The 71757-nt window shown below is 33.7% G+C and overlaps 5 protein-coding genes and 1 long non-coding RNA gene across 9 annotated transcripts in view; 4 read left to right on the plus strand and 2 right to left on the minus strand.

Annotated features, from left to right (window-relative positions):
• The first annotated feature begins 15708 nt into the window (after positions 1 to 15708).
• LOC103493179 ((R)-mandelonitrile lyase 1-like) lies at positions 15709 to 20738 on the plus strand. The gene is made up of 4 exons (XM_008453843.2): positions 15709 to 15829; positions 15952 to 16602; positions 19472 to 20318; positions 20497 to 20738. The coding sequence occupies exons 1-4, from the start codon at positions 15736 to 15738 to the stop codon at positions 20531 to 20533; spliced, it is 1629 nt and encodes a 542-aa protein (XP_008452065.1). The 5' UTR covers positions 15709 to 15735; the 3' UTR covers positions 20534 to 20738.
• Positions 20739 to 23167: 2429 nt separating this feature from the next.
• LOC127149348 (uncharacterized) lies at positions 23168 to 27329 on the plus strand. Its single transcript, XR_007820845.1, has 4 exons — positions 23168 to 23252; positions 23942 to 23997; positions 24082 to 24173; positions 27198 to 27329. It is a non-coding gene; the product is annotated as an uncharacterized LOC127149348 (long non-coding RNA).
• A 5048-nt stretch (positions 27330 to 32377) lies between these two features.
• On the plus strand, positions 32378 to 33067 carry LOC103499248 (uncharacterized). Its single transcript, XM_008462218.1, has 2 exons — positions 32378 to 32464; positions 32540 to 33067. The coding sequence occupies exons 1-2, from the start codon at positions 32378 to 32380 to the stop codon at positions 33065 to 33067; spliced, it is 615 nt and encodes a 204-aa protein (XP_008460440.1).
• A 13434-nt stretch (positions 33068 to 46501) lies between these two features.
• LOC103493189 ((R)-mandelonitrile lyase-like) lies at positions 46502 to 54211 on the plus strand. Its single transcript, XM_008453854.2, has 5 exons — positions 46502 to 46573; positions 50701 to 50836; positions 51017 to 51667; positions 52706 to 53552; positions 54166 to 54211. The coding sequence occupies exons 1-5, from the start codon at positions 46502 to 46504 to the stop codon at positions 54209 to 54211; spliced, it is 1752 nt and encodes a 583-aa protein (XP_008452076.2).
• Positions 54212 to 58885: 4674 nt separating this feature from the next.
• Positions 58886 to 65264, minus strand: LOC103493197 (ADP-ribosylation factor 1). 2 transcript variants are annotated; one of them, XM_008453866.3, is made up of 9 exons: positions 65037 to 65261; positions 64769 to 64952; positions 64604 to 64642; positions 63726 to 63788; positions 63194 to 63212; positions 61192 to 61303; positions 60654 to 60701; positions 59920 to 60050; positions 58886 to 59336 (listed from the first exon to the last, which is right to left on the minus strand). In XM_008453866.3, exons 2-9 carry the CDS (start codon positions 64869 to 64871, stop codon positions 59303 to 59305), a joined length of 549 nt encoding a protein of 182 aa, XP_008452088.1. In that variant the 5' UTR covers positions 64872 to 64952; positions 65037 to 65261; the 3' UTR covers positions 58886 to 59302. The 2 variants fall into 2 exon arrangements, with proteins under 2 accessions (XP_008452088.1, XP_050940508.1); XM_051084551.1 differs by lacking the exon at positions 63194 to 63212 and having other exon boundaries at positions 63706 to 63788; positions 65037 to 65264.
• Positions 65265 to 66560: 1296 nt separating this feature from the next.
• LOC103493208 (xylose isomerase) overlaps positions 66561 to 71757 on the minus strand; it is a 5317-nt gene continuing 120 nt past the window's right edge. Inside the window, exons 1-21 of one of the 3 annotated variants that reach the window (XM_008453878.3) lie at positions 71673 to 71757; positions 71353 to 71428; positions 71109 to 71213; positions 70529 to 70603; positions 70318 to 70447; positions 70145 to 70236; positions 70000 to 70050; positions 69707 to 69783; positions 69577 to 69631; positions 69379 to 69480; positions 69184 to 69235; positions 69023 to 69068; positions 68831 to 68886; positions 68622 to 68673; positions 68420 to 68499; positions 68272 to 68342; positions 68120 to 68160; positions 67918 to 68017; positions 67738 to 67809; positions 67584 to 67661; positions 66561 to 66873 (exon numbers count right to left, since the gene is read on the minus strand). The exon at positions 71673 to 71757 is cut by the window's right edge and continues 120 nt beyond it. In XM_008453878.3, coding sequence (XP_008452100.1) covers positions 66838 to 66873; positions 67584 to 67661; positions 67738 to 67809; positions 67918 to 68017; positions 68120 to 68160; positions 68272 to 68342; positions 68420 to 68499; positions 68622 to 68673; positions 68831 to 68886; positions 69023 to 69068; positions 69184 to 69235; positions 69379 to 69480; positions 69577 to 69631; positions 69707 to 69783; positions 70000 to 70050; positions 70145 to 70236; positions 70318 to 70447; positions 70529 to 70603; positions 71109 to 71213; positions 71353 to 71412 — 1431 coding nt within the window. In that variant the 5' untranslated portion in view covers positions 71413 to 71428; positions 71673 to 71757 and the 3' untranslated portion in view covers positions 66561 to 66837. Of the gene's footprint in view, positions 66874 to 67583; positions 67662 to 67737; positions 67810 to 67917; positions 68018 to 68119; positions 68161 to 68271; positions 68343 to 68419; positions 68500 to 68621; positions 68674 to 68830; positions 68887 to 69022; positions 69069 to 69183; positions 69236 to 69378; positions 69481 to 69576; positions 69632 to 69706; positions 69784 to 69999; positions 70051 to 70144; positions 70237 to 70317; positions 70448 to 70528; positions 70604 to 71108; positions 71214 to 71352; positions 71429 to 71517; positions 71646 to 71672 lie in introns of those variants that run through there. The other 2 variants (XM_051084550.1, XM_008453886.3) reach the window with 2 other exon arrangements.

Here is a 71757-nt window from a genome sequence, read left to right on the forward strand (position 1 = left end):
TCTGGCTATTCTGATGCAGATTGGGCTGGGGATCCCACTGATCAATGTTCTACAACAGGTTACTGTTCTACTTAAGCGATTCTCTCATTTCTTGACGTAGTAAGAAACAAAATGTTGTCTCTCGTTCTAGTACAGAATTAGAATATCGTGCTCTTGCTGATGCTACTGCCGAACTTTTATGGCTTCGTTGGCTTCTTGCTGATATGGGTGTTCCCCAACAGGGTCCCACTCTCCTTCATTCTGATAATCGTAGTGCCATCCAAATTGCCCAGAATGATGTTTTCCATGAGCGTACAAGGCACATCGAAAATGATTTTCACTTCATCCGTCATCATCTCTTGAGCAACACACTTCTTTTGGAATCGGTCTCCACCACTGAGCAACCAACTGATATCTTTACCAAAGCCTTACCATCTACTCACTTCAATCAGTTACGTACCAAACTCAAGCTGACAGCTACTCTACCACCTTGAGTTTGAGCGAGGGTATTAATGTATATATATTCTTTTATAATTAAGAAGATATTATCTTATATTATCTTGTATTATTTCTTGCCTTTTTCATCTCATAGGACCTTGTATTTATCACCCTTTTTCCTTGATGTAACGACACAAGAATAATATTCAATAAAATAAGTTTACATACTATAATCTACACTTGTATATTCTTCTCTTCTCTTCATCCTCCATTGCACATTTGAAAGATCTTCCATTGAAACCCTATTTCCCTTCTCTCTCGATGAGCACGCAAAGTAAAAGTAGATTTATAAAGAGAAGTTGAAAGGACAGCGTGCGAGAAAAGATGAAAATGTGAGAGAAAGTAAGAAGAAGATAAAAAGTAGTTTCTACATTTAATGATTACTTTTTGCACGTCCCAGGATCACTTTTTTCAAAATACAAAAGCGGCTACTTTTTGTTGAGAGAAAAAGAGGGCTCAATCCTGTAACAAGAATACTAATGCAATGAAATCAAATTCTGCAAAACTTTCAGGAAAACAAGAACATAAAAATCAACAGAAGCTTCAACAACCATCAATCCCACAAGTTGGCTGGAACGAAAAGCAATGAGAAAAATAATACTTGAAGATCATTCATAGTCGAATGATTCGACTAGACACAGTAACTCACTCAACGAATCGAAAAAGATCACATGCTAAAAGATCAAGATACATATCTATATCTTTTTACCTTCTTAGGCTTTGACTATCTCTAAAACAAATAGTTTCTTAACTAACTAAAAGAAACAAGCCCTTCGTCTTGCCCATTTAAGAGACAAACGATAAGCTGATTTTATAATGTGATAATAAATAAATAAATAAAGCCCTTCTTCTTGCCCATTTGAGAGAAAAAAATTACTGCTACTTCGATCCAAATTTTAATAATTAAGTTTTTACCACAAAAACATAGTAGTATCACAATAATTAGTAGTTTCCAGCAAAGCCAGAAACACAATATCTTATCCCTATATATTAGATAGATCGGATTAGAGGAATAGTGTCATTATTCTCATAACTTAAACACTCAATAAAAGAGACAAATCTCAACACTATGACGTTGAAAAGATATAAATTGACTTGATGCCTAAGACAGAATATTAATTTGAGCTCAAAATCCTATTGATCAACAAACTTTACAAGAAAAATCATGGGCTATAATGCTTAGGTCCTTGTTGAATAATCTAATTGAAGCATTCCAATGATAAAGTTTTAGAAAACACATCACCTACATCGAAGTCAAAACTTTCTAAATATAGGCATAAAACTCTCCAAAACATGCTGAGGTCCTCGTTGAATAGTTCTCAAATCGTTCCGAAACTATTCTGAATCTACAAATATGGGATTCCATGCTAGATGAGTGCCACAATTTTATAAAAAAAAATAAAAGAAAAAGAGACAACAATCTTAAACTAGTTCTAAACGGACTTTTATGATGAACGATGGTTAATATTTGAACCTGCATTAAAATTTGAAATATTATTAAGTAGTAAATTAAAGAGCAAAACAGAGAACATATATACTACCTATGCTTTGAATTCATTGGAGCCTTGTTGTGAAGATGAAGAGAGAAGCTTGATAACAACCTGGATTTTATAACTGGATAATGAATCGTTAGTACACTTTTCCAAATCCTCCTTCACCAACACTTGTCTTTAATTTATCTGTTATTATAAGTATCTCTGAGTACTTAGCTTCACGCTTCTTCCATTTAATTAACCTTTCTTTCATCTCTTTTCACATTCTCTGCAAATGCACCAACAAATATTAAATATTTATACACAATTTAATTATAGTAAGCATATATAACATGATTAATTAACTAGCTCTAATTTCTCTTTGTCTCCTTTTGTATATTTTGAAAGCAAACACAAAGAAAGGTGGTAGAAGCAGAGCTAATTACATGGGAGGTGATTATAAGGGCCTAGTACTTCTTGTTGGAGAAAATTGCAGAAGTGAGAAAACCTCCGGCTTAACAAAATTTGCAATGTGGCAGTGACTCAAATTCATTACTGATGCTTGAAATTTTGGTCTGCGAAGAATTTGTAGTCTCCAATCATATTTCGCCATCTGTCTTTTCTTTGTCATTTCATTATTCTTTTTATCCTAATAAATGGGGTTTACCCTCTGTATATATTTGGCCTTTTGCTGCCATAAATTACAGAGAAGAAAATCTGGGAAAAACAACTTTATCCCAAAATATTAGCAAATTCAGAAACCCTATTTGGTATCAGAGCAGTATGACCAATGCCGCCCCTATATCTGTCACTGCCACACCTACTACTAGCTTTACCAATCCTCTATTAAATCAAATTTTAAACCAACTAACAACCATCAAACTTGATAGAGGTAATTACTTGCTATGGAAGACTTTAGCTCTTCCCATTCTTAAAAGCTACAAGCTCAACAGCCACCTATTCGGCGAATCTCCTTGCCTACCCAAAATTATTATGTTGACAACCCAACCTAACGAATCTATTGTCGAAAACGCCGGTGAACCATCTCAAGAAACTTCGTCGAGCTCCACTGCTGTCGTGACTGTGAATCCCAAGTATGAACGGTGGATTACCACCGATTTGTTGCTCCTTGGATGGCTCTACAACTCCATGACACCTGAGGTGACTATTCAACTCATGGGGTTTACAAATGCTAAGGACCTATGGGAAGCCACTCAAGATCTATTTGGAATACAATCAAGAGCTAAGGAAGATTTTCTTCACCAAACGTTTCAAACAACGAAGAAAGGTAATCTTAACATGGAAGAGTATTTACGAACTATGAAAAATAATGTCAATAACCTTGGGCAAGCTGACAGCCTAGTACCTTCGGGTGCTATTGTTTCATAGGTGTTGTTGGGGTTGGATGAGGTTTACAACTCAGTCATTGTTGTAATCCAAGATAAACCGGATATATCATGGTTGGATATGCAATCCAAACTTCTCATTTTTTAGAACATATTAGAACATCAAAATAGCCAACGTAACACTAGAAACACAATCCAGAATGTTGCTGTCAATGTAGCTCGGAGGACAAGTTCAAATGAACATAGATCCCACAATAGCCATCAATTTTATGCTAACAACAAAAACCATTTTCATGGACAACAAGGAAACTCAAACAACAGCAGAGGACGCGGCTGAGGCAGAGGAAACAAACCCAATTGCCAAGTGTGTGGTAAGTATGGTCACTCTGCACTTGTTTGCTATAATCAATTTAATAGAGAATTTTTTAGTCCTATAGGACAAAGCTCGGGTGCGTCTGCGAATCCAAAATCCTACTGCCTTTGTGACTACTTAGAGTTCTAAACTATTTGCTACGTCTAAAACTATAATTGGTCCAAATTGGTATATTGACAGCAACATTATAAATCATGTCACAGTAGAATCATCTGGTTTAACCAACTCTGTTGAATACTCGGTTACTGAAAAAGTAACAATAGGAAATGTCGAATAACTTGAATATCTCTTATGTTGGGCATTCTTACTTGACTAATGGAAAACAATTTATAGATCTTAAAAATATTCTCTATGTACTTGATATTACAAAGAACATGGTAAGTGTTTCAAAACTTGCCCAAGATAATCACATATTTCTAGAGTTTCATGATTATTATTGTCTTGTCAAAGACAAAACTTCAAGGGAAATACTGCTGAAAGGAACACTTAATGAGGGTCTTTATCACTTGGAAAATGCTGGTTTGATGGTTGATGTTGAGTTAAATCATAGTAGGAGTGTCAAGAATCAGCTTATGTACAAAAATAGGGAGACACTGGCATTTATTTTGTCATGAGGAAAAAATCTTGTCAGTATTAATATTATTGTTTCTAAAGCTGTTTGGCATAAACGTTTAGGCCATCATTCTTCCAAGATTTTGAACTCTTTAGTAAAGAACTGTAATTTGCCTGTTAATGATTGTTATGAAATAGATTTTTGTGATGCATGTCAACTGAGAAAAGCACACAATCTCCATTTACTATTTCTCACTCTAGAGTTGTTGAATCGTTTGATATTATTTACTCTAACCTGTGGGGTTCTGCACCAATTTGCTCATCGGATGGTTTTCGTTATTATATACTTTTTATGGATGATTATAGCAGATATACTTGAATTTATCCTTTGAAATAGAAAAGTGCTGCTATTGATGCTTTTAAACACTTTATTACATATGTAAAAAATTAATTCATAAATCTATCAAAGTTTTTTAGTCAGATAATGGAGAAGAGTATAAGAAGGTACATCAACTATGCTCTAGCTTAGGGATCAGTGGACGATTTTCCTGTCCCTATACTTCAGTTCAGAATGGAAGAGTTGAAAGAAAACATAGACACGTGGTAGAAACCAGGCTTACCCTTCTTGCCCAATCAAACATAACATTGGGTAGGATGCGTTTTTTACGGCAGTAATCTTAATTAATGGGATGCCCACACCTATTTTACAAGGTATGTCACCTATTAAATTATTGTTTGCTCACAAGTTAAACTTTTCTCAATTGAAGGTTTTTTAGTGCTCTTGCTTTCTATGTTTAAGGCCCTATCAATCCAACAAGTTTCAACACCATTCTGAAAAGTGTGTTTTTCTTGGCCTAAGTCCAATACACAAAGGCTGCAAGTGTTTGTCCAATTCAGGCAAAGTATACATATCACGACGTGTTATATTTAATGAGAATGAATTTCCCTTTTCTCAAATGTTCCCTCAAGCTTAGTTACCATTGGCCCAATCAAACCCACCGTCTTCTTCCCTTGCCATCCCAATTAATTTCAACCATTCTTTTGTAACGTCAAATTTAATGCCCAAAATCCTTCAAACCCATCAGCCCAAAAATATTCAACATCGTCGGCCAACCTTCTTCATTCCCAATTCACCTAATCACCATTACCTAACCATCTCTCCTCTCCATTAATTGAGATAGACCCTACACCCACATATAGCCCATACACAAATTTTGGCCCATCTCCTATACCAACTTTGGGCCAAGCTCAATCCCAAATAAACCAACAAATCAATCCAATTAACTTACCCACCAAACTAAATGTTGCTAGTGATCTACAACTTTCATCCTCTCCTTCATCTTCCTCCACTGAAAATAATTCCCACACTTCCAAATCTGGAAACTCCTCTCCATCTCCTATGGATCTCTTCTTTCTGTCTTTTACCAACATTTTTCCCACTCACCCAATAATTACTCGAGAAAAATTTGATATTTTTAAACTCAAAACCTTAATTTCTACCACAGTCATCGATTGGTCACTCACAGAACCTATTGGAATCAAACAAGCTTTAGCAACCCATCAATGGAAACAAGCCATGGATGAAGAATATTCTGCTTTACTTAAGGCACAGACATGGCATCTTGTGCCACTATCACCATCTCAAAATGTTATCGATAACAAGTGGGTGTTTTGTTTAAAGTGCAATACCGATGGCTTCATTCAACGGTACAAGGCTCCCTTAGTAGCTAAAGGCTTTCATCAACACCCAGGAGTTAATTTCTTTGAGACTTTTAGTCTGGTTGTCAAGGCCTCAACAATTCATGTTATTCTCAGCCTTGTTGTGACCAACGAATGAACTTCGTCAACTTGACTTTAATAATGCTTTCCTAAATGGCAACCTAATAGAGACTGTGTACATGCAATAGCCACCTAGGTATGTCCATCCTTCTTTTTCCAATTATGTTTGCAAGCTTGACAAAGCCATCTATGGTTTAAAGCAATCTCCTCGTACTTGGAATGAAACTTTGTCTAAGAAATTATTCTCTTGGGGTTTTGAGAACTCCAAATCTGACTCATCCTTATTTATTCTTTGACACCAATGTTCCATAATTTTATTATTGGTATACGTTGATGATGTTGTTGTTACCGACAATGATACTAAGCTAATTCACGAGCTAGTTCGATCCCTTGACAGATAGTTTGCCTTGAAGGACTTAGGGATCATAACTTATTTTTTGGGGCTCCAAGTTCATTATTTTGATTCCAGTTTTGTTCTTAATCAGGAAAAATATGTTGATGATTTACTCCAGAAATTGCAGTTTCAGGACTTAAAACCTACTCCTTCACCGAGTGTTGCCAGTAAAACACTTATCTCTGTCTGAAGGTACTCCCCTTGCTGATCCATTTCTATACAAAAGTATAATAGGGGCTCTTCAGTATTTAACTCACACTTGATCGGATATCTCTTACATTGTAAATCATTTGAGTCAATTTCTCCAAAGGCCCACTGATGCACATTGGTAAGCTGTAAAACGGGTCCTCCGATACTTGAAAGGAACAAAATCATTCGGTTTGTTATTTCAAAGAGGTGCTGATCTATCTATTACTGCATATTCGGATGATGATTGGGCATCCAACATTGATGATAGAAAATCGGTTGGAGCATATTGTGTTTTCATCGGCAATAGTCTGGTATCTTGGTCATCTAAGAAAAAAATCGCAGTTGCTCGTTTGAGTACTGAATCTGAGTATCGTGCCTTGGCTTTGACTGCCTCTAAAGTTATCTAGTTGAAACAACTCTTATCTGAGTTGAATGGAAATCTTCCTCTTAAACCTGTAATTTGGTGTGACAATGTCAGCGCTGGCGCCCTTGCTACAAATCCGGTTTTTCATGCTTGCAGTAAACATATAGAAATTGATGTACATTTTGTTCGGGATGATGTTCTTCGGGGTACTTTTGATGTTAGATACGTTCCTTCCACCGACCAGATCGTCGATTGCTTAACCAAGTCCCTCTCTTACTCTCAGTTCCATAATTCGATCTAAACTTGAGGGCGCAAGCCCTCCCTCTCGTTTGAGGGGGGGATGTTAGTCAACAAAATTTCCAAATGTGGCAGTGACTCAAATTCATTACTGATGATTGAAATTTTGGTCTATGAAGAATTTGTAGTTTCCAGTCGTATTTCGCCATCTGTCTTTTCTCTGTCATTTCATTATTCTTTTTTATCCCAATAAATGAGGTTTACCCTCTATATATATTTGGCCTTTTGCTGCCATAAATTATAGAGAAAAAAAATCTGGGAAAAACAACTTTATCTCAAAATATTAGCAAATTCAGAAACGCTATTCTTCTTCCATTTGAATGACATTTTTGTTGTAGTCTAATTTTCAACATTGAAGGTAATTAATTACCTTAGCACTAAACTTTTATCTTTAGACTTTTGAAGATGATTGTTGGGTGCTACATCCCTGAGTTTATTCTCACTTAAATTACTGCATATTTTGAAATTATTATAAATCATATTTTGACAAGAACTAAAAAACGCTAAAAGATGAAAATCATTTCATAACCAAAAAAATTAAGAAAAAGCTTTCTTCTTCTTCTTCTTCTTTTTTTTTAATTCAATTTTCATCTCTATCACTCACAACCCAATTGTCAATGGAGGATAAACAACATCTAAATCCCCTACCCTACGCATCATCATAACCCAAAAAAGTCAGGAACAGCGACTTGAGCTATGCATCATCACAAAGGTATAATTTTGAAACTTTTACATTATTTCTTTTTCAACCAATTTACAATGGAAACTGAAAGTAGTGGAAACTTCATAATGGGAGAACAAAAATCAGAAATATATTACCTGGTAGTAAGCATATCTAGATCCAAAGTCATTGTTCAGATCCAATCCACCCAGTTCATGTTGCCCGTACCGCTACACAAATTTGTTCTTGACAACTTTGCCTAGATCCAACCAGATTCTGTCGTTCGTGTCGTTAAACATCTACCCATATCCGTGCATGAAAACTCAAATCTAATCATCTTCTTAGATCCCAATGACATCTGCTTCCGAAGGCTTTTCACGTTCAGTTCTATAGTAGAGAGTGGTCGATAGACAAAGTTATGATAGGAGAAGGGTCAAACAAGACGATAAGAAGCACCATGATAGAGTGAGGAAAAGAGAATTGAAGAAGATGATTGAGGAGGAGGTATATTATGTCACAATCGCAACCTTTCGAATACGGGATGGGAACAAGCGTTTGTGCAACACTTGCCTTTAACTGAGTGAACAAGTCACTCGTACTAAATTTGAAACTTATGGGCAAACTTGCAGTATGGTATAGCCTTTCTTCACGTTTAGAGATAAATAGTTTTATAAAATGTGGGAGAAAAATAAAAGTGTTGAAAACATCATTAAAGAAAGCATTGAAGACTGACAATTGCAAGAAAAATTGATGTGCAAAGAGTACAATAATGCTTAGTCAGAGAATTGACTAGTGGATTTCCCCTATAGTATATTTAACATTTTCACATATAACAGACTTGCATGTGAAAAGTGAGAAATGTTACCTACAAGCACGCAACGTAGAAATTAAAGAAAATCAACTAAGCTAAGTACAAAATAAAAAACATATAGGGTGGTGTGGAAATGTTTATGGGCATTCGACCATAGGCAAACAATGCCTTAGATAAGCATGCTCATGACACATTGCAATCGCTTAATTTCATGCACAAATTAGAGTTTTTATGTATTAAGTTTTTATCCTTGATATTTTATTTTCTTTTATTTTTAAAAAGAAGTTAGGCAATAAAGTTAACTGACATTGATGTCCTTTTTCACTTTTTTTCATTGGTTTTTTAACAACCGACATTGTTCATTCATATTTCTTTTTTACGATCACATTGAAGGTCATATTTTTATATTGTTAGCTTCTATTCTATAGTGTCATGGGGCCTAGTGAAGTTGGCCTAATGCTATAGCGCTCCGAAGTTTGACGGAATTTCTTTCATACCCAAAACGTAGAGTGTTGAAGCACTTTTATAAAAGTGTTCTTCTGTCGCCAGCCAAACCCTATTTCTTTTTTTTTTTCTTTAAGAAATAATTTCTTAATTTTTATTTTTTTCTATTTTTTTTAATAATATGTCCTATTTAATTCTAGGATTTTTTTATTTTTATTTTTAATCGAGCTTAAAGTTTTAAGAGACTTTTTAAATTGAAAAACATGTGAATCCTACGTAAACCACAATGTCACACGAAATATACACAATTATTAACCTAGTTCAATCAGTGCAAAGTCACCACGATTGAAAAACTATATGTCTAGGTGAAAGCTGATTACTAATATAAAAAGAGTTGTACTTGTACAAAGAAATGTTGAAATTTATGTCTTAAAACTCGTAGTTTGTAGTTAAAACTATATTATATCTAATAAAATGTTTATTGAGGATATTAGTGAAAATAGAATACTATAATCTTGAATCCAATAAACTAAGGTCTAGAGGCTATCTAGTGTAGACTTGAACTTTATGTTAAGACATAAACTTGGATTAAGTTCAAGTATATAGCCCAAACGGTCTATAGTGAATGAATAAAGTTAGACGTCTCATTCTGGAAACACTATGGATGCGACCCTTTGTAGTTAGTACAAACGATGTGATCCTGAATCGTTCATGTAGAGACATGGGAGTGGGGGCATCCTATGTAAAAAGTTTGCATAAGACTGGAACCATGAAATAGTCACTTTTAAGTTATAATACCGTTGACTATATAAACTGACTATTTCAATTATGATGACCTAGGTAACTTAATCTTGATCTTGAGCTTATTATAAACTTCTATTCAAACGGTATTATCCTTAGATCTGCATAGGTGAGGACAGCTCAACGGCGTTGGCCCAATAAGCCTCCCATTTCAGGGGTAAGACGGGTGGATGGCTAGGAACATAAGGTGAAAGACGAAATTCACGCCTACCCGTTTTAGAGTTAGTAGATAGGTTGTTTCCTTAATAACTGAATACAAGTCTTGAACAAGGGATCCCGCCCTCTCATTGGTTGAGAGGGATTCGGTTTATAGGTTTGACCTTAAACCAAATGTTCAATAATGGATCAGTGGGACTTAAGGAACAAGATGTAGTATGGGGGTAAAATGACATTTTGACCCAGTTGAGGTTACGAACAACCCGTGAAGGATTAACTTACTGATCATTGTTACATCAAATGGACATAAATATCTATAGTGAGGGGAGTGCAACTACGAGATTTTAGTGGAATGACTTGTTAGTTAACAAATGTTGATTAACTTGATCTAAAATAGTTTAGCCAGTTAATCTCGAATCGTTGGAGCCCATGATCTATAGGTCCATTAGGTTCCCCTGCTAGCTCATTAGAACAACATGTTAGGATAATTCGAATTGTTTAAATTAGGTAGAGAGAGAGAAACCGACAAATATATATGACACATAAACCGACAAATTGTTCGAATTAGGTAGTTTTTAGAACCTTAAACAGAAGCTCATCACTTATGCTTCTCGTCAGTTGAAGAGTCATGAGCAAAATTATCCTACCCATGATTTAAAGTTAACAACAGTAGTTTTTGCACTGAAGATCTAGAGACACTATTTGTATGGTGAGAAGATTCAGATTTTCACTGACCATAAGAGCTTGAAATACTTCTTCACTCCGAAGGAGTTGAATATGAGACAACGGAGATGACTTGAATTAGTGAAAGACTATGATTGTGAGATATTGTACCATCCAGGTAAGGCGAATGTGGTAGTTGATGTTCTTAGTAGGAAGGTATCACATTCGGCAGCACTCATCACCAAACAGGCTCCTTTGTATCAAGATCTTGACAGAGCTAAGATAGCAATGTCATGGGGTGCAGTCACCTCGCAGTTGGCTCAATTGTCAGTATAGTCGACTTGGAGACAAAAGATCATTGTTGCTCACAGTAATGATCCTTATCTTGTTGAGAAGCGTCACACAGTTAAGACAGAGCAGGTTGATGGATTCTCTTTATCCTCGGATGATGGACTTTTTTTTTAGAGGCGTTTGTGTGTTCCAGCAGACAGTACAGTTAAGAAGGAATTATTGACTGAGGCTCATAGTTCCGCATTCTCTATGCACCCAGGTAGTACAAAAATGTATCAGGATCTGAAACGTGTTTATTGGTGGTGTAATATGAAGAGAGAGGTAGCAAAATTTGTCAGTAAATGCTTGGTGTGCCAGCAGGTTAAAGGACCAAGACAGAAACCAACAGGTTTATTACAACCTTTAAGCGTGCCAGAATTGAAGTGGGAGAATGTGCCTATGGATTTCATTACTAGATTGCCTATAACTCTGAAGGACTTTACAGTAATTTGGGTTGTTGTTGACAGACTTACGAAATCAGCACACTTCGTCCCATGAAAATCCACTTATACTACTAGTAAGTGGGCACAGTTGTACTTGTCTTAGATTGTGAGATTGCATGGGGTGCCAGTATCGGTTGTTTCTGATAGAGATGCCTATTTTACTTCCAAGTTCTTGAAGAGACTTTAGACTGCCATGGGCACGAGATTAGATTTTAGTACAGCCTTTCACCCTCAGACTGATGGTCAAACTGAGCGCTTGAACCAAGTTTTAAAGGACATGTTGCGAGTTTGTGCATTAGAGTTTCCAAGTAACTAGGATTCTCACTTGCATTTGATGGACTTTTCTTATAACAACAGTTTTCAGGCTACCATTGGCATGGGACCATTCGAGGCTTTGTATGGCAAATCTTGTAGATCCCCTATTTATTGGAATGAGGTTGGTGAGCAGAGATTAATGGGTCATGAATTAGTTTAGTCTACTAATGAAGCAGTAAAGAAAATTAGAGCACGTATGCAAGCAGCACAGACTAGGCAGAAAAGTTATGCTGATGTGAGACGGAAAGATCTTGAGTTTGATGTGGGAGATAAAGTATTCTTGAAACTGGCACCCGTGAAAGGTGTCTTACGATTTGAAAAGAAAGGAAAGTTGAGTCCTCGTTTTGTTGGACCGTTTGAGATTTTGGAGAGAATTGGCCTTGTGGCGTATCGTTTGGCGTTGCTGCCATCACTATCTGCAGTCCATGACGTGTTCCATGTTTCGATGTTGAGAAAGTACGTGACAGATCCATCTCATGTAGTTTATTACGGGCCATTAGCGATTGATGAAAAATTGAGCTATATAGAACAACTAGTCGAGATTCTGGCAAGAGAAGTAAAGATGCTGAGAAACAGAGGGATTCCATTAGTCAAAGTACGTGACAGATCCATCTCATGTAGTTGATTACGTGGAGGAGGCTACGTGGAAGAGAGAAGACAACATCAGAGCTCATCACCCAGAGTTATTCGAGGAATAGAACTTTCGAGGACGAAAGTTCCTTAAGAAAGGGAGAATGTAACGCCCCAAAAATTTGAGGTGCTTTCTTGACACTTTTACCCTAAATTTCTTTTTTATTTTAATTTGTTGGGTGTTAAGTTACTTAGGTTTGGAAAGGGAAAAAAAATAAAGAAAAATGAGGATATAAGTTTTATAATAAGATCATATAATATAAAATAATATAATATAAATTATATTATTATTAGTACTATATTATTATTATTATTTCCTTTTCTTTTTAAAAAATACCCTAAAATCAATCACCTTCTTCTCCGTGCAGCCCCCCTTTCCACTCTCATTTTCCTTCTTCTTCACTGTGTGCACCTGCCGGCCACCTCCAATCTTTTTCTTCTTTATCTGACCGTTAGCCGCCAGCACCGCCCATCCCTTAAACCCAGTCGCCGCTGTTTTGTTCTCATCCGCGTGAAGCTTGTTTCGTCGCTTGTGAGATTTGGATCGTGTCGCCTTCTGTAGCTTCATCTTCATCTCCACCGTGCTTGTCTCTATCGTTGAATCTCATCAGTTGCGTCATCGAAGCCCATCAGTTGCATCATCGACCTTTCCCACGTGTTGTCCGACGAAACCCAGCCACACCGTCGATCTTCTTCGAGCCACGCACCTAACTCGAGCCGACCCGAGTCATTTTTCTATCTTTTTCAGCCGTGAGCACCAAGCCGCCCCCCACGCCAAGTTGCAGCGAGCCACTCTTCCTTGCACCCACCTGAGCCAATGTTTGGTAAGTGAGAAATTGTGAATTTTGTAGTTGTTTTCCTTGGCCGATTTCATTATTATTGTCGAAATAAGTTGTTGGATTAAGTGGGTTTATTACCTTGGATTTTCTTCAAGGTTTGGAAGTCGATTTCTTGGAATCTACAGCGACATTGTGTAGAGCTTAATTCCCCAATTTGCTTGGGTAAGTTGTGGAGTTTATAAATTGGAAAGTTTTTGTTTGGGTAACTTGCTCGTTTTAGTATTTAAATTTCTTATGTTATGTTTAGGGTTGTTCCCTGGATCCTTGTTGATTAAGGAACGTAGCTAAATCTCGAGGTAAGAGTTTATACTATTGGACTCAAATTTGAGATTTGAATATAGTGCATGTTGCGAAAGTATATGTTAGAGGTTGCGTTAAATTGATTTTCACGTGCTCACATAAAAGTAGTAATAATTTATTCTTAACTAGTTTTGGACGACACAATTGATAACTGTAGTTTTGATTTACATAGATGGGTCGTGCTGTTTGCGTATTATAAATGATGAGGAATTTATTGTTATTCGTAACTTAGGTTATTGTTGGCTTGTGTTGTCATTGGATTAGTGTTACCTGGATGTTCTGTGTAACTTATGCATATTGTCGAGTTTTATGGATTTGGGACCGTCATGTGTAGGTTGTATATTTATTGATAAACAGTGCTGCAGACTGAATATAGACTTTACGTATGGTTTAGATCACTTGTAGTTCATGCTGTTGTTTGGGCGGAGAAGATGAGATTGTTAGGTGTAGATTGCATAGTGACGTTTTGTTTTGTCGATTGGATTGGGGTAGCATGACTGTTTGGTGTGATTTGAATGTATGTAGGCTGACAGAGAATACTGTTGATTGACCTATGTTGTTTGATTGATTATGCTTAGAGCTAGGACTATTAATTGAGCTATATTGTGATGTGACTGTTGTACACTGTTGAGACCGAATTTAGGGATTAACTATTAGCCAAACCTATAGGGTAGCGTACTCTGCAGGTATGGTGTCCTATGGGATCACCCCACGTTGTGTATCCTTCAGGAGCACTAGACTGATATGTGTATCCTTCGGGAGCACTAGAGTGATATGTGGATCCGACGGGATCACTAGACTTATATGTGGATCCGACGGAACCACTAGACTGATATGTGTATCCCACGGGATCACGAGACTATTATGTTGTAGGGTACCTCTTAATAGGAAGCTAATCGTTGTTTTCCTTAGTGGGACCAGTAATGGGCCCCTTACTTGGTATATTTTTATACTTACCCTTTTTGCTTAACTTTTTCAGGTAAGGGTATCATACGAGGCAGACCGATGAGGGCAAGAAGGATACGTGAAGGCCATAAGGGAATGTCGAGTTTTATTGCTTCCAATAAATGTCTTTGTTATTTTCGTTTTGAGGAGTGTAAATTTAAGTTTTGGTTAGAACATTTATTCATTTGTTTTGTTTGAAATTTCGTAGAGTATGTTTGAAACCTTTAGAAATTGATTTGAAATAGGGTCCGAAGACGATTTTATTATATCTTGAGTTTTAATGAATTTTGAACAAGGTCTTTATTTAGTTTTTATGATTGGATGTCATATCTTAGTAGTAAGTAATGACCTCAGCTTAGACTGAAAAGTTGGGTCATTACAGTCATCCTCTTCTCTGTATATCTTTCTTAGAAAAAGAGTGCTTGGAAAATATATATGAGACATTTTCAAAATTAGCAAAATAAACTAAAATATTTGTAAAATATAAAAATTTTTGGATTCTATCAATGATAGAAACCGACAAAGTTTCATTATTATCTATCAGTATTACTAATAGAAGCATATCAGTGTTAATCAATGTCTATTATTGATAGAATTTGAAATTTTGTTATATTGTGTAAATAGTTGGTTAAATTTTCTATTTTTGATAATTTTCCAATTTATATATATATTCTCAAATATAAAGACTATTTTGTAGTATTATCAAGAGATTAGGAGTGTGAATATTGCAGTAAAAAAGAAAATAAAACATAATCATCACCTTTATTTTATATATTATATACATGTCACGTTGTCATTTGTCTTTTTCGGAATATTAAATAATCTATCATATAAAGTCAGGATTTGGTATAAAATAATTTGTTTATTTTTTGTAATTAACATATAACTTGTCGTTTGTGTAATTTAGCCTGTTATTAAATTCCAAATTTATGTAATTTAGCATGTTATTAAATCCTAAACTTTAATAAAATTAAAGATAATGTATGAAAGCAAGAAAAATACTAGATTAATTTAATAGTTTTTTTTGTTTTTAATTATGGTTGAATTTGACCAACCATAGATGCATTCAAACTAAGAGTCAAACTTTGTATCTATATAAAATATTTACCAACAAGACAAAACCTTTGTATCCCTACGTTTAGCTTTTGCAAACCATGGAGCGTTGTAAGGTTACCATTCTCATACTCAGCCTTACCATCTCCATCTTTCCATTACAACTTCTCTCCTCAGAAGCTATCCCCAATCAAGGTACTACAATTAGAAATTATCAAAGAAAGTCCTCACAACGAGACTGACATTACATGTCGCCTTTCTTTATTTAAAATTTGCCTTGATTGATAGTTATTTTGGTATGAACTTTCATTTTTCAGATGTTAGCTACATGAAGTTTGTACATAATGCCACTGATTTACCAACAAAAGAAGAATATGACTACATAATTATAGGAGGTGGAACAGCGGGGTGCCCATTAGCTACAACATTATCATCAAAATTCTCAATCCTCGTTTTAGAAAGAGGCAGTGACCCCAACAAATATCCTTCTGTGTTGAATGCACAAGGTATAAACAATGCTTTTGCTGCTGGAGATGATGGAAAAAATCCCTTTCAATATTTCGTCTCGGAAGATGGCGTAGAGAACATAAGAGGACGAGTTCTTGGCGGGGGAAGCATGGTCAATGCCGGGTTCTACTCCAGGGGACATCGAGAGTTTTTTGAAAACGCAGGTGTTGATTGGGACATGGAATTGGTTGAGAAGGCTTATGAATGGGTTGAAGAGACTGTGGTATCTCAACCAATTTTAAATAATGCTTGGCAAGCTGCTTTTAGAAGTGCTTTGTTGGAAGGTGGTGTTGTCCCTGATAATGGGTTTGATTTGAGGCATCTTGTGGGTACTAAAATTGGAGGTTCAATCTTTGATAACAAAGGAAATAGACATGGAGCTGTGGAGCTTCTTAATAAGGCTAATCCCACAAATATTAAAGTTGCAATTCAAGCCACGGTTCAAAAGATCCTATTTTCTGGTTAGTCCTCTAAATATTTGATTCAGATTATTATATTTTGCTTCTTGGAATTTTTTTTTTTTAAATAAATCGTTTTGATTTACCAATTCTACAAACGCTCGTTTTGGTCTTGATCTTTTAAATAATTTTTTATACATTGTCTATAGATAATTTTATAACCATGGCATGTTATGCTGTGACTTAATACATATCTACTCACCATGCACATGGAACCAACCAATATGATTATTTATTTTAATTTAAAGACTAAATAGGCTTCGTTTTTCCCATTTTTTTTGTTTATAAACTCAATTGAATACATGATAATTAATTGAAAGAAGCAACGTAAGAAATAATAGTTTATAGAGGCAAGAACGAAGAGATGATTTAAGTTTATTTAAGTTTTTCTTAGAGGAGAAATGATTAGGGTGCAGTTCGTTGACTTTATAAAATAGATCATTTAGAAACAAAATTATCAACTGACATTTTTTATTACACACAAAGATGACTGCAGTCACAGTAGTACCTAAGTATCTTCAAATTAAAAAACAAACAACAAATTAAAATATATGATTATTTTCAAATTTTAGTAAAATAAACAAAAATGTTTACAAAATATAATAAAATTTTACAATATATCTACGATGAATCACAATAAACCAAGATAGACAACTATATTAGTTCATACATTCTATATCATGATAGATACATGTGATAATCTAACTTGATCTATCAAAGATAAATTGTGCTATTTTTTATAGATTGTGATATTTTATTATATATTTATAAGTCTCTTAACAAAATTTGTTTTTAAAATAATTTCTCTAAAATATACAATAATCAACAAAAATTTCTCTTATTAAATATACTATATAATTTAAGTAGTTGTAATACATCATTCATCTGTGTCGTCTTTTAGAACTGACATTTAGTGTCATTGACCCACATCTATGTATGATTATCTAAAACTGTTTGTAACAAATATATATTCCTTTTCATATACTTGCTAGTTGCTAGCAATATAATCTGCATCAATTTCTTTAGTTACTTTTTTAATAATAAATAAATGAAATCAGATGTTTTCGTTGGAAAACTTTTAATAAAGTAGAACATTGCTTTAAATGTAAAAAAAAAACATATATTTAAGTATTTACAGTAAACATCTCTCAATTTCTATCATTGATAGATGTTTATTTGAATCTAAAACTCTTTACACGTACTGTCAGCATCCTCCCTTCAATGCCCAAATCTGTTCAAACCAGCTCTCACCAACTCCCACATCCCAGTAGAACGACTCGCTATGGGTTTCTCTCCATCGATCATCTCCCAGTTTTCCCACATTTGTCATGACTTCTCTACTCCTTAGATTCGTCGCAGACTCAGATCTGAGTCTCTGCTCCCATTATCTCCCTTCGTTGGATCCTCATGCAGTTTTTGAAAGACATGATTTGTTCTCAGTTTATTTTGCACAACCTGGTTCAGTTAGTCCAAATCAGTTTAGTTTTGGTTCGATTAGTTTGCTCCAATTCCGTCAAAAAACCAACTTGGTTCAGTCAAAGCCAAGCTAGTTTTGGTTTAGTTCTATTAATCGATATTAGCATTTTTCTATTTTGATCTAGATCCATTCATTGGTCTCTAATTCGTTTTTCAGATTCATTTCGTGGTTCTCTGTTCTATTTTCAAGTCGGTCATTCATGGGTTGCAGGTTTCTATTTTCAACTAAAAGATTGTGGGTTTTGTTTTTAATTAAATTTTTAAGTAGGTCTTTGTTTTCAACTCATGTTTCTTGATTTGATTAACAAGTTTGTTTCGGTTACCTCTGCAATAATATATATTGTTCACTTTGAGCATGCACTCTCATGATTTTACCTTTGGCTTCATCCAAAAGGCCTCACAGCATTGGCAATATAGTTAAAAGGTCTCATCCCTTATGAACTTATGATAATCTTCTTATTAATTGAAGTGAGACTTAATTGATCACATTTCCACCTAAAAAAGGTTTTTTATCAACAAATTAACTCTAGTTGTTTCTACTATCTTGATTTTGAGGGGTGGGTGTGTTAGGGTAAACTAGGGTTTTTGACCTAATTAGTATTATTCCTTTTAAAATTTTCCTTTTTAGTATTCTTTTAGTTGTCACCGAAAAATCATAGGTGTTGACTAAAGACACAATATTGCTGGATCTAATGTAATTAACAAAGTAAACAAAGAGCTAGTAAAGAAATAATAGCACAAGACATTTGGTAACCCAATTCATACACTTACTGTGGGACTTCATCCAATTGAGAAGATATGTTCACTAGAGTATGAATGGGGATTAAAAATATACAACAAATCTTTTGAAAGACTATATTGAGATAAAACAAGATAACTTTAGTAGTTGCTACTTGATTAGTTGTCCTTGCAAAAACAGCTCTCTTGAATTGATTACCTCCACCAATACAGTCCGATTAGGCTCCCCTAATTACTATATTCCATGTTCTCAATCAATGTTGAACAACATGTAGTCAGTCAATAACTAACAATCATCGTGAACATGCAAGAACAACCATCTTTATTCACAGCTCAGAAGTTTCTTCCACGAACAAAAAGAATAACATACAGCCGCATAACACACACGCTTTCAATCCTAGTATTTTTCTTTTTCTTCGTCGCACAATACAAATGCACAAGGCAAATAAAAAGACCACACAAATAAGGAAAGACCATCAACTGGCCATAAGGACCACCCACAACAATATGACCAAAGCAATAAGGAAAGTTAAAGCATGGGAACAAAATAACAACGACTTTTTACTGCCAACCAAAAAGTAATTTATAAGCACCTTTGAATAAGTTAACTATTCAATAATTTATACAAAATTAATTAACATCTATGATGAACTCGTAGGTTTATCAGCAACTGGAGTTTCATATTCAGATTCGAAAGGAAAGTTACACACAGCATCCATTCACAAAAATGGTGAGATAATTGTAAGTGCAGGAGCCATTGGAAGTCCTCAACTTCTCCTTCTAAGTGGAATTGGCCCGAAATCTCATCTTTCATCCTTAAAACTACCTGTCGTTCTTCACCAACCTCACGTCGGACAGTTTATGACGGACAATCCCCGTTTCGGTACCACCATTGTCCTTCCATTCCAATTACTTCCTTCAGCTGGAAAAGTTGTCGGAATTTTACAAGAAAATATCTATATACAATCTTTCGCTGGCCCTTCAACATTTTTAGTTCCACCAGCTTTCAGCCTCCTTCCTCCTCAATCCACTTCCATCAACCCCACCTTAGCAAGTTTTGTTGGTAAATTCTCTGATGTCAATTCTAAAGGGTGGCTTCATTTGAATTCCTCACTTGATGTGAAGAAGAGCCCCATTGTTCGATTCAATTATTATTCACATCATGATGACCTTGATCGATGTGTTAGAGGAGTAAGAAAAGTGGGGGATTTGCTTAAAACTCAAACTATAGAAAAGATTAAGACCCAAGATTTGGAGGGTGAAAAAGCATTTATGTTTTTGGGACTTCCGTTAACGGAAAATTTGTGGAATGATAGCTCTGTTAAAGAATATTGTAAAAAAACGGTGACTACATATTGGCATTATCATGGAGGATGTTTGGTTGGCAAAGTTGTCGACGGTAATTATAAAGTGATCGGAATTGAAAATTTACGTGTAGTTGATGGCTCCACTTTCTCTGTCTCACCGGGAACTAATCCTATGGCCACCCTCATGATGCTTGGCCGGTGAGTTCTCTTCCGAAGATAATTAATAATAAGAATAACAACATGGTATTTTGTTAAAAAAATATAGTCTAATTTATAAAGTAACTTAGCTTAGCTTAGCTTTGATTTCCAGCTTAGCTTTGATTTCCTTTTATTGTTTTTTGTTTTCATGAACTACAATTTCAAAATTGTTTTGCAGATATGTTGGCCTTAAGGTGCTGAAACAAAGATGGTGAGTAGAGTTGTCTAACGAAGAGTCGTTCTTTGTTTCCCATGTTTTCATTTAAGAGGGCTAGAAATAAGAGGTTGAAAACATATGCATATTTGATAAAGTTATCAAATTTGGGACTAGTTAAAGACTCACATGTATCTCCAAATTGAAAGTTGGCAAAATGTGATGATGTCGCATGATTTTAATCAAGATTGCTTTATCAAGTAAAATAATTTGGTTGAATTTGATATTATTATTTCAACTAACACCTTCAACCCAAAAATAGATTTAATTCGATCTAAATGTCAAAGTTCATCTTAGAACTCTATTATGTAAATAAAAGAGTTCTATTTCATATGATGGAGTAAGAAATTTCGCACTCTATAGAGCATAGAAATAAATTTACTAAACCATTGTTTGAACTTTTAATTTTTGCAAGTCGAAAACATTTTTCCAAAACTTTAACTTCAAGAACTTCACACATTGTACTAGAGATTGAACCAAGTTCATATCAAATCTATATAAAAACACAAGTTCAACTCAACGAAACATGTTTCTTCATGAACTTTGTGTCAATAATGCACTCCTTGAATTTTACTTTTGTACAATTGTTTTTTTATTGTTCTCTTATATATACTAATCCATAACATGTGTGATGCTTGTGGATTTTATAATTTGTTTTAAGTAGTGATCGATGGATTTCATCACCCAAATTCCATATCAAATATTTAACGACTGAATCACACACCAAAAGCTAGTCTTAGTGGTAAGTCATGGTTACGTTGAACTTAAGAAGCATGTTAGCTTCTCGAATAAAATTGTTTCCAACCGAGGTAACTGATGGAGGAGGGGGGTTATTGATGGTTGTTTCCAATTGCAACGAAAATAAATTGCAACACAAAGTAAATTGTAAAATTCAATATTAAAATAGTCTAGCTTGAGTTAAAACGAAATTTCCTATTCAATCTATTTGATTATGCTTTTATCAATACTAAATTTCTAAGTTGCTTTTCCCTTACCAATTTCAATTGGAAAAGCCAATTAAATTATCCAAAGCAACGACTAATCGATATTAATTAAACTGGTGAAAAGTATACAAGCTTGAAATTAATATTGATTTCATAATTAAGATCAATGGAGAAATGCTTAGTTTAATTATTTTTAAGTGTCTAACTAAATATTCATACAAATTCAATTCTAGGTTAGATTGATCAATAACTATAGCAAGCGATTCAACAAAGCAATAATCCAACGATCTCCAAGCATCTGAAAATAAGGTATTAAAATGTCAAAAGCATGATTGAATTAATAAACAGAGAAGATATAGTGCAAAAATCACAAATACAATTAAGGGAAAACCCTAAACAATCCAAGGGAAAGCAAATACCTTAGGTACAAACATCATCCAAAATGTCAACAATAATATGTGAAAGTCCTCAACCAAATAGTTTAAGAGAGTGCCAAAGAGTTTTATGTGAAGAATCTCTAAAAGTGCGTAAGAGTGTCCTTTCTGAATGTTGGCGGCTGCAGCGCTAGAATATGCGGCACTGTAATGCCATGCGTTTTGAGCGCACGTCTTCGGTTTGGAGTTTGTAGCGTCGTGGCACATATGCACAATGCTCACTAATGGAACCTTCTATCTTATGGCGTCGTGGCATACCTTCAATGTGCCAACATGAATTCCTCTTGCTCCATTAATGACACTAGACCTCCCACCGTGCTAGTTTAGTCTTGAAATAAACATTATGGAATAGAATGACCTAAATATATGAAGCACAATTCCTTCAAAATCATGGAATATATGGGCAAAATACAAGAATGATCCCCGTTTAAACAAAATAAGATAGTGTATTTTCAACGCTATCAAGAAGATAAAAAAAATAGTTTCAGAAGACTATAATTAACATATGATTAGTGTGTTTAACACTGTTTTATCATTAATTAGTCTTTGATTAACCACTTGAAAAGAACAGACAAAATATGAATTCATGAATCTTTTAAAGGTAAAATATCTGGTTCGATTCAAATATATCTCTAAAATTAGATATTGATGTTTTCATATATATGGTCAGAATCACATTGATACATAAGATTAAGACTTCAACCTAAATAGTTGGAACATAGAGAATGATGTGGTTATATGTTCAAACTAAGTTTATATGTTCATGAAGGAATTGAACAAAATCCAGCTTGTAGTTTATTCGAAAAGCTTAAGCTAAGAAAACAAATAACTACCTGAAAGGGCATTTGTTTGTGCAGATTAAACCTCTAAAGGAAGTTAGAAAGTTGGAGATAACTCTTATGCTTGTGATCAAATAATCTAAGCATGCACAATTAAGACATGGATACGTGACTACTCACCAAAAGCTAAAGACCTAGAAGGTTATGATTATGGACATGGAAACTTACACCCAAGCTAAAAAGCATTTATGATTGCTCATCCCTAATCAATTTTACTATAGAGGCCGTTTGGCCCCTGGTTTTGGAATCAAGTGTGCCAAGCCCACGTTTGGCCCACAGTGTAAAAGGATGGGATTAAGAAATGGGGTAAATCGGCCATTCAATCTTTTTACAAAATCAAAAAAAAAATCTCTCTTCTTAATTTCTTCTCGATCTTTCATGGTCTCTCTTCCCATCTCTTCCTCTTCTTCGCGTTCGCATCAAACCCTAGCCTCCTCTACGCCTCTTCATCTCCTCATTTAATTTCTCTTCTGTCTCTTTTTTTTTCCCATACAAGAAGCAAGGTAAGTGGAAATCGGATTCCGACGGAGATTTATTGACGGGTCTGTGTGTGTGTTTTTTTTTTAATGCTTTATTTGTTCTAATCTTTTTTTGTTCCTTTGTTCTTTTTTTTTTTTGTTCAATGTTTGTTGTTCTAAGGTTTTTTTTTTGTGTGTTTTTTCCTGCATGCATCTTTATCTTTGTTTTAAGGTTGCGGGTTTGTGCTATTCTTTTTTTTTTTTTTTGTAATTTTTTAATGCTTTATTTGTTCTAATTTTTTTTGTTGCTTTGTTCCATTTTTTTTTGTTCAATCCTATCTGTTCTGCTAAGGTTCTTTTTTTGTGTTTTTTTTCTTGTTCTGCATGCATCTTTATCTTTGTCGTAAGCTTTTTTTTTCCTATGTTTTCGTGCATATTCTTTGTTGGAAGTTTTTTCCTTATCTGTAATGCCTTTTTTTCCTTTTTTTGTTCTGTAATGCATTTTTTTCCTTTTTGTTTTTGTTCCGTAGATACACTTTTTTTTAAAAAAATTATTACTTTTCTAAATGAATACATCAGAAATAAGAAGGTGATATACTATATCTGTCTTGTATGTGCTAGATAATCTAATTCTCTTTTACTTTCTTATTATTACTGAATAGAGAAAAAAAAAATTGAATTGGAGATACTATTGTTTTTAATTCATTTTTTTTCTATTACCTGATCTGAAAAAGTTTTAGATGGAAATGATATTGAACTTGTGTCGCCATCTTGTGCCCTTATTAACAAGGTTTGTCTTCTTCACACTCATATGCAAAGTTTGTTGCACACTCAAATCATTCAGTGGCTTATTCTTCTTTGCCTTATTTTGCAGAAATGTCATGTCAAGAACAAGGATATATGCAAGTTCCTTGATGGTATCTATCTCAAGAAGAGAAGTTGGAGCTTAGAGGTGATCAATAAAGTGTAAGTTATATCTGCACTTAGTTTCTCTTTTGGAATTGTTTTTTCATGACTAATAGTTTAATTTTGTGATGTTTTTTTTTTGTCTATTCTTTGAAAATACATCACAGTTTTGTTTTATGACAGTTTTTAGGCAAAAAAACAATGCTCAGTAACCCATTTTGCACTTGATTTCTGCTTACGAATCTAATAATAATGATCTTAGGTTCTTCATGTGTGCATTGCATTAACATTATATTGATCTTGAATTTTTAGTTATGTGAAGCTTTTTTTTATTTGAAAGGATACCAGTGAAGGGAGCTAGAGAAGAGCATCCTTATCACAAATTTTATTATCATAAGGAGTTGCAAAGGTTCATTTACATAGGAAGATTACAGAAGGCATTTATGTTTAATGCTAAAGTAGCTTGACTGTAATTTTTGAGTATTTTGCTTTTTGAGGACCAACTTCCCGTGAGAGTGCAGATATCTTCCCAAGCATTTTGATAGGATGAATCTTTTTCTGCGAAGAGAAGATTGTTTCTTCTTATCCAAATTGTCCATAAGGTAGCTCTGGCTGCATTGAAGCTGATGATGTTTTTTGCATTACCACCTGTTAGCCTACATAGGCTTAAGCAGAGGTCTTTTACATTTGTGTTGGCCATAGGAATGCCTGTTTCGGAGCTCCAAAGATTCCAAAATCTATGGGCAGTAGGACATAGGATGAATAAATGGTTCATGTCTTCGTTTGAGGATCGGCAGGATATACACCAGTTTGGGTTGAGGCACATGCTTGGGTTCCTCTTTTGGATGTTATCCATAGTATTAAGCTTCTGATGAACCATGGTCCAAATGAAGAATTTACATTTTTGTGGAATGTGAGACCTCCAGAGGTGTTTGAGCTCCTTTTCCCAGTTTGTCTCCCTTGGAATTGAGGTTTCCTTGAATGCAAGATCTTTTGCTGATGCCACCGAGTAGACGTTGCTGTCACTTGGTTTCCAGAGAGGCTTACTTATCCCTCTGTTGCTGTGAATCTGAGGCAAGCTCATTTTGATGGACTCCCAAATATGGTTTTCCCTCTCATTTAAAGGTCGCCTTGGATTAATGTTCCATCCATCGGTACTTTGGTCCCAAACTTCCTTTACAGTAGCTGATTGTAGATTCGAGAGAGCATAGAGTCTAGGAATTTGGTGGGAGAGAGGAATATTGTTTTGCCATTTGCATTACCAAAAGGAAAGGGAGGAGCCATCGTTGGGAATCCAGCTGATTTTTGATTCAAACCAGTCTTTCCATTTTTTGATTGCATTCCAGGGAGATTTTGCACTACTATTTCTACCTACTACTGGTATGTCGCCTTGATGGTTTTTTGTGTATTTAGCATCTATACACTTTTTCCAAAGAGAGTTTGACTCATTGTGGTATCTCCATAGCCATTTGCATAGGAGGACTTGGTTTGTGTCCTTTAGCTTGCTAATTCCCAGGCCTTCCAACTTCTTAGGGGAGGTACAAATTCTCCAATTGATCAGGTGAGCATTTTGTTTGTCCTCACTTCCTCCCCACAAGAAATCTCTCCAATGTTTTTCAATTTCTTTGTAAACAGAGACAGGAGCTTTGAAAGTAGAAAGCTGATAGGTGGGAAGGCTCGAGAGAGAAGCTTTTAAAAGGGTAAGTCTTCCTCCTTTGGAAATTTGTGAGTATTTCCATCCGTTTAGTTTTTTGTGGATACATTCGATTGTTTGTCCCCAAAAAGATCTGGATCTTGGGTTTCCTCCTAACGGAACTCCTAGGTAGTTGACTGGTAGGAATTTAGTTTGAAACCCGAAAAGTCTAGCTATCTGATCTGTTCTATCGGCAGATATGTTAATGGGGCTTATTGTTGACTTCAAAAGGTTGAAAGTCAGCCCAGAAGCTTTCTCAAAGAGGGAGAGCGCCATCTGTAAATTGTTTAAGTACTTTTCATTGTCTTCGACAAAGATGAGTACATCGTCCGCAAATAGGAGGTGGGATATATTGCAGCAGTTGTTGAAAGAGACCCCTTTGATAGCTCCTTTTGTTTCCAGGTGGGACAACAATCTGCTTAAGTAATCCATGGCTAAGACAAAGATGAAAGGAGAGAGAGGGTCTCCCTGCCTTATACCTCTTTCCGCCTTGATTCTGCCTTATACCTTTAGTTATGTGAAGCTTAGATGCTCATTAACCATTTATTTTAAAACATCAAACTTCAAATTTTTATTACTCTTCTAAATTAAAAGTTTGTAGATCATTTGCAATTGTGGAACATTTTGGTTATTTGTTTGTTTTAAAAGATCAAGTTTTGATATTTTAATTACTTTTCTAAATCAAAGTTTGTAAATCAAGTTTGTGTAGTCTTAGTGTTTGAGTTTTAAAATATTTTGGTACCTTGATTTCTTTATTTGGTAGTTGAGAAATTTAAATTTGACAAAACTGATTTTACGGTGGATAATAGGTGAGAGATTTAAATTTAGAAATCTTATTTTTATTTACATATAAAGTAGTTGTATTTGTATTAAAAAAAAATAATGTTTACTTTTGGTAGTTGAGACATTGAAATTTTGGAAATCTTAATTTTATTTTATTTGTATTTAATACATAGTAATTATTATCTTTTCATTTATCAATGGTGGTTGAGTGATTTAAAAGGAAAGTTTTATTACTTCACACACCCATTTGTTTTAAATAGAGCACTTCTCCTTCATTTCTCAACACACAACCTCCTTGGTTTATTTCTAAAATTTACTTTCTTTGAGGTTGAGGTCATAACATTCTCCCATATCTTTGAGTGGTAACTATTTTACATTTATTTTATATAGATTTGGTTTTATATATATATTATTATCTTTTTTCTATACTATTATTTTCCTTCTTTTTCCATTGTTCTTTGATATTTTGTTTGGGTATGTATATTTTACTTTGTTAATGTGGACTTTTCTTTGTTTTCCAACTATCAAGAAGTAAGGTCAATTCTATTAGTTCCACTTATCTCATTTCATTGACTGTTCTATTTTGCTTTTTTTTTTTTTTTTTGTAGGTTTGTCTTAGTCTTTCCTTGCATAGTCACACCATTATGTAATGTGCTCTTTTCTTTCCTACATTTGTATATGGACTTTTGTGTTTTTAATTTCTTTGTTAGTATATTCATGTTTTGTATATTATGATTGTGTTATATTTGTCAAATTATTTGGTTTAACTTTTGAGAATACTGTGAAATTTAATTTGTAATATTATTTTTTCCTTTTTAAGTTAATTTATATTGTTCACTTGTTGTAATAAAACATGAGGGTTACACATGTTTTTTATAAACAAAAAACTCACTTGAAACCTCTGTTTGTGAATAACAATAATTCTGATTTTTTATAGAAACAAATGGGATGAGTATTACTAACTTTTTTCTTAAAAACATTTGCATAAAAATAATTATGGTTGATGTGATATTGACTTGTTATATAAAGATTTGTACAAAAGTTAATTTTAAAAATGATTGGCTTTAACCTATTTTAAAAAAGCAAAATTAAATTATAAAATTTAAATTTCATATAAAATTAAATATTTAATATCAGAAAACGGATATGTCGTAAAAATATGATAAAAAAGATTAAAGAAGAAAGCAAATTTCTTACTATGATTTTTGTTATTTTGGATTTTAAAACGAAAGATAAATTAACAACTTATTACTAACTTCTAAAACGTCGGTAAATTTGTAACAAAGCAAAATGTTAAAACTTTTGTTTGTAAATTATTAAAAAAGATAATCTACTTTTCTAAATTAAATTAAAATCAAGTAAGTTTGACAATTTTTTTTTCCTGTTTTTAAAGATATCATTGTCTTTTCTAAAATCAAAACTAAATAAAAAAACTTGTTTTACTTCATAACTGAGTTACATAAATTGAAAAAACGAAAACAATTTCTTAAAACTTTTGTTTTTAAGAAAATAATCGTAAAAGAAGATAATTTATTGTTTTTTTAAAGCAATTCTAAATTAAAATTAAGTAAGTCTCACAATATTTTTTTAAAAGGCATAATTGTCTTTTTTAAAAAAATCAAAACTAAATCAAGAAAATTTTCAAACTTCATAGCTAAATTATATAAATAATGAGTTACATAATTAAAAAAACAAAAATAAACTTTTTAAACATTTCTTTTTAAGAAAAAAAATTGTAAAGGTAATGTTGTACTTTTTTAAAAGCAATGCTAAATTAAAATCAATTAAGACACCACATTGTCTTTTCTAAAATTAAAACTAAATCAAGAAATTTTCAAACTTCATAACTAAATTGCATAGCGCAAAGAGTTACATAATTTAAAAAAAAATTAAAACTTTTGTTTTGAAGAAAAAAATTGTAAAAGAAGATAATCTTGTATTTTTTAAAAAAGCAATGCTAAATTAAAATCAAGTAAGTCTCACAAGTTTTTTTCCTTAAAAAACACTATTGTTTTTTCTAAAATCAAAACTAAATCATGAAAATTTTAAAACTTCATAACTAAATTATATAGAGGAAAGAGTTACATAATTAAAACAAAAAACAAAAACAAAAGAACTTCGTGTACTACGAACTCAATTGTGTTTGTTTTATCAGGAACTTATCGTTAATTAAAGTACTAAAATAGCATGGACATAGAACCAAACGAGTTGATTGCAATACTTACTGTCATTTGCACAACACAACAACAATGGATGCTAATTGTCACACCCCCTCCCGGACTACCTGCTACCTTAGACCGAAAGATGGCGTGAAGCCGACGAACAACGTTTTTCTGTACCTGTATCTGTCGACTCTGCTTAAAACTTTCATGTGATGAACTTGCCAATCTAGTATATAAACTATTGTGGTTTAAATACTTTCCAAACATTTAATATCTACGTGCTAGCATAAATTTCTTTAAGAAATCTAGTCTCCAAATGTATACTTGAAAATAGTCATGAAATTCAAATACCTTTCATGGCTTCGTAAATAAACATTTATCGCATTCAATCATAATAACAGTTATGGAAAATATTTCAAAGTTGGTTTTGTCACTCACAGTCTTGGGCTAGATCCTTGGTCTATAAGCTCGGTTTAATTCTTCTCGGCCTGCCAACAACCCAACCGAGTTTAAAACCCTAAACATTCTGGTTTCCTAAAGATATACATAACATGTCGCACCAAAGATGACGCTCACGAAAACAAAGCTTAAGAAATAAAATCCTATTTCAACAATTCTCTAAAATTTCCAGATTTCTAACATAAACTTCAAAGGACTATAACTTTCTCAATACTTAACCAAAATGAGTGTTCTTTATATCAAACTCTTCATTTTGAGATCCTCTAAAACTTACCTGAAGACATATAAATCTGATTCCCCGTGCATAAACACTTATATATTAAATAGTTTTATTAAATTAATTAAAGAAAAGAAAGAAAAGAAAGGACAAAAAGAAGAAAAGGAGAAGAAAATTTCATTTTCTCTTTTCTTCTTCTTCTTCTCTTCCCTTCACCGCCAAGATTTTGAAGACATCCAAGTTCCCTTTATTTTTTTTTTCTTTTTCCTTCTTCAATTCGCAGAGAACTTCTAAGAGAGAGTTTGGAAGAAGAAGAGAAATTTTACTAGAACTTTTAGGTTGAAGAAGAGGAGGAGAACTCAAGCAAAGTGTATCAATGGCTGAATTTTAGTTCATTCTGCACATCACTGGTTTCTAATTCGGTTTGAACTCTTCAAAAGGAATTAAGAGGTGAGATTTACATTTACTGAAAGTTAACTCATTTTTAAACAAACTTTATGAAGAACGTTGGAGCAAATTCGGATATTCATTTGGTGCTTTTTGATGAAGAAAACAGGGCAGTTGGTTTTCACTCGAAATCAGGAGGTCTCTGGTTTTTCTTGTATTTCAGAGTGTATCGGTGGAGTTAGAATCTCTATTTGGTATGGTTGGAAAGCTTATTCAATTTACTACAACTTTCATGAAGAAATTGTAAACCAAAAACGACTAAAAATTGGTTAAATTGTAGGAACAAGTTAAAGAGGTCGTGTGCGCGCGATTCTGGAAGTGGTTCTGTTTTGAGGGTTATATGTGTTTATGCACGGGGAATCAGATTTATATGTCTTCAGGTAAGTTTTAGAGGATCTCAAAATGAAGAGTTTGATATAAAGAACACTCATTTTGGTTAAGTATTGAGAAAGTTATAGTCCTTTGAAGTTTATGTTAGAAATCTGGAAATTTTAGAGAATTGTTGAAATAGGATTTTATTTCTTAAGCTTTGTTTTCGTGAGCGTCATCTTTGGTGCGACATGTTATGTATATCTTTAGGAAACCAGAATGTTTAGGGTTTTAATACTCGGTTGGGTTTTTGGCAGGCCGAGAAGAATTAAACCGAGCTTATAGACCAAAGATCTAGCCCAAGACTGTGAGTGACAAAACCAACTTTGAAATATTTTCCATAACTGTTATTATGATTGAATGCGATAAATGTTTATTTACGAAGCCATGAAAGGTATTTGAATTTCATGACTATTTTCAAGTATACATTTGGAGACTAGATTTCTTAAAGAAATTTATGCTAGCACGTAGATATTAAATGTTTGGAAAGTATTTAAACCACAATAGTTTATATACTAGATTGGCAAGTTCATCACATGAAAGTTTTAAGCAGAGTCGACAGATACAGGTACAGAAAAACGTTGTTCGTCGGCTTCACGCCATCTTTCGGTCTAAGGTAGCAGGTAGTCCGGGAGGGGGTGTGACACTAATGTTCAATATGATAATGAGACTTGGAGACAGAAGAATAGAAAACCAATCACCACACCTAAGACACCAAATTAGGCAACTTAACTTTTTTCGTCTAATTCATGAAAGTGATATAGCTTGTCGAGAGAGTATACGGATGGATCGAAGATGTTTTACTATCTTGTGTACTATGTTAAGAACAAGAGGGGGGTTGGAAGCCACTCAATATGAGGATGTTGAAGAGATGGTTGCGATTTTTTTGCATATTGTAGCACACGATGTTAAGAATAGGGTAGCTCAATGACATTTTGCAAGGTCTGGTGAAACAGTGTCAAGACACTTCAATGCTGTTCTTAACGCAGTTCTTAGACTCCATGAAATCCTTCTTAATCAACCTGATCCAGTAACCCATTCATGTTCTCGCACGAGAAATGGTGATGGTTTCAGGTATATAATCGGCCCGCCACTACTTTACAGTGGATATGTACCTACTAGTCTATAAGTCCCAAAGAGTAAGATGATGCATTCTCTTCTCCCCACACAGTGGTGTTAGACGATATACTCATTTAATATGGTGTAACCTAATAATTCATTATGGGTGCAACATGGGCAGGTTACTACTACTTGTGTGATGCTGGTTATCCAAATGTTGAAGGATTCCTCGCTCCATACCGAGGTCAACGTTCCATCTAACTGAATGGCATGGAGGAAACCCACCAAAATTCCCAAAAGAGCTATTTAACATAATGCATTCCCCACTGCTAGGAACGTTATTGAATGAGCATTTTGATCATTGAAGGGTCGGTGGGCCATTCTACGAGGGAGATCATATTACTCTGTTGACATATAATGTAAAATAATAACAACATGTTGCCTCTTACATAACTTGATACATAGAGAAATGGGTTCAGAGACAACATTTGAGGAGCCACATCTTAGTGAAGGTGATTCAAACAAGATGAACATTGAGAATATAAACTTCGTGAAAACAACTAATGTCTGGACTGAATGGAGGGATAATCTTGCAAACCAAATGTTTGAGGATTGGAATAATATACGACTAATGTATGTAGTTTAGTTTTCTATATAATTTTGTTGTTTTATCACATGATTTGTACTTGAACTATTTTTTGTGTGTAATTGGAGTCAGAAATACATGGGGTTTCCTCTAAATTATGAGAACTAAGTTGTCTATATGTCAATCTATAGATTTTGTATCCATTGACTTTTATAATATTCATGTGCTAATTTAGATGGTGTCAACAAATTTAAAAGTCACTAAGCATCGGTGGACAACCATTGAGGATGAGGTGTTAGTTGAGTGTTTACTACAACTAGTGGAGGAAGGTGGTTGAAGGGCTGATAATGGAACATCCAAACCAAGATATTTAGTACAAGTACAAAACTAATGAAACAAAAAATTTCTGGAAGCAACATACAAGTGACTCCAAATCTAGAGTCGAGAGTAAAAATTTTAAAAAAGCAATACACTGCCATAGCAAAGATGATGGGGCCAGCTTGTAGTAGGTTTGGCTGGAATGAGGAACAAAAGTGCATTGAAGCACAGAAATCTGTGTTCGATGATTGGGTTAAGGTAAGAAGATGAATATAATTCATATTTTCTATAAAAGTAAAATATAATATACTTACATATGTTAACTCCATGTAGGGACACCCCAATGCTCGAGGCCTACTAAATAAATCATTTCCTTACTTCTATGACTTGAAAATTATGTTTGGTAGAGATAGGGCTACTGGTGGTAGATGTAAGACACCCATTGAAATGGGCTTACAGATTGCAAGAGATACTGAGGAAGATGACATGGACATTAATCTTGAAGACTTTGATATTCCAAATCCACATGGACTCGAGCCACCTTCAGGGGAGGACATGTCATCCACTCCAACAAGTATGGCACATGATGTGGGATCATCTAAGCCAAGTAAGAAAAGACGGTCATATTCAGAGGACCTCATGGACACATTTCGCGCAAGTATGCGAGAAACTTCCAAGGAAATTAGAAAGATTGCTGCATGGCAGAGAGAAAAAATGGAAATAGAATCATCCATACACAAAAGATTATATGCTGAATTACAGACTATTCCTGGAATGGACGTGGATGATTGTTTAATTGTAGTCGAGTCTCTATTACCTGATCCCATAATGTTGCACACATTCCTTGACTACCCAGCATAATGGAAGTATAGAAAATGCATGCGTATATTAGGAAGGCAACCATAACCATAACTAAAGTAACTTTACTTGACTTTCACTTTTGTTTGACCTTTTGGTTATGCTTACTTTTGAAACAAACTAGACCCCTTGCTTAACTATAACTTTTGTAAACCCCATCAAATTAAATGATTTGTTATATTTTGTGGATGGATTGTAATATTCCTAATTAGAGCAACCATGTTAATGCAATTTAGATCAAAATTATTGTTATTGAATGTTACAATTTTTCTTTTTATATTATTGTCATGAAAAATCAGTAGAGTAAATAAATTGAATTAGAGGTACATAATCTGAAAAAAAAAACATTTCAATTTAATAATTGGTACATTATAAAATTTAGGATGTACAATTCGTAAAAAAAAAAAAAAAACTAAGCAAGTTAAACCCAGGAATGTAAAACCAACATCCAAACACATGCATGAGAAAACCAGATTTAATTTCCATATCCTGCACAAACCCAGATTTCCAAATCCTACACTCCAAACACAGTCATTTCTAATTCTCAAGCATCAAAATATCATCAGATAAGTCCACAGGCATTTAATTCTCATGCAGTTGATTCCGAACTTGCGCATCATTAAGACATGGATATGTGACTACTCACCAAGAGCTAAAAGACCTAGAAGGTTATGATCATGGACATGGAAACTTACACCCAAGCTAAAAAGGATTCATGATTGCTCATCCCTAATCAATTTTATTATATAGCCTTTATCCATATATTGCTCTATGTTCATTCATCATTAGTTCATTCTCTTCTCTCAACAATGTTTAATTACTATTTTGCAATTTTTCTTTTCCAAGTAGTCATGATTTGAAATACTTGCTCTATTGATTTTTTCTTACAAACTAAACTTTCACCATGATACCTTTAAAAGAAAATTTACATCATAAATGACATTGGTCCCTAGTTGGTGTCTATCGAGGCTACGTAAAGATTGATTTGCACTTTAATCAATTTAAAGAAAACTTTGTTGTTTTAGTGATATGTTGTGAGTATTTCATCTTTGGTTTAATCAACGAAAATTCTCATTTTTTTAAAATGGAAACATATAGTGGTATAGTGATTACACTATATCACAATTTCATTACTAATAGGCAATGTTACATATGTTTATTTTGACGAGAAACCATACAACAAACATTACTCTAACAAAGTCCTATAGTTTAGAGATATAGATGTTTGATTGTAGTCTTTGAACAAAGAGTTCCTACTTGACCACATTCCAATTAAAGTTTCAATATCTTCCTATATGTTGACCATGCTTTTTTTTCGCATCTCTGAAAATTCTATTATTTCTTTCCACCCAAAACTGATCAAAGAAGAGCCACCCCTACATTAAGGAAAATAATGTATTTTTTTTGTTGGTTTGCTTCATCACCCCAAGAGTCAAACAGAGGAATTTGGTATTATTTGGGTCAAATTCACCATCAACGTGCCTAGTTAGTCTATTCCATAGTCTTTTTGTGAAATGGCAGGAAGTGAAGATATGATTCAAGTCTTCGGCACCCGATTTGCAGAGAACACATTTACTGGGTTGAAGGTAAGAATTCAGAAACCTTTTTGTAACATATCCAATGTGTTTATACTTTCGTGGAAAAGAGACTAAATGAAAAACCTACATTTTTTTTTTTGCACTTTTGAATTCTAGAGAGTTTCAAAAAATCGGCCATCATTTTGATTTAGGGTTGAGCTTTCTGATCGGAATTGTCTCTTGGCAGAGACGATCATATAGATCTTATTTTCATTAGGATTCCAGATCAACCTGTTTTGACCTCTGCTTGTTGAGGGAATTTTTAGACTTCTCTTTATATTGATCCATTGATCTGTCTCTCTGTCTTTTAGAGATCGTCTAAAGTCTAAATTTTAGTCGTTCGTGGTGGAGTCCCACATCTCATCAATTGTTGTATTTTTGCCCTAGATAAAGCATATAGACTTGGATACCTGCTTGAAAGGGGACCAAAAATATTCCAATTGTTGTGCCAAAAAGATAAGTTTTTCCCATCCTTTATTTCCCAACTACAATATTTCTCAAACCATCCGATTCTTTTGATGATTTGTCTCCAAGGGGCTTTCATGCTACTATATTTTCCTTTGGTTGGGATGTCTCCAATGTGATGACCCCTATATTTTGCAGAGATGATCTTTTCCTAGAGGGAGTCTTTTTTTTTTTTATTGAAACGCCAAAGCCATTTACATAGGAGGCCAGAATTTGTATCTTTGACATTTGTAATACCCAAACCTCCTTTACATTTTGGGGAAGTAACAAGGGACCATTGAATCAGGTTTGTACTTTTTGCATCATTTATATTTTTTCAAAGGAAATCTTTTCAGTGTTTTTCAATTAAGTTACTAACACCAATAGGTGCTTTGAAAATTGAAAGCTGGTACGTAGGCAGACTAGATAGTGATGCTTGAATTAAAGTTAATTTTCCTCCTTTAAAGATTTGTGAGTACTTCCAACCGCTTAGCTTCTTTTGAATTTTATCAACAATGTTGTTCCAAAACCCTTTTGAATTTGGTTTTCCTCCTAGGTAGTCTATAGGAAAATGTTGTATAAGAATGTTCCATAGACTAGCAACTTCATTTGATCTGTTTGGAGGGATGTTTATGGGAGTAATTGATAATTTGCTTCTGTTGATGGTCAAACCAGAAGCTTCTTCAAAGAGGAATATAGCTTGCTTTAGGCTTCTAATTTCTCTGTTGTCATCCTCTATGAAAATTAGAATATCATCAGCAAATCATAAGTGATTTAGCCTGCAGTTTTTGTCAAATACAACCCCTTTAATGACTTCATTTCTATGCAACTAAGATAGGAGTCTCCTTAAGTAATATGGTAATCACAAAGATGAAAGGAGATATTGGGTCATCATGTCTAAGACCTCTGTTGGGTTTGATTCTGCCTTTAGGTCTACCATTTATCAAGATGAAGTATTACACATTACTAAAGCAAACTTTGATCCATTTTCTCCATTTTGAAGGATAGTTTTTCATCCTTATCATGTAGTCTATGAACTCCCATCTTACCTTGTCGAAAGCCTTTTCAAGATCAAGTTTTAGAACATATCTCTTGGATTTGCTTATGAACCAAAAATCAACAACTTCATTTTTCATAAGTATGACATCCGTGATTTGTCTCCCTTTGACAAAAGAAAGTTGGTTGGGAGAGATACTAAAAGGGAGAGTGGATTTCAGCCTATTTGCAGTTGTCTTTGCCATGATCTTGTATAGAGATGTTGTTAGGCCAATAGGTCTATAATCCTTTGGATTTACACAGGTTGATTTCTTGGCAATGACATTGAAAGCTATGAAAGTGTTATTGACACTCTTTTTTATAATACTTTTCTCATGAAAATCCTTGAAAACTTCCATAATGTCCCTTTTGAGAAAAGACTAGAATTTTTTGTAGAAGTCTGTAGTAAAACCATCAGGCCCGAGATCTTTATTGCCATTGAAAGAGAACATAGCTAGCATTTTTTATCTCAGATTCTTCGAAGTCAGCACATAAAGCATAGTGAAAGGATGAATCAACGGGTTTCCAATCAAGACTTTCAATGAGTAGTAGCTCCTTCTTACTTCCAACATAAATATTCTTGAAATGCTTTATGATTGTCTTTGTTATGATTGCGTCTATGCTATGTTTCAAACCTTGTTCATCTTCAATTTTAGTGATGAAACTTTTCTTCTATTTTATTATGCAAGCCTTGTGAAAGTAAGAAGTATTTTCATCCCCTTCCTGAATCCACTTCTTTTATAATTGTTGAGCCTATAATTAGGCTTCTATGAAGTCAATGTCATAGAGGTTGGATTTGATTGTTGTTCTTCTTCCACTACCTTAAGTGCTTAACTGATTTTGAGATTTCTTTTGGTCAATGCTCTTAATTTCCTTCGTGAGTTCCTTTTTTTAGTTTGCAAACTGGTTTAGCTTGTTTTTTGCCAGTTTTTAATTGGCTTTGATAGTTGTTTTAGTCTTTTCATGAAAGCAAAACCCAGATACCCTTCATGACTTGTGTTAGGCCACCAAATCCTGATGCTGTTTTTGAAATCCTTCTCCTTTAAGGAGAAATTATTTAGCCTGAAAGTGGAAAGGGGAAGGGCCCCAACGAATGTCAAAACACTCCAAAACAACTGAAAAGTGGCCTGATGTGATTCTTGGAAGGGTTCTTGAATAGTGAGTTTTGTAGATATCTTCCCAAATGGAAGTATATAGGAATCGATCAAGGCAAGAGCAAATTAGCTTCAGTATGAGATTTGATCACGTGTAGAGGTTGTTTGTGAGAGGAGGATCAATGAGATTTGTTCTTAGAATGAAACTATTAAGCTTGTTCATGCTGTGTTTTGCAATGCTAGAGGAATTTGATTTGCTCCTCTTTCTCACAACATTGAAATCTCCCACAAGAATCCAAGCTTGAGCTAATAAAAGGAGAGACCATCTAATTCCTCCCAAAACTCATTTCTGAATCTTCTTTTTGCAAGCCTGTATACAGCTGTTAGCCACCAAATTGAGTTTTGTCCTTTGAAATTTGCTATGATTGTAGATTTGCTTTCATTTGAGTTTATGACATTGAATCTAATATCATTCCAAAGGATCAAAATACCTCCTGAGTTTCTGATTGAATTTTTTGCAATCCACTTAATACTTTTTGTGTCCCACAGAGATTTGATTGTGAAATTCTTAATAGATTTCAGCTTGGTTTCAATAAAAACTACAACATTAGGATCGTAAGTAGTAATAATATTCACTACTATAGAAACTGACTCTCTTGACGGTTTTAAATATTCTTGACGGTTTTAAAATCGTCGTTGAATCCAGTGTCAAGAAAGGCAATTTTCTTCACAGTTGTAAAAAACGTCAAATTGTTAACGTTGACAGTTTATAACCGTCAAGTATTCAATTTTTCATGACAGTTTAGAACCGTCAAGAGTATAAGTTTTAATGACAGTTTAGAACCGTAAAAAATGTGAGTATGAATGACAAAAACCGTCAACAATACGAATATTCATGACATTTTAAAACCATCAAGAGTGCATTTTTCATGACATTTAATAACCGTCAAGAAAGTGATTGTTTATGATATTTTGTACCTGTCAAGAGTATTCTTTTTCATGACATTTGGGAACTATCAAGAGTATGATTTTTAATGACATTTTGGAACCGTTAAGAATTTGGTTGTTTATGACATCTGTGAACCGTCGAGAAATTTATTGTTCATGACATTTCAAAACCGTCAAGCAATTTTCATTTTTTTAATTGTAATTTATTTATATTATTGTTCCTGTATTATGCTCCCATTGGTCCAAGAATTCAACTACATATAAACGACAAATATACATCAAATGGCAACTAAACATCATCCATTCATATCATTTCCAAAACTTTGCATCATATTCATATATCATGACAAAACCAAAATATATATAAACAATTTCGGCAAATTTCCAAGAATTGAACTAAACATCATCTAATTAACTAACCTAGCCTAAAAGTATATCATCCCCAATACATAAAGTTTCATAATGGCAATCCCCTACGTATGAACAGTTCACCTATCAACAATTCACCTAAACTCTAAACCTCAACAAAGTCTCAAAAGTATATCAATCAACCCCCCTCTCCCCCTCCCCCCCCCCCCCTACATATGAACATTTCAAAAAATCAGCCGCAAAAAATAAAGTTAATTTCATGTTTCAGAGATAACAAAGAAGTCCTAGATCATATGTACGAACCCAAAAACTCAACCAACTCAAGCCGCACCTCATCTAACTCGGCCTGTGAGTATGGTTTTCGTGTATCAATCTGTAGACATGCAAAATAAATGAATTAGTATTCATGAAAATTATTATACCCACAAAAGAAATAGTTTGATATATAACATACCGAATCCGAGATGACAATGCTTCCCCTATTTACAATTTCTCTCATATACTTCATGACATAGTATCCACACGCATTGCTCCCGACTTGTAGTGGACACTATAAAAACAACAAATTATAATGACAGACTAATCTTAATTGCTAGTAATCTACAAAATACAATGAATTTAAATATTTATACTTGCCTTTACTGTTCGTCATAAAGTTTGTTTCTTGCTTTTATTAATGTTCTTTTACGAGTGAAATATCGTTATTGCTCTGTTTTGCCAAGATAAGATTACACATATCTTAGAATATTATACATGCATTAGAATTAACAGCACTACATGATATAGAAGATTAAACTTACGAGTCGGTTACATATCTTGTAGCTGCTTTTGATGTCGTCCTTAGCAAGTCAAGGTAAAACATTGTATCCTCATCTGCATTTATGGCAAGCAGTGCCCAATGACCCCTAATTATACAAAAATGTAAGTACTATTTTATTGTCAATGCAACCGATACTCTAACTGAACTTACCCGTGATTAAAAGGAGCAAGAACTACTTTGTTTGCTTTTGACACCATCAATCTACTAGACAAGTTTCAAATTCGAGATTCTTGTGTGTTTCCAGAAGAGATTAGGGACGGATCTACGAGGACATACTGCATATTTTGTTATAAACTCGCAAAGGAGATATATAAATTTAGATGCAAAGGAATGAAATTAACTTACATCATATAGGTCACCAATGTAAACGTTTTGACTTCGTTCATGTTACAAAGATCAATGATATCCTCTCGAAGCACAGAACTCTTTCGACTAATGCCAAAAAGGTCAGCGGGTAGTGAAAAAGTGATGCTGGAATCTTTCTCCATTACCTTCTCAGCATATCTGAGAATCGACTTCAACGCTAATGACAAAGTTAATGTCGATTCACATTTTTCTTTAAACATTTTTATTAAGTCTCTCTCCTAATTCAAGAACATCCATATTCAGTAAGACATACAGTATTAGAAGACATTCGAGTTTAATAGTGGATTGCATACCTTCAAGACGTCCAACTCTGGTTCATTCATCTTTATCACCTCCTTCTCTTTCTTTTCATTCTTTTTTAGTTTGTCCAACGATTCCACTTCTATTCTCTTACCCTTCTCTTCAATCCCCTCTAACATTATTGGCCTTGAACAACTCCCATGTGCAAACAATGGTGTAGACAAGTTTGAGCAAATTTGTGCCTCTAATTCACTAACTTGCCTACGGAGTTCTTCATTCTCAACTAGAATGGTCGCCTCATCTTTTGATGTTTTCTTAACTGAATGAAAGTACGTTGTCGGAGTAACGTATCCACCAACCCCATGCACACGACCATTGTGCTCTTTTGTACCCAATGCTTGGGTTAACACATCATTCGAATAGTGTCTATTCACAGACGATGAATCTGTATTCATTGATATCTCATCCTAAAAAGATAGCGTAATTAATGTAAGTTATAGAAATGATTGCTTATGTAATGGATAATTGAAATGTGTGATTTACATGTAATAACTTACTATTTTATGGACAATTTGCTAAATGTCGTTGTTTTCGTACTGTCATTGTTTGTTAACTCGAGCTTTCTTCCACATTTTAGCTCGATCAACATAAACTTCATTTGAACCCTCCTTCTTCATTCGAGAACATGGAGTTCAAGTGGTAAACATATTAGCTTGTATTACATTTTAGGTATAAAGCAAACTTACAACTTTTTATGCAACTCCACAAACTATATAAAGCCTTACAAGAAACAAACAACCCCTCCCCCCTAAAATGACAAAGCCTTATAAGAAATAAACAAACCCCTCCCCCCTAAATGACAAAGCCTTAAAAGAAACAAACAAACCCGCCCCCCTCCCCCAAATGACAAAGCCTTATAAGAAACAAACAACCTCCCCTACCCCCCCACCCCCCAAATGAAAATCCTTACAATAAACAAACAACCCCCCCCCCCCCCACCACGCAAGCAAATAGAAGCATTACACCAAATATCAAACCGAACAAGAAGGAAATAATATTAAACAAACATCCTAAAAATCTAATCCCTTATGAGATGGTCTAAAACAAATTCTATAAGGTTTATTCGGCAATAAAGAATGAACAAACTACAAAAATAGGAGTTTCCTCCTTAAACATATAAACATCTTACCATTTCCTCCTTAAGATTGGTATACCCTTTCCTTGAGATTCTATGATTGTATTTGTTCTTCGATCGTCTATCTTGTTGTAATTGTCTTTTTTTCTATATCCAAATGAATTTGTTAATGAGAAAGTAGCAAATATTCTTCCGAATGATTTTCATGTATAAAAGTTATTCATACCTGAAAGGTCTCAGATAACCTTGACCTTACAAACTCTTTCGAGTGATATTGCTCAATGAAGGAATACTTTTCAGGTCGAACTTGAAGCAATTGTGGTTCATCTTTATGCGGCATGATGTATTTCGTTGTTAGCCATTTCTTAAACTGACGAAACGAAATACCTGCAGTTTGGAGAACGTTTTTCCTAGATCTCGGATCAATGTCGAATGCAGCCTAAATAATTAAAAGTACTTAATCAAGTGTTCATACAGCACGAACATTATCAATATAATAAGCACATTAAAGTTATATATACCTCAATTGTAGTGAATATCTTATCTTTCAGTTCTCCAGGCACACTTTTCCAAGACGTATATATGATAGGGACATGATAATGGGTTGCAAACCCTATGAAAGACTTTAACTTGGCTTCATTCTGACCAATAGGTGCTACATCTTCAATGTACCTCACCACCTTCATGTCTCCCAAACTTCTCATGCGAGTTACATCAAACATAATAGTAGGTCCTCGTTGTCGCTTCAACTCTTTTGAGGTTTTATTTCTAGTATCAATCTCTTCAACTGTTGCATTCAACTCATCGACACCAAGTTCTTCATTAAGATCGTCCATATTATATTCTGCGAAGGCTGTCAATCAAAATGAAGAAATAATTAGCATGATATATAAATTTTAAACAATAAATAATGAAATAAGTAGACATAATAAACTTATGGTCTAGTTGTTTGAAATTGTGAAAACACACCATTATAATATTATGTAGGTATCCATGTGCCTTCACAATCTGATCTTACGTACGTTGAGATATTGTCATCGAAACCATTGTTTAAATCAACATCTGGCATATCATTGGGTATTTCTTCACATCTGAATATTGTATCACCAAGTTCGTCGCCATTATATCTATCTTCAAAGTCTCTTTGTGGTAGAGTGAGTACAACTGACCATCTAATATCACTTGGATCCTCAACAAAAAACACTTGTTTTACTTGGCTTGCTAGTATAAATGAGTCTGACTTGTGTCCTACTCTATTTAAATCAACTAAAATATAACCAAGTTCATCGATCCGGACACCAGCACTATTCTGAACCCAATCGCATTTAAACACTGGAACATTAAACGTATTATAAATAAGTTCTCATATCTCTTGTATCACTCCATAAAATGACACATCTCCAATGACAGGATTTTTATCTTTAGAACTAGACACTTGCATTGTTTTTGCAACTAAGCTAACTCCACTATTTTGTACACTTCGATCTTTCTAACAAGATTTTGTGTGATAGCGACATCCGTTTATTGCATAACCACTTTATGTAATAACAAAATGATGAGGGCCATGAGCAATCCACCTTAAGTTATCTGAAACTCCACTATTTCCAACTTCAAGCTTAGTTGATACCTACCACAAGAATTCTTATTTCAAGTTCAACACATAACATGTATAACTAAATTACAAGGTTTACACCATACCTCTTCTCATAGCCAATATATAAAAGTTCTATTATGTTCCTTCTGAAGCCATTTATGATTTTTAGACTTATTCCGATATTGTAGTTGCAAAGCCTTCATATGTTTTCTTTGTAGTCATCATTCAAACATTGTAATATAGTTAGATTAATTATATAAAAGTCAATGAAACAATGAAGAAAGCATTGAATAAACTTACTCCATATATGGTTGAACATCAATTGTATTTTCCAACACATATCGATGAGCTTGACGTAGAAGTTCTTCTTCAGGTTTGAATGGAACTCCCATGGACAACGGCCTACCAATGTTTGAAGTGTCTAAACGGTCTTGTGACTTGCGAGTCCCAAGCCCAACGAGATCTACTCCAGATAAGAAATCAGAACAAAATTCAATAGCTTCTTCTATTAAATAACTTTCAGCAATACAACATTCTGGACGATATCTATTCCTCACAGAGTTTTTGATGACTTTCATGAATCTTTCAAGGGGATACATCCATCGAAGATATATAGGGCCACAAATTTTGACTTCCCTAACTATGTGTACTATGAGATGAATCGTGATTGTGAAGAATGAAGAGGGAAAATACTTTTCAAATAAACACAATGTTACCACAATATCTTCCTAATTGTTGCACATCTATCACCTTGTTGCATACAGAATTGAAAAAGATGCACAACCTAGTTATAGCATAACGAACATGTTTCGGTAGCACCGATCTTATCGCAATGGGAAACAACTGTTGTATGAGCACATGACAATCATGAGATTTTAAACTATTAAGTTTTAAATTTGTCATTGACACAAGGTTTCTAATATTGGAAAAGTAACCTTCAAGAACCTTTATTCTTGACAAAGTCTTCAAAACACATCGTTTTTCTTCCTTTGTAAAAGTATAACACGCGGGAGGAAGAATATTTTCTTCTCATTACTAATAGGGGAAAGCTCCGGTCGAAGTTTTAGATCAACTAAATCACGTCTAGCATTCAACTCATCCTTACTTTTACCAGGAATATCAAGAAGCGTACCTAAGATATTCATGCAAACATTCTTTTCAATATGCATCACATCTAAACAATGTCTAAGATGAAGATCTTTCCAGTATGACAACTCAAAAAAGGAAGATAACCTATTCCAACAAAGGTTCTTATGGATCTTCTTTCCTTTAGAAAATTCAAGATCTTTCAATTTTAAGTACACATCCTCCCCAGAAAGTGGTTTTGGAATTGTACCAAGTTCTTTTTTACCGTTGAATGACTTTTTTTATCGTCGGTACGGATGATTGCGTGCTAGAAATCTTTGATGTCCTAGGTATGCTATTTTCTTCCCATGTCGTAACCTTATAGAATTTGTACTATCTCCACAAATTGGGCATGCCTTATACCCTTTAACACAATATCAACTGAGGTTACCATATGCTAGAAAATTATTGATTGTCCAAACAAAACCGACCTTAAGTTGAATACTTCTTCTCGATAAGCATCATAACATTCAACACCATTTTCCCATAAAAGTTTTAAGTCTTCAATTAGTGGTGCTAAGTATGTGCCTATATCATCCCCCTGTTGTTTTGGTCCTGAAATTAGCATTGATAGCATCATGTACTTTCTTTTCATACACAACCATAGTGGAAGATTATAAATAACCATCACTATCGGCCAACAACTGTATTTAGAACTCATGTCACCATAAGGATTTACTCCATCAGCTGAAAATGCTAAACGAAGATTTCTAGGTTCAGAACCAAAGTCTGGCCATTTAAAGTCTACTAACTTCCATGCTGGAGAGTCCGCTGGATGTCGTAACTTACCATCCTCAATTCTTTCACTAGCATGCCAAGTTAGGTTTTCAGCACATTCAACACTTCTAAGTAACCTTTTGAATCATGGAATGGGTGGGAAGTACCATATCACTTTTGAGGGAATTTGCTTTCTCTTTTCATTTCTATCCTTAACGTTTTTCCACCTCGATTGACCATATTCAGAACATTCGATTGCATTAGCAAATTCTTTTCTATAGAGACAACAATTATTAGGACATGCACAAATCTTTTCATATTCCATTCCTAATGCACCTAATGTTTTCTTTTCTTCGTACAATGAATTTGGGAGTTCATTGGTAGTTGGCAGAATTTCCTTCAAAGCTTTTAAGTAATTCTGAAAAACTGGTATCACTCCATCCATATCTAACTTTTAAATTATACAATTTAACTAGAGTAGACAACTTGGTGTACTTTTTGCATCCTTCGTACAATGGTTTTTCAGCATCAATAAGCAACTTCTCAAATCCATTTGGATCTTTTGAATACTCCTCGTGAGCAACTTCAATCATTTCTTTTACACTTTCAACATCACTCTCTTCACATGTATGTGTGTGAAACTTTGAAGATTCTCCATAGAAAGATGAGTTAAAAAGTTCTTCACCATGCCAAAATCAAATTTTATAACTTTCATCAATACCATTAACATATAAATGATCTCTAACACCCTTTCTACTATGCTTTTCACAATTCCCATATTTCAAACAAAGACAACGAATGTAGGAGTTACTTGTATTCGAAAATCCAAATTCGACAAAATTTTCCACACCCAACTCATATTCTTTGGATAATCTACTTTTCTTCATCCATGATTTATCCATAATTGTAAATCTATTGATAAATAAAGTAAATTAAATTAGTTCAAAAAGTCTTGTTGAGATAATTAAAAGAGAAAACAAATATGAAGATTGAACAAACATTTGCTTAAGAAGACTAAATTTCTACTAACTAACCAAATAAAGAACTTAAAACTATGTATAAATAAGATTACAGTGTCTTTAGGGGCCACCTCATACTTTGCTCTATTCCTAAGTCCCTAAACTATCGTGAGAATTTATAAATTCTGTTCTCTAACTATTACTTTGTAATTTGTTTTTCCTACGTAAATAATCTATATACATAATTGTGGTAACAAAAATTTATTCATTTAACAAAAAATGTTCCAAAAGAACATCCATAGAAAGCACAAAAGGTGATATATTATTAGAGAAAATCCCAGAAAAGCACTCTTTAGGCGTTTTCTACAAATCTAAATTACCAAACACAACCGTTAAGCACTAGTATATATTCTTTCCCTAAATTAACCCATCGTCTTTTATTCTTTTCCCTTCAACAATGCTCCTTCTTCATAAATAATAATAATAACCATCATCACCATCAAACTTTTGTTTCATCCTAGCTAATATACATCGGTAACACATATGAATATTGAAACAAATTATATAAATCTAAGTTAAACATCTAATAGGATTACACACTTACTAATGTAGCGTATAATGGATGAGGGCCGCCACTTTTAAACTTTTCAATTTACCAAATACATACAAACTTGACTACTTCAGCTTCTCTAACTAAACTTCCAATCCAAGGAATAAAAATACAGCAATCTTTTTCTTGTGAAATTAAAAAAAAAACACACACACACACACACCCACAAACACACACAACCTCTACATATATCTAGCTACAATATAATGATATGAGGTGGTTGTTTAAGCAGTTTCCGTTATTGTCTTCAATACTTAAACACCTTATAGTTTTGTTTTTTTTTTTTTTAAATTTGTTTCAATAAAACTTCAGCCAATCAATCCTAAAAAATCAACAAGAAGTTTCAATGATAAATTACCAGAAGGTAGCAACGTTCTAATGGCAGCACGTTCGTCAGCGTTCCAATGGCGTTCAACGGCATTCCAATGATAGCACGTTCGTCGGCATTTCAAATGGCGTTCGGTGGCATTCCAAAGGTAGCAGATTCCGCGGCGTTCTGCAGTGTTCGATGGCGTTCGCGGATGGGAGTGTTCGGTGGCATTCTTTAGTGTTTTTCGACGTCCTTCGGCATTCCTCGACGATCGGATGATGGGTGAGTTGCACTCTACGGCGATTACGGATGGGAGTGTGGCGGCTGCAATATTGGTCGTGGATGGGAGTGTGGCGGATGGGAGTGCGACGGTTGTGAGAAGGGAAATTAGGGGTTTAGGGTTTTTCTTTAAAGGAAATTAGGTTTTTATTTAAAAAGTAAAAAGAAATTAGGTTTTTAAAAAAAGAAATTAGATTTTTATTTTTCTTTACTTATTTAGTAATTCTTGACGTTTTTTAAACGTCAAGGAAAACTATCTTACTTGAAATTTTAAAAAACGTCAATAATGTCGACTTTATAAAAAATTTTGACGTTTTAGAAACGTCAAGAATTCAATGGATAATACTTGACGGTTTTAAACCGTTAAGGAAAAGTGCATATTACTTGACGGTTTTAAATCGTTAAGAAAGCTGAAAATTGACTATCTCCGCCTTTTCATAAAAATTCTTGACAGTTTTTCTTTTAAATCACCCCTTTCTTGACGTTTTTTTCAAAAACCATCAAGAAATTAAAAAAACAACTGTCAAGAAAGACTCTTTTTCTAGTAGTGATTTTTTATTTGTGCTCTTTTATGGGGAGAGCTTAACCCTCTTACATTCCAATTTAGCATTTTCATTTGACATCATCATCCCCTGAAAAGCCTTATTTGATGGATTCTCCATACCTAATGTATCATCCCTATAAATGTTGTTTGATGTGCTTGGCAAGTTCATAAGAGTAATTGGAGCTAGCTTCAAACTGTTCTCTTTCAGCCAGATAACTAACTATTTTTTGAAGTCATAGTTGTCAATTAGACTCTCCTCCTTTCTTTTACGGCCCTTATTGTTCCTTTGAATTAGAATTTGCATTCTATATGGTGTTTTTGTTTTTCGATTAATTTGAGAGAGGAGATTGTAGTTGTATTGGAGTTTCCAATACAATATTTGGGCCAGTGTGCATAATCTCGTCTTCATCATCACGGGATATTTGAATTTCACTTGGAGAAATATAGCCAAGATCAACTGACATATTGCACTCTTTGCCCTTTTTTTCTTTGACCACCATTTGTAGAGGAATGATATCAAGATCTGCAAAGGATCTTGATCTGATTCTATAGATTTTATGCTGAGATTTTTTCTTTGATGTATGCTTCTTTCTTGGATTTCTCTTTTTTGAATCTTCCTCATTATCGTTGTGTCTTGTCTGCCGCATGGGAGAACTGCTGGGATTATAATAAAAAGTTTTCTCTTTTGGAGAAGGAAAACTAACTTTTCTTAAGACATTCCTTGAGATGTTATTGACATGATCCATATTTGCTTGCATTAATGCATTAATGCACGTATTAAACCAACTATATCATGAGCACTTTTGTATCAAAACTACACCACCAACATATATGTATCATAGATTACTCGAGACATAAAAAATACTATATTATGCCACACATATTATAATGTATGGTATGAAACAAAAATAAGGCCATGAAGACTCAATTAATGAAATTTGATTATAAAAGAAGTAAGATTTGGTCCAATAATTGTGAATCCAAATGAGATATCATCTTTATAGGACATATGGAGGGTTCCATGTCAAAAAGATCAATGGACCTCAAAATTTTTATTAGATAATTAGATGAGTTGTTTCTTTCAATTATCAAGATAATTAGGTATAACCACGTGTTATTTACTACTAGCAATATTTTTAAAAAATATAGTTTTTTGTGTGCAATCTCCTTCGCTTTTAATAGACTACAAATAAAAGAGAACAACATTCACACGTCTACGAATCTTTTTAATTCATCTTGTGAAAGGTATATATATATATCAATCCAAGAAAAAAAAATGACTCTTCTGAAATAAACAAAAGTGCTCTTCTAAGATTATTCAATCAAATGCTTATTAAATTAAATAAGGTGTGAATGAACATAAAAAATAATTAAAAAAAAAAGACCTATATAATTAGGAAAGGATACTCAACCAAAACTTAACCAAAATAAACAAAAAGTTGGTATCTAACTAAAGAAGTTAGAATCTGATCACCAACTTCCCACAAAAATCAATAGTAGTTTTGACAAACAACATTCTGACTATTCTAAACTCATTACCTTCAAACTATTTCCCAGTATCTTCTTTGCTAAATAAGTGTATTATAGTAGAAGATGACAAAATATAAAATCATTAGTAAAATCCACTTCAAAAACCTTTGTCACATCAAAATATAGGATATGATAAAACATTCTTCACATACACTCGATCCTTGTCTTCTACTTTATCTCACCTAAAATGAGTTTTCAAGTCCTTGAAAGTTGTTGAGAACTCTAACCCTTTCCCAATTGTTCTAACATTTTCCTCTTTTTGGTCTACTTTTTTTTTACTTTTTATTTTGATTTTTAACTTAAAAAAAATGCATGGATAGTATCGTATAATGTCCATTCAACTGGCTAAATTGATCTAGAAAACATACCTTTTAGTTAGAGATTTTAATTTTTAGCACCACAAATTGTTGAACTTAATAACAATAATAAAATTCAAATACCATCTTAGTTCCTACACTTTCAAATTTATTTAAATTTAGTTTCTAGAATTTCAAATGTCCAATCTTAGTCGTATACTTCGTGAAATCTTAAATTCAATCTCTACTATTTGTTTATCGTAGATTTTTGTTATTTATTTGAAATTTGACGCTAGATTTTGAAAACAAATTCATGCTTGATTGAATATTCTTATCATTATTAATATATTACTTAATCAATTTATTAAAGATTAACTTTGAATTAGGGTTAAATTTCATATTTATTTAAAATATAGTGATTAAAGTTAGATCTTCGAAATTTTAGATACTAAATTTGAACAAATAGTAATTTTTTTAGATATAAGGTTAAATTGTTTGTTTTCTTTTATAAAAAAAACCCTATTAATTAATAATATATAGTGACCATATTAAGGTGTATAAAAGTTGTGTGGCTGTACAATTCTTAATATAAGATTTATAATTTATAATTTAGATTTTAATTTACTATTTAATTCAATCTAATTTTAAAAATAGTTTTACCAGTTTTTTTAGAAGAAAAAATTAGAGTTGTGAGAGAATTTTGTTAATTTTAATTGTAGGAGTAATCAAAATTTTTGCAGTGATCTATGAAATATGAAAAGTTGGTTGCAATTTTTTTTTAAAAGATACGATGGGTCAGCATCAGTAGATACATCCAGACTATCAAACCAGTAAGTAGAATATCATTTTATTTTTTAATGTTGTTGTTGCTATCCTTTGGAGCTATTGGAAGAAAATAAACAATCGTATCTTCTCCGATAAACAAAAAAGCATGAAGATTCTCGTAACTTTATTGATTTGTGGAGCAGTAGACACAAACTTTTCAAAGACTACAAACCGAACATTATAGCATTAAATATTAGTGCCTTTCTCAACTCAGTTTCCATTGTGGCTTTTCTCCCGCCCTTGCTTGTACAACATTACTATTAATAAATTACTGGTGTTAGGGCTTCGCTCTTTCATCTTGTTTCTTCTTAAAAATGTACACTCAAACATTTCTACTAAGTGGACACCTCCTTGATATTCTCATCACCTCTACTTCACTAAGGATCAACCAACAAAAAGTTGTTGCATTTAATCAGTTAATAAGGGTAAAAATTAAATGTAATTAATCATACAAAACTTTGTGTGCTTGCCTCATTTTCATCATCTAGAGATTCAAAAAACAAGTTTTTGGGAAAGTGTTAAAAAAAATAAAGTGGGAAGGGTCGTTTTTGTCAATTTTCCATATATATATATTAGTCTCTTTTTTTTTTTCCTATTGTGTGATTAGGTGGGCTAAAAAATTGTGCAACCGAAGCATTAGATAAAATATTGCATATTTGCATATAATATCAATTGTTTTAGTTCAACTAGCATTTTCTGTGCCAAGAATCAAGTGCGATTCACATATACGCTGAAAAGATATTATTCCCTATTTTAGATTCCAACTTGTGCCCTATATATAATTAAAATCTCATGCATGGGTTGCCTATATGCATATAGGCAGCTGGTATAGCTTCTGAAATCATGGAGCACTCAACCATGTCTGCCTTTCTTCTTCACATCCTTATTTTCTTCTTTCAATCTCATTTAGGAGTCTTCTCCACCACTTACACTAAACCCAGTAATAGTAATCAAGGTATAATTAATAACACTCTCTTCATATATATATGTAATCCACTTCTTTCTCTCTTTCTCTTTTATTAATTAGTTCTTAACTTTGGAGATTAGGCTGTGGAGACGTATCAATGCACTTTTTCATTTCTTTTGATTGTGAATATTTTCAAAAAATAAAAATTAGTTCTGAACTTTTCTTCAGATGTCAGCTACTTGAAGTTTGTGCACAATGCAAATAAGTTACCAGAAAAAGAAGAATATGATTACATAATAATAGGAGGAGGAACTGCAGGCTGTCCATTAGCTGCAACATTATCATCAAAATTCTCCGTCCTCCTCTTAGAAAGAGGCAACATTCCCAACAAGTTTCCTTCTGTAATGAACAAACAAGGTTTGATGAATGCTTTCACTGACAAAGACAATGGTGAAAATCCCTTCCAACGGTTTGTCTCCGAGGATGGCGTAGAGAATCTAAGAGGGCGGATTTTGGGTGGTAGTAGCATGATCAATGCTGGATTCTATTCAAGGGCTCATAAAGAGTTTTTTGAAACACAAGAAATAAGTGAATGGGACATGGAAATGGTGGGGAAAGCTTATGAATGGGTTGAAGAGACTTTGGTTTCTAAACCAAATTTGAGTTCTTGGCAATTTGCTTTTAGAAAGGCATTGTTGGAAGTTGGGATTGACCATGATAATGGGTTTGATTTGAGACATGTTCTAGGGACTAAAATTGGAGGTTCGATCTTTGATAACCAAGGGAATAGACATGGAGCTGTAGAGCTTCTTAATAAGGGTGAATTTGAAAATCTTAAAGTTGCAGTTCAGGCTACAGTCAAAAGAATTCTCTTCTCTGGTTAGTACTAATTGATTTGTTACACTTCTAATTAAGTTGTTTCTCAATAGCATATTTTTTCTATGAGAGCTCGGAGCTCCTGTTGGTCAATCTAGATCTGAGATTTGATAAGAGTGCTATAGATGTGTTAACCTTTGTTGAAGCGTCTAGCCGCATCTCATGATCCCTCTCAATTGCGTATATCTTGTTAAAAATGTTGTTTTCAAATAGAAAAATTAACTAAAACATGTATGCATATAACAAAATATCAATGATAGATATTGGTAAACATAGATAGACTACTATCACTTATCACTCATAAATGTTGATAGACACTAATAAATGTCTATCAATATTTGTCAATGTCTATCACTAATATCTATGAAATTTTGTTTTTATTTTTTTAATATTTTCAACAATTTTATCAACTACGATAATTTAAGGAAAAAAAAAAGTCAATAGTTAGAAATTATACCCAAGATTTTCAAACTTTGTTATGAAAAAGTGATATCTAAGGGGGAAAAAAGTCCAACAACCTATCAAACTAAGATATATAAAGAAGTATAATATATGTCTTCGAATAATTAACTTATGCTTTACTTTTGCTCATGTGTTTTATTAGGTTTGAAGTAAAATATTTGAAAGGAGAAAATGTCAACATAAACTATTTTTAAATTGAATTCGAATATGCTTTGACATATCATTTGTGCCCTCATAATTCCAAGGCTTAGCTTGCTGTACCTAATAAAGTTTATAAACATAGTCGTCGGTTTGAATCTATGTTTGGCTAGCTAATTATACCATAAAACCTTAAAAGAACAATTAGAATAAAAAATCAATCATTATATAATAATTGAAATTTGATGATGTATCATGCCTATATGTCTAACTTATAGCTTGGTTTTGAATTTTTGTACTTTTCGAAATAATAATTGTTCAAAATATTTTCAATAATAAGTTGATGACCATACCGTGCATATATTATATGTTTGTTTGGTAGAGATGCAGTTTGTGTAAATCTACTTATCTCTCTTCGTATCATTTGCATGAATTTTGTAGGTTTATCTGCAAATGGGGTTTTGTATTCAGATTCAAAAGGAAAGACACACACAGCATTCATCCATGAGAAAGGAGAGATAATCCTAAGTGCCGGAGCCATTGGTAGCCCTCAACTTCTCCTTCTAAGTGGGATTGGCTCAACATCTCATCTTTCATCTTTAGACCTTCCTCTCGTCTTTCACCAACCCCATGTCGGACAATTCATGTCAGACAACCCTCGATTCGGTGTCAACATTGTGCTTCCATTTCCTCTACCAACCACGACGGTAGAAGTCGTCGGAATTTTAGAAAAGAATACATATTTTGAGTCTTTGTCAAGCTTTATACCATTCTCAATTCCACCTTCTTTTAGTCTTCTTCCTCCTCAATCTACTTCCCTCAACATGAGCTTAGTTCTCATCAGTGGAAAGTTCTCCAAGGTTGATTCTTTGGGGTTTCTTTGGTTGAATTCTTCTACTGATGTGCAAAAGAGTCCAATGGTTCGATTTAATTATTTTTCGCATCCCCATGATCTTGCACAATGTATTGGAGGATTAAGAAAGATCCAAGATTTGTTGAACACACAAACGATAGAAAATATTAAGACACAAGATTTGGAGGGCAAGAAAACACTTCAGTTTATAGGGCTTCCATTGCCGGAAAATATGGCAGATGATACTTTGGTTGGAGAGTTTTGTAAGAGAACGGTGACGACGTTCTGGCATTTCCATGGAGGATGCGTGGTCGGAAAAGTTGTTGATGGTAATTATAGAGTAATGGGAATCGAAAATCTTCGTGTAGTTGATGGCTCCACTTTCTTCGAGTCGCCGGGAACTAATCCTATGGCCACTATCATGATGCTCGGGCGGTAAGTTTTTTTTTTTTTTTTTTTTGGCTTTCAACTACCTGTTTTGACCCATTTTTGTTTGTAATAGAAATTTTACAGAGAAGAAAAATTATAAAAACAACTACTTCTGGTTTTCAATTTTTGATTTTGTTTGAAGCTTAAATCTAGGTTTAGGGAAGGATAGAAGACAATTTTATCATTGGACTAGCTACTTATATTATTGGTATATATTAATTCACTTGTATATTATGTATGTAAACGGCATAAAATTGAGCCCTTAGACCTATACTAAATTCGGTCCCTAGTGAACATGGATAATATAACATTGGAATTTTTTGTTTTTTTTTTAATAAAAATACGAGAGGTAGAAGGAATCGATCATCGCTAAGCAAACATTGAATTTATCTAGTAGAATTAAAATTTTAAAACTTAATCTTCAAACATCAAAAACAAAAGTTCAAATGATTTACAAACTTTACAACTTGAAAACCTTGACCAATCCAACCTTGCACATAATAGTGAGATCAGAGATTCAATCTATATATTTTATAAAACAAACTCCGTTGTTACTATGAAAGTATTTTATTATATTTATTTCTATAAAGTAATTGATGATCTCGAAATGATTTTGCAGGTATGTTGGCATGAAAATGCTCCAAGAAAGATTGAATTTAGCCTAAACTATAGGGCTAGGAGCAACAGCACATATTCGAGTGGGGCAAGGAAGGGCATGTACATCTCAATTGACATAATTTTCGTATTTATGATAAAACCAATAAAAAAGTATTCGTTTTAGTGGTTATGAGAACACACAAGATAAACTATGCATCCATATCGAGCCCGTTCTTGTTTGGATTCATACATAGACCTCTTAGTCATCAACATATACTTATGTCAGTTGAGCTATTGTTCCCCTTGGCAATAAATACACATACTGTTAGGCTTTATGTTTCACTTTCTACATTCAAATCAAATACTAAATTAATGCAACAATTAATTATTGGTAATGAAAGATTATTCACATGGTAAAGAAAGGGAATTGTTGATGTCAAATTTTGGCTAAAAGGAAGCATATGACTGTCACATGACATCAACAGGTGAATTTGTAATTTGAGGGAGAGACTGATAAACAACTAAAATATGCTTATTTGTACTTCTTACTTAAGATCAACTTTATTAGATTTAATGTGTTTGCTACTGTTCAAGCAAATTTCTTACTAGGATTTTTGTTGCTTTGGATTTTAAAATGAAAGTTAAATTAATTAACAACTTATTACTAACTTAAATTTGTAACAAAACTATATATTAAAACTTTTGTTTTTAAGAGGTAAATTGTAAAAGAAGATAATCTACTTTTTTAAAAGCAATGCTAAATTAAAATCAAGTAAGTTTCACAAGTTTTTTTTTAATAAAAAAGATACTATTGTCTTTTCTAAAATCAAACTAAATCAAGAAAAATTTTAAACTTCATAACTAAATTATACAGAGGAAAGAGTTACAAAATTAAAAAAAAACAAAAAAAACTTGAACCATCAAAGTAGATTGTTGTTGTGTTAGGGAACACAATGTAAGGAAATAAACATTATTAAGACTTCAAGAGCCTCGTGTACTAGGTACTCAATTGTGTTCGTTTTGTCAAGAACCTATCGTTAATTAAAGTACTTAAATAGCATAGACATAGAACCAAACGAGTTGATTGCAATACTTACTATCATTTGCACAACACAACAACAATGGATGCTAATGTTCAATATGATAATGAGACTTGGAGACAAAAGAATAGAAAACCAATCACCACACCTAAGACACCAAATTAGGCAGTTTAACTTTTTTGTCTAATTCATGAAAGTGATATAGCTTGTCGAGAGAGTACACTGATGGATCGAAGATGTTTTACTATCTTGTGTACTATGTTAAGAACAAGAGGGGGATTGGAAGCCACTCAATATGTGGACGTTGAAGAGATGGTTGTGATTTTCTTGCATATTGTAGAACAAGATGTTAAGAATAGGGTAGCTTGACGACATTTTGCAAAGTCTGGTGAAACAGTATCAAGACACTTCAACATAGTTTGTAAACTCCATGAAATTCTTCTTAAGCAACCTGATCTAGTGACTCATTCATGTTCCACCAGAAGTGGCGATGGTTCCAGGTATATAATTGGCCCGCCACTACTTTACAGTGGATACGTGTGTCTATGAATTAACAAATAAAATATCTTTTACCCCTTGACAGAATTGTCTAGGTGCATTAGATGGTACACACATCAAAGTGAATGTAAGTATGAGGGATCGCCCAAGGTATAGGTCTAGAAAGGGTGACATTACCACAAATGTACTTGGTGTGTGTTCGCAAAATGGTGAGTTCATATTTGTCATGCCTGAATGGGAAGGATCTGCATCCGATTCGAGGGTACTTAGAGATGCAGTGTCACAACCTACTGGTCTAAAAGTCCCAAAGGGTAAGATGATGCATTCTCTTCTCCCCACACAGTGGTGTTAGACCATATGCTCTTTTGTTATGGTGTACCCTAATAATTCATTATGGGCACAACATGGGCAGGTTACTACTACTTGTGTGATGCTGGTTATCCAAATGCTAAAGGATTCATCGCTCTATATCGAAGTCAACGTTACTAGGCAGGTTACTACTACTTGTGTGATGTTGGTTATCCAAATATTAAAGGATTCATTGCTCTATATCGAGGTCAACGTTACCAACTAACTTAATGTCGTGGAGAAAACCCACTAAAATGCCCGAAAGAGCTATTTAACATGAGGCATTCCTCTGTTAGAAATATTATTGAAAGAGCATTCGGATCATTGAATGGTTGGTGGGCCATTCTATGAGGGAGATCCTATTACCCCGTTGACATACAATGTAAAATAATAACGGCATATTGCCTCTTAAATAACTTGATACATAGAGAAATGGGTTTAGAGGCAACATTTGAGGAGCCACACATCTTGGTGAAGGTGATTCAAGTGAGATGAACATTGAGAATATAAACTTCGTGGAAACAATAAATGTCTGGACTAAATAGAGGATAATCTTGCAAACCAAAATTTTTAAGATTGGAATAATGTATGACTAATATATGTAGTTTAGTTTCCTATATAATTTTGTTGTTTTATCACATGATCTGTACTTGAACTATTTTTTGTGTAATTGGAGTCAAAAATACATGGGGTTTTCCTCTAAATTATGATAACTAGGTTATCTATATGTTAATCTATAGATTTTGTATCCATTGACTTTTAAAAAATTCATGTGCAAATTTAGATGGTGTCAACAAATTCAAAAGCCACTAAGCATCAGTGGACAACCATTGAGGATGAGGCGTTAGTTGAGTGCTTACTACAACTAGTGGAGGAAGGTGGCTGGAGGGCTAATAATGGAACATTCAAACCAGAATATTTGGTACAAGTATAAAAACTAATGAAAGAAAAAATTCCTGAAAGCAACATACAAGTTACTCCAAATCTAGAGTCGATAGTGAAAATTTTAAAAAATCAATACACTGTCATAGCAGAGATGATGGAGCCAGCATGTAGTGGGTTTGGCTGGAATGAGGAACGAAAGTGCGTTGAGACAGAGAAATCTGTGTTTGATGAATGGGGTAAGGTAAGAAGATGAATATAATTCATACTTTCTATAAAAGTAAAATATAATATACTTACATATGTTAACTCCATATAAGGACACCCCACTGCTCAAGGCCTACTAAACAAACAATTTTCTTACTTCTATGACTTGGAAATTGTGTTTGGTAGAAATAAGGCTACTGGTGGTAGATGTAAGACACCTGTTGAAATGGGCTCATAGACTGTAAGAGATACTGAGGAAGATGACATGGACATTAATCTTGAAGGCTTTGATATTCCAAATCCATATGGACTCGAGCCACCTTCGAGAGAGGACGTGTCATCCACTCCCACAAGTATGACACATGATGCGAGATCATCTAGGCCAAGTAAGAAAAGACGGTCATATTCAGGGGACCTCATGGACACATTTCGCGCAAGTATGTGAGAAACTTCCAAAGAAATTAGAAAGAATGTTACATGGAAGAGAGAAAAAAATGGAAATAGAATCATCCCTACACAAACAATTATATGCTGAATTATAGACTATTCCTGGAATGGACGTGGACGATTGTTTAATAGTCGAATCTTTATTACTTGATCCCACGATGTTGCACGCATTTCTTAACTAGCCAGCAGAATGGAAATACAGAAAATGCATGCGTGTATCTTAAGAAGACAACCATAACCATAACTAAATGTAACTTTACTTGACTTTGACTTTCAAGTTTAACCATTTGGTTATGCAAAACAAACTAGCTTAACTATAACTTTTTTAAACCCCATCAAATTAAATGACTTATTATATTTTGTGGATAGATTGTAATATTCCTAATTAGAGCAACCATGTTAATGCAACTTAGATCAAAATTATTGTAATTGAATGTTAAAATTTCTCGTTTTTATATTATTGTCATGAAAAATCAGTAGAGTAAAGAAATTGAATTAGAGGTACAAAATTAAAAAAAAAAAAAAAAAACATTTCAATTCAATAATAGATATATGTTAAAATTTAGGATGTACAATTTGCAAAAAAAAAAAAAAAAACTAAGCAAATTAAACCCAGGGATGTAAAACCAACATCCAAACACAGACATCAGAAACCCAAATTTTCAAATCTTTCACAAACCTAGTTTACACTCCATACAGTCATTTTCTAATTCACAGGCATCAAAATCCCATCAAATAAATCCACAGGTATTTAATTAACAGGTATTTGATTCCGAACCTGCACACCAAACAACCTCTAACTAAACTTAAATTTGAGTGTACCTTCAAAAATCTTATTTTGATAGCAACGTGCACAATTCCTTCCCAATCTTTGCAAAAGCATACTTTATTGGTTATTCGCAAGGTTTAAACTTTTTGTCAAATATTGTAAAATATATTCTCAAAACTTTTTGAAAATTTTGAAACACAAAAGCTTAGTTCAATTCACAATGTTTGAACTTTTTGTCAATTGGAACACTTTACTTTTTGCAAACTGCATGCACATAGTATAATATAATATCAATTCGAATATGATTGGAAAAATTGCTTCACACAAACTTGATCAAAATATGGATATGCAATTCAAAAACAAATTATCAGAGATCCCAAAACTAAAGAATAAAAAGAAAAAAAATACCTAAAAGAACAAATTAACCAAATTCGAGTGTAGCTACACTCGAAAAACAAGTTTCAAGAATCCCAAAACTTCTAATTCCAATCAATCAATCCCATGATTTAACTAAATCCAAACCAAATTACTCCCAAACAGCTCCAAAAAAGTTCTTCAAAAGTAGATCCAACATCCTTTCATCAAAGGTCATCAAAGGTAAAGACAGTCGGTCATTCAAGGCTTCAGAGAAGAATATCCTCTTCAAGGGAATAGTGATTAAAGTTCAATCTTTAGACAATCCCTGATACAGAAATGATGTAACACTAACGAATATGCTTCAAACCACAGCAACTAAAGATGGGGAAACAAAAAAAAATAGTCGGTGAAAACTCAGTGGTCACCATCTTTAATGAAAGCAATTTTACATGTATACCAATAGTTCGTTCCCTTAAGAAAAATTGTGACTAAGAAAACAAGTAAAACTGGCGAAATCAATCGGCAAATGAGTCCTCTCCTGCAAGTTATAACGCTTAAACACCGTATTCTCCAACTGGGTGCCTCAAATATTCATTTTTGGCTGCTAAGAATTAGCCACCTCCAGACTTCAGGGTGTTACTTAACCTGAATTAACAAGTTACACCAGTTATACTATATAAAAGCAAGCCGTAAATACAAGTAAAATACTTCAACAACGTAGTCATTTGACATCGAACTCTTTTTAAGAGAAAAGGAGAAAGTGAACGACGAATAGAAGAGTTAAAACAGCAATGGCATGCTAATGATGATCAGTATCTACATAGAGTATAAGCGTAATGATGCTTTCACAACATTTAAATAAACCCCCATTCCTAATGTACAAAAATAAACAAGATTGTCGGGGATTTTACATCCAATAATACAGATCATCAGGCTGGCAATCATTGATTTAAAAAGACTTCTGTTAAATAGTTATGGTCTTTCACTTTGGAAATTGTAACTACAAATTTCATATCCTTTTTCATACCAAAGATTATGTGTTCTTTAACCAAACAAGAATTAAGAGAAAAAAAAATATACTTATTCCATGCTTTTGTTCATTACTATCGACCATCCCCCTCCCCTCCATAGCTACTAAAGGAGTGCCTAATTATTATAGTGTTTGCTGTCATTGAAAAAACAAAAACGAAAAACAAAAGCAGATGCAAAGTATAAGCTTGCAACTTACCAATCCAATCCCTCAAAAAGACCTTCTCCTTTTATAGCGGAGGCTTTAAATATAGCCCATTGGCGGTTCTTAATCTTATGCAACTCTAAAGCCTCCGTGACTGCAGCATCATCAAGTGCACCCGGAAGATCCTATACCGATGAGAAGATAATATGTAGAAAATTAGAAAGTGCTTCAATCATATTTATTAAACAGTTTGTACAAAGCCTTCAAAAGTCTCAGATACACAATCACGGATGTGGGTTCTTGGAACTTGTGTTGTAATTTTGAGAAATAGTTTTCGAAGTCCAAAGCTTGAGTTGAGAAATTTCTAGGGGGAATTGGTAAAAGAGAAATAAGGTTTTACTGTTTTCAAGAATGACTACTTCTGAAAGAAATAAGAATTACAGTTCCTAGAATTTATTTTGTTTGAATCAGTGAAATGAAATAACTGTCCGCATACGGTTCACTTCACACAATTTGGACTTCGGAGTTGTAATTATAAACATAATAATGTGCTTGAACAAGTAAAATGGAAGGTATATAAAACACGGAAAAAAAATTCTAAACAGTTTTGTTAACATAAATTATAAGAAATGACATTTTTATGTTCCTTTCAGAACATACAAATAAATCCTTAAAATCACTTTTTTACTCCAATTGCAGAATTTATCAGAATCTCATAATTTCAAAGTAGGATTTTATGTTCTGACAAAACATGCAAAATATCTAAAAGAATAGGCAACATCACTAACCTGCTTATTTGCAAAAACTAAAGCAACTGCACCCCGCAACTCTTCTTCCTGAACAAAGACAAGAAAAACTTTTGAAACTAGCTAACAAACTTGTCTGACAAACAAAATTAAACTACTATTACCAAACTCAATACTTTATCCAAAAGAAACTGTTGACAGTTCAGAGTTATTTAATCTAATTCTTATGCAAAAGTAAAATACTGGAAACTGAAGGAAAAGAATAATGATGCAAACATACTTGCTTTTTTGAAAAGCAATGCAAGCATACTTACTTTTCAAAAAGCAATGCAAGCATACTACTACTAGCATCTATGGATCAGATACAAGTCCATGCACTAGATGACGTATTTCATTACCGCAAAATTGAGATGTTAGTTGGCATCAATTAAAACCATGAACCTTACGTACTACGATGCATAACTTTACTATATAACTAATCATTGGACATCATATCGAAATTTCAGAAACAAACAAGCTCAGCATTTGACTAATTTCTACATTTTGTTTATCAACTAGGTAAGTACCAACCATATTTTACCTCAAGTATTGCATGAAACTCCTCTCTTGCTACCACCAACCTATCAGTATCACTTGAATCAACCACATAGATTATAGCTTGCGTATTTGGAAAATAGCATCTCCAGTATGGTCTATGACACGGCAAGCAACTTGTTAGCTAGATCCATTTTAGAAGGGAAAAGAAAAATGACAGGAGAAAGAAAAGTTCATGTACAGAATCAATTATAATTAATATACTGGGAGAACATAGATGGGCTGAAGTATGTATCAACTTTCAAGTAACAAAATCACTAATTAGTGAACTTCAGAAACAATTCTTCTTGACACTTGACATGAGAAACTGTTCATGAAGTGAAGTCTGATAGACTGATACTGGCTCAAATGAACAAGGTTATGAATCCCCTTCCAATTCTTTCTAGAATAACCCAAGATTTCTACTTACGTACATTCATTGAGAGAAATAAAAATTAAACATGGGCTTACAAGAATACAAACAATCCCCAACCTCAACAAAGGAGTGATCAATTCATACAATAAAAAAGGACTTCAATCAAATAGAATTAGATGAAGGCCATAATTACAAAAAACCCTAGTGATCAACGCCTTTAAAGATGAGAGAAAAGGGAGGGAGGAAGAGGAAGGGGAAAGAGAATAACTGAATAAGAAAGGAAGGAGAGGAAAAAAAAGGAAAAAAATGAAAAAGGAGGTAGTGACGGAGATGATGCAGCAGTGGGAATGGTAGCAGCCATGGAAGGAGAAGGGAGAAAACGAAGGAAAAACCGGAGCAAAAAAATTAATTTCAAATATTTTAAAATTACAGAATATATTATTTCAATAATAGAAAAAATTGGCACATCAGCTTTTGTTGGCTACTTTAACAGAAAAATGATAAAATAGGCCAGAAGGCTAACAATCTCAAACCTGAAGAGTTAAAATGTCAAGTTTAAAAACTAAGAGACCAAAATGCTTCCAAACCCAAACCTCAAAGACTGCAAGTTTTCAAGAATATTTAATTAATTCAGACACGTTTCTTATCTTCTTTGAGAAAACATGTTTGCCTACTTCCTAGATCATAATTATAACATTAATCATGTATGTAGGATTTTATGATAACTATACAACAATAATCATGTAAGTTTACCATAAACCATACAATCCCATTCTCTAAGAACCTAATAAAGTACAGACCAATTCCCTTTACATCATAATTTGTGCAATCAAATAGCTTCTTGGAAAAGGAAGAAGAATTAGCAGTAGTGAAGACCAATTACATTATCATAATTATCAGAAGAAACATAATACAAGTCTTCAATTTAAAGGGAAAAATAAAGAAGAGAAGAGAGAAAACGCCCTCTATCTCATCTTTTGATTAAAAAAACTACATTGTACTCTCCTTCCAGCTGAGTAAATCATCGATCTAGGAATTGGAGGTAAAAGCCAAAGGGGGGCACCTAGTTGAATATTTTAGGGAGAAACGAAAATGAAATGCATCCTACCTCACTTACGGGTGCTAGGATGCACAAAACCATCTTCTTGATAGAAATGATATTCACGTTGACAAAGAAATTTACAGACACAAGCAGAACTAGGTACCCCAGTTCAAGAGTGTCTTTACAATTCTAATAAACTATGGAGTTTCTTTGTTTTCTTTATCTTTTTTAAAATTAAAATTTAACACCAAAGAAATTGTAAATGCATTGACGTTTTCTAAAAGAATACCATGAATGTTTGGTAATAAATAACAGAACTGTAAGCTAATCCAGGAGAAGAGCGAAATAGAACCACCCCCCACCCCCCCCCCCCCCCCCCCCACCTTCACCTACAAGCCTCTACCTCCTTGAACAATCTTTTTCTTTTTTGGTTAAATAGATCGTATTCAATTCAGTCTTACATAACATTTACCAGATATTATTTCAACAAGCAAGAGATTTTAACTAAGCGTCAAATAAAAAAATAGAAAACACTTGGACTTTCAACTTTCTTGGGAAACATCTAAGAACTGGCAAAAGTTAAAAACTAACCTGATACTAGTCTGTCCTCCTGCATTACAGACAATGAAAAACAATTAATGACATAACCAAGATGCTCTGATGGATTTTAAAAAATAATCAAAGTTAATATTTGCTCCAAGTTGATAAGCTTGTCATAGTAAGAAGAAAGCATGGATATGCGATCAAACACAACTAAAATATTTTCCCCTCATTGGAATTGGTTCTTACAGCAAAAAATTAAATCAAATAACAACAACAACAATGGTAGTATTATATCAACTTAGCAATATAAACGTTAAATGATATGAAACTAATTTTCATGCCAGATTACATGTTAGTATTACTTAGAATAAAATCAATACGAATCTGAACAATCTTCCATTTTTTTTATAAGAAACATTAATCTTATAATCTACTTCTAGCAGAACAAAGCATGGTCCTCTCTCTCTCTGTCTCTGCTTTTGTTCTCTGAAGTGTTTTGTAATCTCATCAAATTAGCAAAAAGATACAACATGAGATCACATATCTTCACTTAAAGATACAAGGACCTAGATTGGCTTACCAAGATCCCAGACCTGGAATTTGATATTATTGTACTGAACAGTTTCAACATTAAACCCAATTGCTGCATTAAAAAAAGGATAAAGTTTATTAGGCATTTGAACAGTAGCTAAAGGAAAGCCAATACATGAAACAATTATTTTCAATTCAACTTTTCACTTATGAAACTTCCATTGAGAAATATTGAAGATACTGTAATAAGAAGTCATTAGGAAGCATCAAAGAACCAAATGGGTACAGAACAAAAATACCCCACTAAATTTACACAAGTAAAACCTCTTATAAAATAGCAATAGAAGAAGGAAAAAAAAGACATACTGACAAATCCAAGGTGTAGCATTACGCACAACCTAGTTTGATATTTCCACAGAAAACAACTAAGTCATAGAAAATTCTCATGTAAAATTCACTACATACTACCATAGTTTGAATTCGTCATCTTTAATGAAACTAGATCTACGGTCTGCCACTCTAGGTTAACCATTCCCGGTTGTTTCCAATGCACTTTTCAGTATTTACAATTGTAGAAAATTAAAATTGATACCAAAGCTTCTTGTAGTTAAATTTCAACATTCAAGATGTAATTTCCAATCTTTTCCCCTTCTCTAAATAGGATACGAACTCCACAGAAAAAGTATGAGAAGATACAAAAGATTCAAACTATAGAAGTCTCCAAAGAGAAATGAATGAGGCAACCATTGTTTTAAAGGTAAACACTAGTATTATGTGATCTATAAAACTAATGCAGCAACTACTATGGTAATTCCACACAACCCCTATTAAACTCGAATGCCGAAAATTCTAATTCTAATTCTCATGAACAACGAAATGCTCTAATTACAAGAAAACCACAAGATCACATTTGGAAAGAATACAAACTTGGAATAGTGGAGACAACCTCCCCCATCTGAAGCCGATCTGCAGAACATTAAGCAAAGAATCCATCACAAAATGGCGCCAAGTCTCCATCCAAAAAAAAAAAAAACGAGAAAGACCCAACAACACATAACGAAGTCAAACAAAAAGAAATGAAGAAAAACCTACAGAGAATTGTAGTTTTTCCAGCATTATCGAGACCAAGAACAAGGATCCGAGCTTCCTTATTTCCAAAAAGCGAAGAAAACATTCGAGTAAACAAAATCCCCATGATGTGAAGAAAAAAAATGATGGGTTATAGTTATAGATAGATTAAAGGATCAGATCTCAAACGCAGAGGCTCAATACATCCCTGAAAAAAAAGAAGCAAGTAGAGAATGAAAATTGAAAAGAGAAGTGACAAATGAAAATATGGGGAATTGAAGATGATAGACACCTGCGTTGTTATGAGGGAGGATTGTGAATTGAAAGAGGAATCTAGAGAAAGAAGTGGCGTTGTAGAGAAGAGTCAGAGTGAAGAAGAAGAAGAAGAAGAAGAAGAAGTGGGTGGTGATGTACTTGAATTGGTATCGCAATTCTCAAAAATGGAGTTGGAAATTTTGGGTAACAGAAGAAAAAAATTTTGGATGGCCGTATTGCTCCCGCTACGGTGCGTTCAATCCACGTCACTTCCGAGGTATATATATTTGGTTAATAATATTAATATAATCGAAATTCCTTCTTAGTTTTAATTAGTTTTTTCTTTTTTTTTTTCCTTGCGTTTTAAGACCATTGTTTTTGTAAAATTCTGAACACTGTGTTGGTCCAAACATTTTAGAAGCACCCATACAAAACTCTACTTAAAAGGCATTCATGAGTTCCACCCTTAGAATCATGTCAATTTCACACTCTCACAACTACTTGCGATAATGATTTTATAAATCTTTAGACATCTGTTTACTTCTTGCCCAAATACTTTTATTATTATGTTATGAAAATCTTAATTTGATCGTCTTAGTCAAAGTTATTGAATAAATAGTCCTTTTCTAAAAGATCCAAAAGAATAATAGTTCAAAGTTAAAAAATGAATGAGTTCGTGTAAATGTTATTGTTCTATAAAATTATACTTAATCCCTTTTTCTTCGACCCTTGTTTTGCAATTGTTTTTTCTGCCTTTTTTTCTTCTTTCATTTTTCAATTCTTGTTCTATTTTTGTATGCTTTCTTTCTTTTACACTTATTTGCTTTTTTTCTTTGTTCGCTTTTCAGTTTTTTCTTTATTGAACACAAAAAAGAAGCAAGAGGTGAAAGAGGAAGGATCTAAACAAAAAAAATTGAAAAGAAAAAAGTATAGTTGTGCTTGATAAGAAACTAGAACAAGAAGCTAAAATGAAAAATGTTAAAAGAAAACAATTAGAAAGAAGAAATATGAGCTAAAAAATATAACGAAGTTAAAACTTTCAACTAGAAGCTAGAAAGGGTACAAATCCAAACAAAATTGGTCTCAAAATATTTTTGTTCTACTAAACTCACAAAAAAACTCCCTTTGTTTTTTGTCGAAATTGTAATTGAAACGCTATTATATCATCTATTTTAACCAAATTCCTATTTTGAAAGTCCAGTTGTTTTGAAGAATAATAATAATTTTAAAACAAAAGAGTGATACATTTTGTGATATAGCCTGTTTTTCTTCTTCAAGCATAATTGATGTTGTAAATTTATATTGGTTACTAATGTGACTAAAAGTACAAAAGTGAGTATTTAGTTATTTTCCTAATTCTTTTAAACATAACCAAAAGTAGGTAACCTTCCCCCCCAAAAAAAAACCTTAAACTAGGTTATATAAGATACAAATTATTTTGAAATGGTACCACTAAACTAACACTTTTCAAGCATACCTTTCATTATTCATGAATCACTCATATCTAATGTCTTGTTAGACATAAGAGAGTTTATTATTTGCAAGAAACCACAAAGAGGACTATAGAATAAAAAAGCTTTTATTTTAAAGAAAAATTTATAAATCCCAATAAAATTCACATACCAGTTCCCTTTGCCATAAGTTAAATAAATGATACCCAACAAAGATAAAGCTACAAGCTAGACTTGAACATAAGACTATCTATTCTATATGTACTTTTCTGCCATAATCAGAACAAGTCTGAACCCACGAATAATAGACCTTCATTATTTTAAACCATAAGGGAAGAAAAAAAGGGGAAAAAAAAACTAAGAGAACTAGGAACTGCTCTTGTTTCTTCACAGTGCTGACTGGAAAATCATCTCAGCAAGTTCCTGAAACATTGCATACATATCATCCATCAGGGCCAACTTCATTCACATATAAAGCCAACATAAATGAAAGAACTTGAAGTGATGATCGAACCGATCAAGCATGAATATAGTTCGGGTTACAAACTTGCTCAACTTGATCCTAACTTCATAGGTTCAACCCAATCCAATCATATAAATTTTTGGTTGAGTTGTTACTGATTGCTTAAGGTAGATAGTTTGGTTTTACTTTTTCTTTGTTCAATTTTGAAATTTGGTTTTACTTTTTGTTCCTTTAAGTTTGAAAATAAGTCACTCTGAAACAATTTGAAATGTTTTTATAGTCTAGGAAACACTTCACAAAGTTTATTTAAAGTAAAACAAGACTTTTTTGGAAATAGTGGGTTTTATTCCAAGTAGGTTTTTTCTCAGGCACATACTTGAGAAATCCACTTATTTTCCTAATGATCCAAAATGTTGTTGGAGTAAAACATTTAAAAAGAATTGTTGAATCAAATACAACCAAACAGGTTCTGGATATATGAATCTCACTTTATTGTAGATAAAAAGGATTTTCTAATAATTTTGGAAAATTTTAATGGTTCTAACTCAGCCCAAAAAAATCCTAGTTTATTTGATCAACAGTACAGATCGGGTTGTTGGTTAAATTGAGTCTTCAGGTCTTTCATGAATTACGAATATCATTTCATAAGAATGTGGGAGTATTTATATACCTGCTTGGCAGAAGGAACCTTTGGCTCTCCCCATTCCAAGGCCTTCTTCTCAAGAAACTCAAAATCAGCCTTACCAGCCTACACCAAATGTAAATATGTTATATTAGATCACTGGAAAAAAATCAAATATAGTGAAGTAATCAGAATAGCTTACCTCTATTTGTGCACCAATCTCAGTGTCGAAACTCTCATATCTCTTACGAACAAGCTCCGTTAAAGAACCATCCTTTTTCAAGACATCACCAGTAAACATTATTAGTAGATTTCAGCAGGAGGTAGAACATATTATACTAAAGTTGAAATGACAAGAAAAGGTTAGGAATGAAGAGACTACCTCAAGTAGTTTAGCAACATTTCGAAGACCACGGGCAAGGGTGTCCATTCCACCAATGTGAGCGATAAACAAATCTTCAACATCTGTGCTCTCTCTTCGCCTGTAGTCGATGCAGCAGCAAAGGTGCAATCAGCAATGAAAAACAATAATGTCATACATAGTCTGAGAAAGATGGAAATATAAAATAACTGAGGGAACTCACAATTTTGCATCAAAATTGAATCCACCAGGTGCCAATCCGCCCTGCCCACATAAAAAAAAAACAATAAGAAGTTCTGTGATTGGATTCTTTCATGTTGTGAAGCTTTGAACAGATGACTCTTGGCAAACTGAGAACCAAGATACATTACATACATTTCTCACAACACTGAGCATAACCATAGTCGCCTCTGAGAGGTCCATCATAAATTGATCAGTATCCCAACCTGTTACATTAAATATCTAAAATTAGTATTCCACCCCGCTATGCCTTTTTAATGTCATGTCTGATGTGATAACATACCAACTTGAGGGTCACCAGTGTTCGCATCAATGCTTCCAAGAATCCCATTGAGCCTTGCAGTTTCAAGATCATGGTGGCAACTGAAAAGTACAAACAGAAGAATGTTTCAGAAATGTAAGTGTGTTACCACATTATGAACTGTAATCGAAGTTAAAAGACAGGACAAGTAGTCAAAATCAATCATTTCTTATAGATTGCCTACCTGTGACCCGATAGGGTGACATGATTGCATTCAATGTTAAGCTGAAAATCATCTACAAACAAGAAAGAAATGAGGGCAATAAAAATCAGGTTCGATAATGTAAAAGCATTAAGGGCATTGTAAGAGGAAAAAGGGACAATTTTTCTGTATAAAAGTAAAACATCAAAAGATCCCCATGAATTAAGAGAGAGCGAAAACAAAATAATTACCAATAAGACCATACTTCCGCAGGAAATTAGCAGATGTTGCAGCATCCCAATCATACCTGACAAAATAAAAAATAAATAAATGAATCATAAGTATAGAAGCTCACAAGTCACAGCCCGATACAGAAGGTGTGTATTTGATGGGCAAACCAATGGAAAAAGAAAGGAAGTGAAAAAGAAAGTAAAGAAACTTACTGATGTTTTGTAGGCTCTTGGGGCTTGGGTTCAATTAACAATGTTCCTACAAAGTTCAAGAAAATGATTTTACACCACAAACTACCATTAAATGCCCAAGGAATTTGAAAGTTCCATTGTGAATTTCTCAGCTCTTTGAAATATTTGGAAATGCGACATACCATTGAATCCAATCTTCTTCTTGTAGGCAACGGCAGCTTGGAAAAACCTAGCCTGCAACCAAATCAGATAAACAATTTTTATAGCTCTGTTCCGAATGGGAGATACAACAAATAACAGTTAATCTAATAACAAAACACAAGAAATGTATTTCCACATATCTTTTCTCACTAACTGAAGATTTTATAATAACTCACCATATGATCAAGCTCTCTCCCCATGTCAGTGTTCAGTAGAGTCTGATAACCCTCACGACCACCCCAGAATACATAGTTTGCTGCCCCCAAATAATGAGCGACCTGAAGACAATGAATATTAGTATAAATTATTATTCCATATTAAAATTTAAACTAAACTAAGCATGGTTGACTTAGAATAAGTGTCTTCACACTCACCTCCATTGCTTTCTTGACTTGAGCAGCAGCATATGCATATACACCAACTTCAGAGCTGCAGGAAAAACAAAAGAAGCTCAAATAATGATATCAGGAACAGCTACGCATAACAAAGGTCAAAATGTATTACCTAGTAGCACCACCATGCATGTATCGAGGGTGCATGAAGAGTTGTGCCGTAACCCACAGAGGTTTAATTTTAGTTCCCTGCAAGATACGGTAATGCAAACTCAATATCAGTGAGGTCATGAAACTCAAAGGTTAATAATGCTATAGGATAACCAACAAAGTGATATAAGGATATGAATCACAAGCCCCTTGCCCCACATTAAGCAGTAAAAATAGAACCACTTTCATATTCAGTATGCAAATATCTAAATACATTAATAGAAAAGAACCCAAATATATAAGAAATAAAATTACCTGAAGCTCTTTAGCAACAGCCACCACTTCATCGAAGTTTGCATTAGTTTCCTATGAAAATCATACAAACAGAATAGAAGCTTAGTTTGCACAATTAATGATCCCAAACATGCAAAAGGAGAGGATACAAGAAACTTAGAAATACCTCCAAAGTAGGTGCATCTGGGGCTATATCTCTGTCATGGAAGCACCACCATTCAACACCAAGTTTGTTTATGAACTCGAAGTTAGCTCTCACTGCGAAACATATACTCACGTCAGTTATATTTATCTGCCACATTTACCAAATAGGGTCGAGATTGTGGATTCATCACTTACTCCTCCTCTTTGCCATGGCCACTGAATTGGTACCATCTTCCCATGGCCAATGCTTGGTGGCAGCACCAAATGGGTCTGCTCCAGTCCCACGGAATGTATGCCAATATGCAACACTGAATCTCATCCAGTCCTGTGGTCACAATATTTTCTCTCAGAGACAATTAATATACGCTTTGAATCCCAAACAATACAGTGAATAAAGAAACAAAACCTTCATTTTCTTCCCAAGAATTTCCTCGTCCGCATTGTACCATTTATATGCCAATGGATTTTTGCTAGTGGGACCCTGATACATAAGGAAGGAACCGACAGAAAAAAAAAAAAAAAAAAAGGAGTTTTTGGTTAGTTATGGTATGGTATGCCTAAATTATCATCTTGGGACAAGCTGTATTAAAAGCAATGAAAAAGTAAAACCATGAAAGTGCAGTTTTCAAAATCACTTCGAACTTATCATGCAAATTTAGGGTGCATTCAATTACTCAAAAAAGCTTTAGAAACACTTCCAAAGAATACTGTTGTTATCAAAAGAGTTTAAATAAAATAAAGTTACTTGAAAAATGCTTTTTTCCAATCCAAACAGGCCCTTAGAAAAGTACTTCTAATGGCTACCTCCAAACTCAACTTTAAAATAATGCAAAGAAATAACAGGAACCTTAAATTTTGCAGCAAACTTATCCAAAAAAAGTAAAACTTGCAGAAATATAATCGAATTCAATTTATGTAACATTCTAGGCAGAATTCATTGCAGTATACAAAGACAAACGATTCTTTGACTCATCACACCAACATACCTCATACTTAATCTTGGGAATACCAGGGAAAAAGTCCCCTTCCCAATCCCCAGAATGACTGCATTCACTATTTAGATCAGCAGGACATGTGTGAGAATCTGCGATCTGCAAGAATCCCAAAGCACATTCATTCAAACGACACAGGAACATAAATCACAGATACCCACAAAAAGTATAACCGCATTCGATCAAAATAAACAAAGACGATGAAAAAAAAGAAAGAAAAAAAGAAGTAATTGCTCACCGCTCCAACAACAAACCCAAGCAAACATAGAACCAGAACCGATATTTCCCGAAACTTCATCTTCCTTTTCCTATTTCTGCAACATTCACCACATAAACCTCAATCAGAAACAACAAACATGCAAACAAACAAATCATCAACAATGGAATCAGAAATCGTCCGTGCCCAAAAACAAACAATCAGCCAATTTTACAGCGATCGCAACAGAATCAAGCAGAGAAACTGCAGACCCAACTCAAATTAAAGAGAAAAAAACGTAAAATCCATGAAGAAAAGTGCAAAAATCAGAAGGGGCACAGTGAAAAGTGTAAAAAACTCACCGACCCAGATGAGAAAAAGTAAGGAACTACTAAATATCAATGCACATCTCATCAGTGGACCTCCAAGGCTCAAATATATAGTGGG

The sequence above is a fragment of the Cucumis melo genome, chromosome 5 (genome assembly GCF_025177605.1).
Source record: "Cucumis melo cultivar AY chromosome 5, USDA_Cmelo_AY_1.0, whole genome shotgun sequence".
NCBI lineage: Eukaryota > Viridiplantae > Streptophyta > Magnoliopsida > Cucurbitales > Cucurbitaceae > Cucumis > Cucumis melo.

Coding starts and splice junctions, on each gene's coding strand:
- LOC103499248 (XM_008462218.1), top strand. CDS start 32,378: ATGGGGCCAGCTTGTAGTAGGTTTGGCTGGAATGAGGAACAAAAGTGC. Junction 32,465..32,539: donor TGTTCGATGATTGGGTTAAG/GTAAGAAGATGA, acceptor AACTCCATGTAG/GGACACCCCAATGCTCGAGG.
- LOC103493197 (XM_008453866.3), bottom strand. CDS start 64,871: ATGGGGATTTTGTTTACTCGAATGTTTTCTTCGCTTTTTGGAAATAAG. Junction 60,051..60,653: donor TAGTTTTTGCAAATAAGCAG/GTTAGTGATGTT, acceptor TCATCGGTATAG/GATCTTCCGGGTGCACTTGA. Junction 59,337..59,919: donor CTTTTTGAGGGATTGGATTG/GTAAGTTGCAAG, acceptor TTGTTAATTCAG/GTTAAGTAACACCCTGAAGT.
- LOC103493179 (XM_008453843.2), top strand. CDS start 15,736: ATGGAGCGTTGTAAGGTTACCATTCTCATACTCAGCCTTACCATCTCC. Junction 15,830..15,951: donor AGAAGCTATCCCCAATCAAG/GTACTACAATTA, acceptor TTCATTTTTCAG/ATGTTAGCTACATGAAGTTT. Junction 20,319..20,496: donor ACCCTCATGATGCTTGGCCG/GTGAGTTCTCTT, acceptor ATTGTTTTGCAG/ATATGTTGGCCTTAAGGTGC.
- LOC103493189 (XM_008453854.2), top strand. CDS start 46,502: ATGGCGTTCAACGGCATTCCAATGATAGCACGTTCGTCGGCATTTCAA. Junction 50,837..51,016: donor ACCCAGTAATAGTAATCAAG/GTATAATTAATA, acceptor ACTTTTCTTCAG/ATGTCAGCTACTTGAAGTTT. Junction 53,553..54,165: donor ACTATCATGATGCTCGGGCG/GTAAGTTTTTTT, acceptor ATGATTTTGCAG/GTATGTTGGCATGAAAATGC.